This window comes from Dermacentor albipictus, unplaced genomic scaffold (genome assembly GCF_038994185.2).
Source record: "Dermacentor albipictus isolate Rhodes 1998 colony unplaced genomic scaffold, USDA_Dalb.pri_finalv2 scaffold_22, whole genome shotgun sequence".
Classification (NCBI taxonomy): Eukaryota; Metazoa; Arthropoda; class Arachnida; order Ixodida; family Ixodidae; genus Dermacentor; species Dermacentor albipictus.
Window position 1 is genome coordinate 3124241 of NW_027225576.1, and position 71357 is coordinate 3195597.

The 71357-nt window shown below is 49.4% G+C and overlaps 3 protein-coding genes across 7 annotated transcripts; 1 reads left to right on the top strand and 2 right to left on the bottom strand.

Moving 5' to 3' along the window:
- The first annotated feature begins 12193 nt into the window (after positions 1 to 12193).
- Positions 12194 to 14820, top strand: LOC135915735 (uncharacterized). Its single transcript, XM_065448857.1, has 3 exons — positions 12194 to 12376; positions 13897 to 14188; positions 14618 to 14820. Exons 1-3 carry the CDS (start codon positions 12194 to 12196, stop codon positions 14818 to 14820), a joined length of 678 nt encoding a protein of 225 aa, XP_065304929.1.
- A 10900-nt stretch (positions 14821 to 25720) lies between these two features.
- On the bottom strand, positions 25721 to 26283 carry LOC139052423 (putative nuclease HARBI1). The gene is made up of 2 exons (XM_070529517.1): positions 25855 to 26283; positions 25721 to 25762 (listed from the first exon to the last, which is right to left on the bottom strand). The coding sequence occupies exons 1-2, from the start codon at positions 26281 to 26283 to the stop codon at positions 25721 to 25723; spliced, it is 471 nt and encodes a 156-aa protein (XP_070385618.1).
- Positions 26284 to 38788: 12505 nt separating this feature from the next.
- Positions 38789 to 49753, bottom strand: LOC135915750 (uncharacterized). Of its 5 annotated transcripts, none has more exons than XM_070529467.1 (5): positions 49412 to 49753; positions 47237 to 47350; positions 46331 to 46410; positions 42944 to 43088; positions 38789 to 39117 (listed from the first exon to the last, which is right to left on the bottom strand). In XM_070529467.1, the coding sequence occupies exons 1-5, from the start codon at positions 49493 to 49495 to the stop codon at positions 39073 to 39075; spliced, it is 468 nt and encodes a 155-aa protein (XP_070385568.1). In that variant the 5' UTR covers positions 49496 to 49753; the 3' UTR covers positions 38789 to 39072. The 5 variants fall into 5 exon arrangements, with proteins under 5 accessions (XP_070385568.1, XP_070385572.1, XP_070385569.1 ...); XM_070529468.1 differs by lacking the exons at positions 38789 to 39117; positions 42944 to 43088 and adding exons at positions 43115 to 43455; positions 45129 to 45272; XM_070529471.1 differs by lacking the exon at positions 42944 to 43088 and having other exon boundaries at positions 49412 to 49752.
- Between the last annotated feature and the right edge of the window lie 21604 nt (positions 49754 to 71357).

Consider the following 71357-nt stretch of genomic DNA (forward strand, 5'->3'; position numbering starts at 1 on the left):
AGGGTAGTGATATTGAGGAAGTTAAAATGATGCAAAAAAGTTTTGCTTTAGCAATATGTCTAGTTGTTGTCCACTGTCCAAGTTGAGGTAGGTGCAAACCGAAGAGTGCACACGAAGTATAAATTGGAAGCGTTTAAAAGAATGGACATGACATCCAAAGGCTCATACTGGTGCCGCTCACATCGTGATAATCTGTTAAGTGCAAAAAATGAAGTCTTGTATAGTGTACATTGTGTAGCGTGGAACTGGTGTCTACAGAATCGCTTCAATATTATACACTGTTAATGGCAACAACGCAGACAGTCTAGGGAGGAGTAACTGTCGGAGTAACCTTTGCACAACCACCACTTAATGAAAGAACCTGTGTAGCAGTGCAGATGACACAATTTTCTGGATACGGAGCAATGTGCAGGAACTGCCGCTGTTGATTACATTTTCGCTTTCCGACCGCCTGGACAGGCTAGAAAGAAGTTCAGTTATTGTATACACTGTTGTGGTAGGGAACTACACTGGCTACATAAAGCAACGGACTACTGAGCCGAGGCACCAAATAATTCGCTGGTGTCGCGCTTGCAGTAGAAGTAATGCACATCGACAGTTGGAAGGATTATATGTCCTGTCACTGTGTGAGCCTCTGATGTGCCACGCATGCTCATTCTCCCTGTATTTGCAAGCATTCACCACATGTCTCACCATTTCTTTAAAGCAGCTGGTGCACGGAGCAGGCCACCGCGCTCCGAGAGCGAGCTGCTCGAGCAGGCAGTGCTGGGTGGTGAGCGGACTGTGCATGTTGCGCAGAGCCAAGCCACCATCCAGCGCGAATTGCTTGCAGAGTCGAGAAAGGTATGCACTTCTCATGAGTAATGGTTCATTCAGTATAGTCAGCCATCATAAGCAGTGCTTTCGTTGGGTGCCTGCCTTGGGCACAATTCTTTAAGGGAATGTGTGCTGGAAGGAGGATGGCAGTGTAGTGGTTGGTAATGAGCAGTAGTAGTGCCGTAAAGATTGGTAGGTGGTGCGACCAATAGGTTGTAGTGGCATTCGGCAAGTGAAAGGCCACAGGGATAGCAGTAACATGTGCTCTCATCGTGCAGTGTTTAGCGGATCTGTGAGGTTACTGAAATTACAGGCACCGAAGTATGTGCGTGGATGAGAGGCTGCATGGCGGGATGTGCTTCAGTGTGAGGACGACACTGTTATTTTGCTGCATGGAATGAATGCATAAGGCGGTAAGTTGCACTGCACGAGGAGCTTGTATTGCTGTTTTATCCATCCCACAAGCCGTACACTTGTAAGCACGTTATGTAGACTGCAGGATACATCTGAGGGCAGCGCCTGAATGAGTTTGTGTTGTTGTGGTAGAGTGGGGTTGGTATGTGCGATTCACATTTGGACGAACGCTGTTGTTGCAAACAAAACAATAACATGAAATATAATTCTGTACTAGCGCTCCTTTGATATGCAGGTCCCCCATATAACCGGAACTACTGGCCGAAGTGTGCCAGACATGTTGAGCAACTTACATTGGCAGGTGTGGTCCTAGACGCAACTAGCTCAGTGAAATATGGCGATGCGGGTCTGTAAATGTGGCACGAATAAATTTTGTATTACACCTGCTACCTTAACCTGCGTACCGGTTAGGAGAACGCACTGATATCCATACAGCAAAAACATGTCACTGAACGTTCACCCTGGCATTTCCAGAAGTACACCCACTACAACACGTGTAACATAACTGTGAGGCTGCAAGAGGGAACAGTGCAAGTTGGTTCTGTGCGAATGCAACAAATCAGACAAGGTTGACTTCAAAGTGCATGACGTAACATTACATAGGTTCTGCAAACCAAACGAACACAACAGTGAACCCGCGTGAGTATACACCGTATGTGAAGTGCCTTCTTTCCCCCTTCCTCTCACAGCAAACCGCCGCGATGGAGCGCATCGCAGAATCACTAGACCGACTGGGCAACATCCTGGGGCGGCAGGAAAGTAACCTGCAAGTGCTGCAGGAGCAGCTCGCCCCAGTGACCACGCTCGCTGAGGCACTGACGGTTTTCCTGCGGCAACAGAACCTGCCGCAGGGGAACCAGCCGCAGCAGCCCCAGTGATTTTTTTTCCCGTTGATTCCTCCTGCGTCAGCAAGACCTGACGCAGGAGGTCATTTATTTGTTATTTATTTGCTTTGTTTATTTATTTGCCATTTATGTGCCAATTCTTGTAACCAATGTATTGAAGCGCTTTGTTATGTATTTATTGATTGCTTATTTTTTGTATTCGTTCCGTGTTACTAGTTCCTTGTTCATTGCTTGCGTGTTCGTTCGTTCATGTACCACATCGAATAGGCCTGTACTGTTTCTATTGTTGGAAACAGACGTTAGTGTTGGTTCTTTACTATAAAGTGCTTGGATGAGTCTTTTCGCTGCACAACAGTGGTGTATGTACGCAGCAGTGCAACATATAAAACCGATGAGCCCTGCCCAAAGACAAATGCACTTGTCGAAATGTTGGCTTCCGCTTTCAACATATGTGTACTGGAAAAAATGGCTGTGGCTTAGCTAAGGTTAAGCCCAGGATGCGAAGCATACTAGCCTTTATTTTAACGCGACAGCGTTAAGGAGCTCGTGTCGCAGAAAAGCCGGTGTCGTCGGCTCAGGCGTGCATCGCTTCCTCAGGCTCACATTTCGTTGTCACGCCGAACGTGCGTTGCTCGACGCTCACCGCGTCCGATGCGGGGCGCGTAGTCGCTGCGCCGTAGCCCATTGTCTTACACCCCTTGGCGCATCGACGGGAACGCTGTCGCGTTCCACTCTCGAAGGCGAAGCTTAAGCGTCCGCTTTGCAGGTGTTATGAGGTCATATGGTAGCTACGCGGCCGTGCGCGGCGCAGCAAGGAAGAGCGTGGTTGTGCGGCTAGTATGCTTCGCATAAAAGACGTGGCCATTTGCCAAAATGTTGCCTCCTGTGCTCACCTTGTTCTCATTATGCTCATTGAAATGAATGTCCATGTCTCGCGCTCACCCTTTTTTTGTCATGTTAGTGTGACAGCATTACGAGATTTCCGTATAGAGGTATGCAGATTCGTAATGAATTGTAAATGCACAGATACAGGCCATATTCGCGGCAAAGAGGGTCTGCGATGTGTCATGCCATGTAACGCTTCATTTATTGCGTGTTCACATTTTTTGTGGCGGCACATTTTTTGTGGAGGCACAGCCGTGGAAAAGTTTCGTGCTGCAGGAACATGTCTTTCGTACCATGCGCAACGCTTGGTGTGTCAGTATTTTTTTGCAATGTACACACTGCTCAATGACATTGCATTACTGCACAACAAGAACTCGTTATTGCTCAGCCGTCGGCATGACTGTGCAATGTTTGTATCGCTGGTAGGCGTTGTTCTGCAGTGCGCTGCAGAAATGTAATTATTTCTTTGTGAATGGAATCAGCCTTCACCTTACATGCACGTGTGTGTGTAGCATCTGCACGGGACGCTTTGGAACACTTCGTTGCACGTTGTAATTATTTAGTGAAATGTCCATCCATTAGCGCCCACTATTACATACTGTGTCTACTGCTTTTAACCCTTGCATTTCTTATCGACACTATGCACCAATGCAAACCACGGTGCCTATACTTGTGCTGCAGTGAACATATATGCACACATATTCACATGTCGCAGGAGGGTAGCAATTTTGCTTCGGCAGCATTTTGAAGTGAGACGTTCGCTTACCACGTAAGTGCACAGATGCATGCAAGCAGTGGGGGTGGCAGGATAAAAGCAGCATAATGCCACCTTGATTGGCCCCACCTCCCCGTAAACAGCACAGCAATGTGGGAGCAGTCATACATCATCTCCTTTGTGCGTTTCGCATGACCGGTGGACGTTTCGGGTTGCATTATGGACGTGTTTCCGTCTTGTTTTGCGATGACCGATAAACATCAAAATTTCCTTCTCTGTCCTGCTTGGACAGCTGTATCCTGCTGCATGCACGTATGCAGGGAGCGCCATGTCCATATGTGTGTTTACATGAAGCTCCACCACCTCTTAACATGATGATTCGCTCTCCGTTAACAGACTAATGAGGTTTCATTGGCAATGTCATGCATCCTGACCATTGTTGTGTCCCGTTCGCATAACACATAACATCATGATACGCTAACCTTGTGTGATCCATATGCATCGACACTGTACGGTCTTGCAATGAACGGGTGGTGGTCTCCGTTGCCAAGCAACGGTAACTGCATATCAGATGAACTGATGCCGATAACTGTGTACATCTCTCTCAACTTCTTCAAGGCAGGTCTATTGTGGCTAAATGTGTAATGCCTATGTGAAATTGTGTTTTATTTTTGTGAAGCGTTTCCTTCACAGCCGAGTGTGTGAGTTAGTGTGAGTAGTGCAATCATTAACAGAGCGTTCCACATGTGCACAAATCCGTGTAACTTGTGCCATGCCATTGGCCAATACGAATTATTAGTCATGCAGACAATGCGACGCATGATTTGGGATTATTGTGGGTGCATTGCGAACGCAGCCTGTACGATGCAGTGTGCATACACATCGATGTGGTGAACTGTTTTGTTCGAAATGTGCCTTATTCCTCGATCATTTGAAGTAGTGCATATTGAGGTAGCGTGCTTACTGTGACAATGAGGTGAACGACAACTCATGACTCGATGTGTTTAAGCATTTGTACTCGAGTAAACACGTGTGTCCGAAGGAGGTGCTGCAAGCACAACAAAACTTACATCATTTGAACACTGCAGCACATGATAACGTGCGGGAGGCAAGGTTAATTTATTGTGGTCGTGTTGGTATCAGCAGAACGAGTAACAGTTCTACATATGCGCGCATGCACAGGCCATAATAAAGACGCAGTAACGTAACAGGCGCACCACAAAAAGACAACACTTGCCACATGTACGAGTCCAAGGGCACAACACACGGCACTCCAGCAAACAGCACAGAAAACAAAATCAGAAAAACACAATGTCTTGGCATTATCCTAAAATTGACACTGCTCAGCAGTGCATTGATCCTCAGCTTACCTGCGTGGCTTTACCACACGACAGATAGAATTGTGCGCCACTGTTGGAAGCGTACTAAATGAAATATATTGAATAGAAATGCTACAGTCCCAAGCAAAATATATGTGAACACAGAGAGGCACTCCACGTGTGATATTGAATTATATCAAGGTGAAAGTGACATTCTGCGAGACAGCAAGCAACATAGCCGGTACAAAATGCAATGTGGCCATTCGGAGTGTGCGAACCCCATTAATGACAAAGGTGTTACGAGAAATGCGGAATCTTGCACACTGGGAGGCGAAAATGCGAAGTGTGTTACGTTGCCGAACACTTGTAAACGGAAGGCATGTACCTGGGTCAATGTTTAACATTCCGCATCATTGCCACTTGAATGTACCGAATGATGTGAGACTGTTTACAGGCTGTGCTGTAACTGCACTGTGTAGCTGTGACATCAAAGGAATGCCTATCGGCTTTCCATGTGCCGGGTAAGCTAGGTATTTGAGAACACTTACACCTATTGCCGCAGACTGCTGCATGCTCATGAAAACTATGTATGCATGTGGCAATTCGTTGGTCAACCACCTATCAAGGAAAAGGCGGCCACGGCTCAAAAATGGAAGTGTACAGAGTTTGACGCAGAAAATGAAACGCCATGCAGACCTCCATACCGTGGCTGCATACCGCAGCAACTGGGAAATTGCTACCTTCCTGAATGGAGCGAAGTCTCGCTTGGAAGGTTTGGACAGAAGTGTGTGTGATTGCAATGGTGTGGCATTTGCGGCTAAAAGGAAAAGCACAGAGAGTGTTCAGACCCTGCTAGAACCCCGGATTCCCTCTGGGGGCTGCAAGTCATCGCGAGTGACCACCCAGGGAAAAGATGCAAGACACTGCAAAGGAACTCCAGGTGGCACAATCGACTGCCAGGCGCTCTGTGCACGACAGCATGCGGTACCATTTATATGTGATGATGAGGGGGCAACCTACGTCCATTAAGACTCGGGAGGGCCACCTACTCGGCTGTGTTCCTAGCGATTGCTGATCAAGCTGTAGAGGTCCGAGCAGCCGCAAATGCTGCGGTATTTATTTTCCGATGAAAAGAACTTTGAGCATGACCGAAAACTCTCCTGCCGTAATGGCAGGTCGCTTTGTGCAAGTTCCAATGAGTTAGCTGCAGTGTTCTACACGGAATTTCCATCATCAACAACAACGGTAACACCATGCCGGCACGCTGATTTGCAGAAGGTGTCCGCGTTAATGCTGCCGCGTACGCAGGGGTGCTCATCACTGCAACGCCCTGGACAGAGACTGTTTCTAGAGGAAAATGTTACGACAGTACTGCAACACCAAGCCCTCGCTCACACCGCCTGCATTATACAGTTGTGGTTTGCTGACAGCTTCCATGACCCTGTCATTCCCAACTGGAGACTTCGTACCTCTCCACATCTCTATCCACTCGACTAGCTCATCTGAGGCGGCATTCCGAGAGGTGCCAAGAAACAGCCAAATAATACGAAACGCTCGCTGAGGGCTGCCATAGCTGCGTGAATGCGAACATTTGTAATGGCCCCTTAACCCCCTCACGCTGCCACGTGCGCAGTTGAATGTGTCGTTGCTGAGGACGGTGAATCTATTGACCAATTGTGGGAATAAAGCATTACGGAAGTATTGCCCACAGTTTCGCAAAAAAAATCTGTGTTTTGCTATAGATGCTCTGCTGTGCGTGAAGGCAAAAGTGTGCTCTCAAATACCTCGCGAACCCGGTACATATACATGCTGTTGAAAACGTTGCATACTTGAAGACGTGCATGCGCGGAAGGGTGGGACAATTGGGGAAAATAGTATGTTTTCAGAGGATAACAATCACATATGTTTTCAGGTACTGCTTCTAAAATTAGCAAATTGTGAAGACTGCAATGTTGTGCATCAAGTGCATGCAGCAAATGTGAATGTGTAGAGCATGCAACACTACAACAGGGTGTTTGCACATTGCTTGTAATTGGTGTTGTCCGTACTGACAGACTGAAAATGAATAACAAAGTGCTATGGCCATTTCTTATGCACGTGCTCATTGTGTGTACCTCATTGTGGTCGCAACATGCTCTTAGGGTTGATTGTATGTTGAGACCCATCATGACTTTGCTTTGTGCCTGTACTGTGATTGCACCGCCACGTGTTCGGGGCGCATTTTAGGTTCCGTTAAGTGCTCCTCCACACGTGGTGTAGATGCTGGGTAGGAATGGAACCTGCCGAGAAGTGAAGAGACTGCAGCTGTGGCGGTGTGATGGCGCGCTCCAGTGCGCGTGAAGAGGGGTCGGCTGTGGGTTCGCTTTCAAAGGTGTCCGGCGCCATTCGCAGAAATTCGTGGTCGGCAAGGCGCTGGCACATGCATATAATATCAGCAATGCAGGTAGGATCCTTGGTGGCGAACACATTCAAGGCTGCAGTCACAATGCCTTTGAGTACAAGGCGTACTCTGTCGGTTTCCATCATCGAAGCGTTGACATGTCGGCGAAATGAGAGGACATCTTCTACATGCGAGGTGTGGGACTTGCCTAGTTGCTGCTTTCGAGTGCGCAACAAACTGCCGGAGGACGAAAACCTTCTTCAAAGAATTCCAGCCGGGGAAGTCGATCTTGTGGTTGAATGAAGAAGCCTTCGCTATGCCCTTGAGTTAGAAGTATGTGCGGCGTAGCCTAATCGCCTTGCCCCACCGGTTGCGTGAACTTACCCGGGTGCAGTTGTCAAGCCAATCCTGCACATCTTCACTGTGAAGGCCAGCGAGCAGATGGGGATCGTGCAAGGGCCCAGAGATGATCCAAGGAGAGCATGTGGCAGACGTAGCCGAGATTGTAGATGTTGGTGTGTGTGATGGAGCGTCTTGCAGCTTGAGGGCGATTAGCTGGCACAAACGGCTACCTGAGCGAAGCTCCAGGACGTAGAGCAGGCGAGAAGGCGTTCCGGACCATAGGAGCAATCTCCACCACGTGTGACGTAGCAGTTAACACGACCTTGAACACGGCCCGAACACGTTGCAGCACAATGAATGTATTGCCAAGTTTGCATTGCGAGGTTTTCAGATGCGATATGAACTGTGATCATGAGCTGCCATGTGTGCTCGGCCCCAACGTTACGTTGGACTCCTACTGTAAGGCATGCAATGTGCAGCTCGGTGTGGTGGCCACTTTGTGTGACTGCAACGCGCAGCTTCATGCATCTTCTTAAATTGCAAACGTGCAAGCTAACCACCATTGATCTGTTCACGTGACACATTCGTCTGAACCTTGGAGTGCCTATTGGAAAATTGTGATCGCAACCCAGGGCAGGTCCTGTCACGCATGCAAACTGAGGACTGTTCGATGCATGTTGACAAGGTGGCAGTGCTGCAGTGGGAAAGCTATTAAACATAATTTGTTACACATCAAAACACCGTGTGATCTACATGTGCGGCGTGTTTCACACAACATGTGTGTGATACATGGCGTGAAGTCATTTTTTGTATCACTGTACCCTTCAGTTTACTCGTTAGACAATTGGTGCACAAAGTGAACTTGATTGGGTCGTTTCGTGCCACATGCACGTGCATCACAACGTCGACTCAGAGTTGATAAGTTAGCTGCCAAGTGCGATTCAAAATGCGATGGTCCTCACGATGTCGCAATACATGTAGCATCAACGTTACACAAAACAGGAAGTTTTGGTCTATGCGAACTGCATTGCCTCACCATGCACATGGATGGTGAAGTAAATTGCATGTAAATTCCTTGCTGCGATCACATTTGCAGCTGTCCTTGTGCTTCATGCTCTTCATCTTCGTATCTTGCAATCGAGCCTGTTGCAACATTTCTCATGGAGGCGCAGACGGAGTTAAACATTTCTTTTCAAGCGTCCTTGCTCTGCATTGCACCACCTTCCCAAGTGAATCACTTCAGATGCCCACTGTATGATACGTGTAGCGAATTGTCTGCAGTATGAGTTGCGGTCCGCTTGTAATGCCACACGTGTTGCCCTATCGCACCTATGGCAAAATGGTTAGACCCCTGTTGCTTCACACAATTGTCCAACTTAACTGGCAAGGGTCATCCGCCACTGTATGACGGTGGCCATACGTACTTCGCGTGGGCAATGCGTACTTTGTCTGCACATCAATACCTCCCGATTATTTCGTAGAGCACTGCTTCGTGCCACATGGCACAGAATATGGCACGTAATCTGAAGCACAGTTCACTTTTGCGTTTGTGCCACAGACAAGAAAGCGCGCCTCAATGGGGCCTAGCCTATTTTCAGAAAGCCGAAAGGCCCCATTCTGAGAGTGCATCACTAAGCATTGGCCCCTTCACAGGGCAATGGCACTCACTCTTAAAGTGTGCCATACTCCTCTTCGTATTATGTGGTCAGAAATGCTGCGGCATCTCTTCACAAAAAAATTACCTCAATGGGCCGCAAGCACTTGTGCACCTTTCTTGCAGTCACGTTTCTGTACCCACAGCGTGGTGTAGGAGTTCATACAAGAATGTCACATAAAAGATATGTGCCAAAATGATCTTTAAATGAGCTTCCAGTCTCCTCCAATTAGCAAATGTACGAGGAGGTTCACACACGTTAGCCAGAAACTGTCTGCCTCACATCTTCTACGCACCTGCTGAATAGAACAATCGCTGTAAACGCATGCATTTGCACTGTTTGTTTGTCAAAATTTATTATGGAACAGGATATGAGCAAGCGTGTATTGTTTATGCGCTTTGCAAAAGATGCAAGTAACGCTGTTGGATGCTGTTGCATTCGCTCCCACCTCGGTTCTGTTTCCTCAGCTGCTACAAAACGTTGCATGCGTGCTGTGCCTTCATGATGCCAGACACATATCGTGTAGTGGCACATTTGTCCATGTAACGTCTGCAGAACCGCAATTGATTTGGGCTCTACCTTCCCGTGTCAGCACCTCAGCAAGGCAACGTACACGTTTAGTTACGTTTCCTTCACATTGCATTGTGTCGCACACACTCCTACACCACCCCAAACATAATGTGTCAAGGGAGACATCATGTCCACTACACTATCCCACTTGCATACGGTTGTGCAATGACAGCTGCTTGTATAGGTGGACAGTTCCATTCCTAACCGCCTTGGGGCCAAGGCTTGTCCTGCTTTTACTGAACGAGGTAAACGCACAGTCTCACGTTTCCATCAAGTGCAAAGCAGGTGTGCAGCACACACTGAGCAGATCTGTAGCGCCAACGACGTATGAAATTCTATTGCAAACAATGTATTTTAGCCTTCAAATCCTCACAAACGTAGAATGTGTGTCCCCACGCATTGTGCAAAATCTCTTTAGTGCTGCTGGGAAAAAGATCTCCCTTGCGTCACGTGCAACTTGCAATGCGCACTGGTGCACCTTCGCTGCTGCCAACGGTAACAGCTGTAGGGCAACGTAATGCATCATGTATGATGACAATGCTAGGTATGTAGTCTACATAGGCCCCTGGTAATCAGGCGGCGATGGTGAAAAGAAGTCATCTGACGCTATGTCATTCGCCAAACGAGCCACGTTGAGCTTGAACACCACTGCAAAAGCTGTACAACCCGATTGCATTCTTGTATCAACTGTGGGGCCACAGAAGACGCTCGACAACTGCTGCAACAGCCCATTGTAGGAAAAAGCAAACACGAGTCAATTTCTGCGTGTCATTGGCACCGCTCTGGGGGTGAAGTACTGAAATTGGGGTCATAAGCGTCTACCTTTCCAGAATCATTCCAGGGCATGGTGGCGCTGCAGACTATGCGGAAGTTCTGTCTTTGCGGCTAAGGCACTTCACCAGCATGGCGCTGGATGGCAGTAATGATTCTTCGATTGCTACGGTCGCTTCAAAAATATTTGTCACTACCTTGGTGCTAGGCAGCCATGTTTGCTTTCGCAGTCAGACCTTTACGACCAGTCACACTGTCGCAAACAGCTTCCACACGAGGAAAGGCTCAACAGCGATTGGCAAATGGAGACTGTGCCTTGTTTACAGTGCACGTGTTGTATGCTTGGCAATACATGTGATTCCACTTAGTTGAATTCCTTCATGTGCAGATGTCTCATACGGATGCACAGCTGCATTAATTTCGTACTCGTATTCCGCAGCATGAGGCTATAGCACTGACTATCCACATGTTGCGAGCAGTTTCAACAATGTTGCACAGCTGCAGCACCTAAAGCAATGTTACCATTGTCCTGTCTTCACGTAGGAGGACAATGCTTCTCGTCCCCTTAGGATCTGCTTGACTGTTCTTTCTTGGTGAAGACCACATCGGTCAATGACACACAGTATGCGTATGACTAAACAAGTCCCACAACAGCACATGCATCTGCAACACACAAGGATGAGAGAGCCGGTTTCATAGCATAGGAGCATCGGGAGGTAGAGTGCTGTGAAAGATATGATGCTTACGTGCTTAAAAAAGTACGCGTAATCACACTTTTAATGGCATTTCACGAGGAACACTATTGTCGCCCAGCAAGCAGTGGCAAGTGCACATGACATGTCCTAGTTGGGCTAATTTTCTCTAGCATACACTATCATCGGCGTTCAGTAGCTGGGCGCTGTGATGATAAGAGAAGCATGAAAGACATCACAACGACAGCAACACTATTAATGTCACCGAATGACACCAATGTAATGTTAATGGTGGAACGCTGCCACTGCCGTAACATCAGAAAGACTAAAGAACAACATTAACGCACATGCGACAGGCTTGCAGCCACGAATGCAAACGTGTCGAACCGCACCAATGCTGCACTTACAAGGGTATTGAAACGACATCACCATTAGGGCAACCAGAATGGTATGATCACAGTTGCATTATTGCAACAGGCACACTTGTGTGACGACACTGCAGTGTTCACAACTGCTGCAAAGTGAAAACGACAACGAAGACAGAGAAAACCGCGTTTGCCATGGCGCGAGACTGGTGCCATTGCATGTGCCGGAGCAGCTTGAGAACATCTGAACAAAGTGCTGTCACTGAATAAACGGGCGCAGTGTTCCCGTTCTTGTGTGGCCTTTATTGTGCTCCTGGCCGTCCGGCCGGATGCTGTTCTCGCCTGGTAGCAGTCATAACACTTGATTTATAACAGTGGCGACGAGCAACGAACCAGAACCCTGATGACGGCGAACACTCCTGCCATGGCGTACCAAGTTCCACATTTCGCCGACGCCAAGGACAAGTGGTCGTCGTACTACATCAGAGTCGAGTCGTACTTCAAGGGTAACGACATCGTCGACGACACTAAAAGAAGAGCGCTTCTCATCTCGGCACTGAGCTCGAAGCCTATCGACGTACTGAGTGGACGTTGTGCCCCACGAAAGGTGAGCGAGTTAACTAGGCGGAAGCGGTTACCATGCTCGAAGAATTTTACGCACCCCCGCCAAATGAGATAGCCGCAGGCTTCAAGTTCTTCACCCGCATTCAAAGGGAAGTGAAATCAGCTCAACAGGTTATCGTAGAGCTTTGGCGCCTGGCTGATAAACGTAAATTCGGGGCCATGTTGAACCGCCTGCTGCGAGACAGGATCGCGTGTGGAATTCGCAGCAGTGACGTGCAGAAAGCACTGCTTTCTCACCAGAAACTGACATAGCAGGAGGCACAAAACATTGTGCTTGCAGCAGAGGCTGCACGACTGGGTGTTCAGCTTATGAAGCAGACGGAACCGAAAGAAGAGCCCGAGCGTCACAGACTAGCGGGCGATCAACCGCAGCGACAGGCAGGAAAAACCTGTAGTCAGGCGAGTGGATCGTCTGAAAGTTGTCATCGGTGTTGAATCCGCTAGCACGGCGAGGCAACTTGTGCATTTAAACATGCCTAATGTTTCAACTGTAGGAAAAATGGGCACCTAGCTGCAGTGCGTCGATCTAAGGAAAAGCGACCGCACCAGAGCTTGGCGCTGAGCAGCGGCTCAATGGAAAATGCCGTAGCCGAGCTCTCCGCACAGTTGTATACACTAAAGCCACAACCAACCGCAGACAGCGGAATCGTCAGCCCGGTACGATGCAATTTTTGCTGGGGTGGAGCCGACATCATGACAGAAATTGACACCACCTCACTCGTGCACGTGGTGCCCTGGGACGTCTACTGCCAACATCACACAAGGTAGCCCCGCATTGAAAAATCCACCTTGAGGTAGTCATGCTACTTGGGTCCGTTGCCTATAGCCGGGAAGCTAACGCTCCCAGTTTCATTCTGCGGTACGACTGCCACGGCGTCACTGACCGTTGTTCGCGCCAACCGGCCCGAGCCTGTGTGGCCGTGATCTCATCCAGATGCTGAACAACGAAGGGGCCGCGGTTTTGAGCGTGTCCAGCATTAAAGAGCAAGGGCTAAACTTGCAAGCGATCCTGTGTGAGTGCGAGGACGCGATTACACCTGAACTGGGTCTGTTCAATGTTCCGCCCACTCATCTATACATACAGGAGGATGCAGTTCGAAAGTTCTTCAAAGCTAGGCCACTTCCATATGCATAGTGACAAAACGTTTCATACGAGCTGGACAGGCTCGATAAATTCTGAGTCCTGTTCCCGGTGGCTCACTTAGAGTGGGCGACGCCGATAGTTCCGGTAATGAGGACGGAACTGTTCGATTGTGTGTCGATTACAAGCTAACGGTAAATGCCAGCTGTGTGACGGAGCAGTACCCACTCCCAGTAATCAATGACCTTTTTGCTGTACTGCACGAGGGTGGCGTTTACAGCACATTGAACCTTCGAGACGGCTGCAACCACGTTCCCCTGGATGAGCAGTCAAAGGAGCTGACGGTCATCACCACACATCGGGGATTATTTTGCTTTAATCGCCTGCCATTTGGTGTTTCTTCTGCCCCAGCTATCTTTCAGCGAATAATGGACAGCGTCCTGAACGGTTTGCCGGGAGTCCAGGCGTACTTTGACGACGTTCTGGTGGCCGAGAAGGGGAACAACGGCAGAAAGAACCTCAAGGCAGTTCTCCAGCGCTTTCGAGAGTACGCAGTCAGGCTAAGGAAGGACAAGTGCACCTTCAGGATGCCTGAGGTTTCGTATCACGGCTGCAAGATCAGTACTGGAGGGCTGCAACCTCTGCAGAAGAACATGGATGCTGTCATAAGGGCGCCAACACCCAAGAACGTGATCGAGCTGCGTTCATACTTGGGTCTCCTCACGTATTTCAGCAAGTTCCTTCTGAATATGACCAGTCTGCTATCACCGCTCTACGATTTGCTAACCAAAGAACGTCGCTGGAATTGCCGCTTTCAACAACGGGAAGCGTTTCAGAAGTCAAAAAACGCTTTATGCAATGCCAAAATGCTCACTCACTTCGATCCTTCACTGCCGCTGCGCTTGGAGTGCGATGCATCACCCAACAGGATCGGAGCGGTACTGTCCCATCGCACTGGCAACGTTGACAAGCCTATAGGTTACTGTTCTCGAAGACTTTGCAAAGGGGAATGGAATTATTCCCAACAGGAGCGTGAAATGTTGGCCCTAGTGTTTGGGGTAGGATAGTTTCGGGACTACCGTCTGGGAAAAACATTCATCTTCATCACATCTCACAAGCCGCTGGTGGGTCTACTTTGCGAAGATCAACCCACGCCCACTATGGCTGCCGCAGGAATTCAGCATTGGTCCTTGCTGCTGGGTACATACCTGTACAAGATAGAGTACAAACCTGGCTCGGACAACCTGAACGCTGACGCACTCAGTCGGCCTCCTCTAGAAACCACTGACAACTGTGGGGGTTCCACTTTGCGTGCGGCTAGGGCTGAAGGCGAGCTCCGGATCTAGCCCCACGCAGTCGCTCCGTGGTACTCCCAACCCGTAGCGCGGGAATCGCGGCTACGCCGGGTTCGGACGAATAAGGCAAACAGCGGTGTCAACGGTAACAACGTTTATTGCTACTGGCAATAAAGAACACTGGCAGAGGGGTGTCCTCTCTGTAATAGTAATAAATAGGCTGGCCTCGTTGCCCGGGATAGTCAGGCAACGTGGTCACTCACGGGTTGCAGCAGGTACTCCAGTCCGGCAGGTTAGGGGTCCGGCCTCAGAGAGAGAGAGTCTCCCCCGGTCGCGCTGTTTTGTACCTTTTTACCTGGGCGAGGGGAATGTCCTCCTCGCCCGTAAGCTACCCGCCCGCGAGTGGGGGTGGAAGGGCGCGCGCGCGTCGCGAGAGCGATGGAGAATCGGGAGAGGGCACAGTGCGCCTCTCCCCGGTCTATGCCGGCGCTCGACGCGACGGCGCGGGGGAAGATGGGCGCGTGTGCTCCCCACATCCTCCTCCCCTTAAGAAGCCCCCCGTACGTTGATGCTGGCACCTAGGTACGCCCGAGGGGTTCGGGCGCCCGTTTGCTGGAGTTCCTGCCAAGGTTGGCGATCAAGGCAGCGTGGCACACGCCGGCTTTGAGCGTCGGGCTTGCGTTGCTGTAGGCCTCAGGTGGCAGATACTTGATGCCGACTCGAAGGTGTCCAGTCAGCGGCACTGCTCGGGCTTGCGAGGCGGATCGTAGTCGGGGCTCGAAGGCGGCTCTCCGTGCCGCGCCCCAGGTGTCGGCTGCACCAGCCGGGCGGTCGCTTGCTGGGCGCCAGGTAGTGGTTCGTGCGGCTGCAAGGCCAGCGTAGCGCTGCCGGTGCGTCAGTTGTACCCGCGAGTACTGCAGGCAGTTCGCACGGCCGTGTCTTGTTTCCTGCTTCAGAAAATTGGATTAGTCCCCTGCACAGTACGAAATTGTGATAAGCAGCATGATTGGCCGGATCCGGGAACACCGTCAACGCCCGTTACGAAGGGAATGGTCGTCCGCATCATCGACTCACAGCACACCGCACTGGCCCTCGCAAGTCTTTAGTCAATGCACACACCGCATGCAAACACGTTGAATCGTTCACGCCACATTCCCGTCGTAGTCTGCGTGGTTGCTTGAAGACTGGAACGACGGCTCGACGTCAATACTCTGCGCTCTGCTGTCGCTAGACGTTCGCTTCCCGGCAGGAACTAACAAGGTGCCAGCACGGCCCGGACTTACGAATGGTCCTCGCAGTCATCGGGCTACGCAAATATAGCCGCCGGATCACTTCCGCCTGCTACGCAAGTTGTAGCGCGGCTGCGGGCTCGCCGTTCGGTTCTGGCTGCTCTCACTCACCGACCGCGGTTGAGGGAGGGTCTGATCTTCATCCCACTGCTCATCACGCGGCACGTAGCGTTTCAGGTCGCATACGTGTACCGGCCCGCCGATCGGCTTCCCTTTCATGCTCTCGAGCCGATAAACAAGCGAGGAAACCTTCTCTCGTACTTGATACGGCCCGGTCCACTTCGGCGCCAGCGAGGCAGCGAACTGTTTGCTAGAATCGCTGAGAACGTGCTGGCGCCGAAGCACCAGATCGCCCACTTCGTAGCGGACGTTCCGATGCGAGCGGTCGTACTGCGCCTTCTGTTGCGCCCTAGCAGTGCGAAGATTACGGCGTGCTTTGCGTAAAGCCTCCGTCATCTTGTCACGTAGGTGCGTCGCGTATTCAGCTCGTGCTGCCGGCGCGACCGACATTCCGCTGCGATCCGCGAGAACTCTATCCATCGGATTCGGCAGCTCTCTCCCCAGGTTGAGAGAAGAAGGCGCATACCCAGTCGAGCGGTTCACTGTCGATCGCAATGCAAACCCGATCTCTGGAAGGTAGGTATCCCAGTCCTTATGTCTTTCAGAGAACGCGACAAGCATGTGCTTAATGTTGCGATTGACCCGTTCAGTGGGGTTCGACTGAGCATGATAAGTTGTCGTTTTCTTGTGCTTAATGCCAAGTGCAGCGCACGAGTCGACGAAAACCTTCGCAGTGAAGTAGGACGCATTGTCCGTTATCAACTGCTCCGGATAGCCAAATCTGGTGAAAACCTCGATCAACTTATCCATGATCACTCGTGCCGTCAGTTTTCGCAAGGGAAAAAGTTCGACCCATTTACTGAAGTGATCTGTGACTACAAGCAAGAATTTGTTCCTGCTCGGTGTGGTGGGATACGGTCCCATGACGTCACACGCCGCGATTTGCCAGGGAGTCTGGCTGTCGATAGGCTGCATGAGGCCGGGCGGTCGTCCACCTCTGGGCTTCACGCTTTGGCACACATGACATGAGCGGGCGTAGCGCATCACGTCCCGTTTCATGCCTGGCCAGGTAGCGAGGCGACACAACTTAATGTAAGTCTTGGGGCCGCTCGCGTGCCCAGCGATACACGAGTCGTGAAAGTAGCATAGCAGTGCTCCTCGCAACGCGCGCGGTATCACCACCTTAAACGCCTCACTTGTGTTGTCCTCGGTGGGAATATACCTCAGCAGGAGGCCGTCGGAATGCAGCAGATAAGAATCCAGCGCACTCACAGCATTACCAACTGATCCCGAGCGCTTAGCACCGACAGCAATACCAGCTGCCTCCATGTGTGCGGCGGCCGCGCCACCCTGCTCCCGGAGCTCGTCGAGCACTTTTCGACAAAACGGGTCCTTCTGCTGAGCCGCGAACAGCTGCTCTCTGCTGAAGACGACACCTGCGGAACCGACAACATCTACGTGGTTCACGCTCTCGCCCAGGATCGACGGTTGTTCCGCCTCCCTTACTTGGGCCTCTCCATCGCGTCGGACTGGCGCTCGCGAAAGTGCGTCAGCTGCGGCATTGCTTTTTCCTTTGCGGTAGCGCACGGTGAAGTCGTAACGCTGCAGCAGCAGTGCCCAACGCGCCAGGCGGCCACTCGGCTCGCTCAGGCGCCTCAACCAAGTGAGAGCCATGTGGTCAGTCTCAATCTTGAATGCCACTCCATCGACGTAATAGTCGAACTTTCGCAGAGCGAAAACTATCGCGAGGCACTCCTCTGTCACCGAGTAGTTCCTTTCGGCCGGCGTCAACGAACGACTCGCGAACACAACCGGTCGGAGAATGCCTCCGTGCTCCTGAAGCAAAATTGCCCCTAAGCCTAGGTCGCTTGCGTCTGTTTGAATCACAAACTCCCTATTCAAATCGGGCAGCTGCAATTCGGCCGTGTCAGCGAGCACCTTCGTGAGGCCCCGCAGTGCCGCCTCCTGCTCTTGTCCCCAAGTCCACCGTTCGTCTTTCCTCAAGAGCTTCGTCAAAGGCGCTTGCACTGCCGCGCAGTCTGGAATGAATTGGCGATAAAAGTTCACCAATCCCAGAAAGCGCCTTAGTTCGCCGATATCTTTCGGCGACGGGTACTTCAGTATAGCCTCGAGCTTATCCTTACTCGGCAGGATGCGGCCGTTGTCCAGCGTGAATCCCAACAGCGCTATTCTGCTCGCAGCTATCTGAGCTTTGTTCGGGTTCAGCGTGATACCCGCGGACCTCAGCTTGTCTAGGACGTCTCTCAAGTGGCGCAAGTGCTCCTCGAATGTTTTCGAATAAACCACTATGTCGTCCAGATATGCGAGGGCATGTTGCCACTTCGCGTCTCCTAGCACTCGGTCCATCAACCTTTGATAAGTAGCGGGAGCTCCGACCAAACCAAAAGACATTCTCTTAAATTGAAAGAGCCCCCGGTGACAAGTGAAAGCCGTTTTCTCTTTGTCACGCTCGTCCATTTCGACCTGAAAGTATCCACGACTAGCATCGAGCGTCGTAAAGTACTTCGCCCCGCCTAGGTTAGACACTAAAGAGGAAATGGAGGGTAGAGGGTACGCATCCTTCTTCGTAACCTCATTCAGCCTGCGGTAGTCTACACAAAGGCGATAGGTATCGTCTTTCTTCGGGACTAGAACTACCGGGAAGCCCCATGGGCTGTTCGACCTTTCCACCACGCCTGTGTCGATGAGTTCGTCTAAGGCGCTATCCAGTGCTTTCCGCTTAGTCAAGCTGATCGGCCGAGGATTACATTTCCATGGCGCAGCGTCACCCGTGTATATCCTGTGCCTGACTAGCGTAGTGCGGCCCGGACGGTCAGTGAAAATCGCGTCGTATTCGTACAACAGCGACGACAGTCGTGCCCGTTCTCTCTCCGGCATATTGACATCTGACAAAAGCGGGTGCGTTACTCCTCGCAGAACAGTGGCGCACTGTTGTGCCACCGTGTCTCTCTCCTCGCCTGCGCCGATTACGGTTCGCTCGCTTGGCTGTGGCCGGGTGTGGCCCACTCGCGCTGCGCCCGGAGACTGTCGTGTCTCCGCTGCCACGGGCGCTTTTGCGAAAAGCTTTAAAGCACCCGTTCCGTTCTCTCGGTAACCTCCGTTGCCGATGTCTATTACGATGCCCGACTTGACGAGAAAGTCTCGACCCAAAATAACAGGCACTGATAAACCCGGGAGGTGTACGAGGCGTTGTCGCCTGACGCGTTTCTCCCAACGGATCACTAACCTAGCTGCACCGCTGGATTGTGCTGTGCCGGAAGCAAGTCGGAAGGTGGTGCCATTATCTCTCAAGCGGATGTTGTTCTCGCGGAGATGATGCAACACCTCGTCACCAAATAACGAAGCGCTTGCTCCGGTATCCAGTAATGCAGCGAATTTCTTTCGGGCTATCGTTAGCTCGATGAACGGCGCCTGCGAGCCCGCAACACCTCCTACGCGACAAGCCGAAGGCGCAAGTAATTCGATACTGCCGGCTATGTTTGACATTGCCGCACGGGACCCAAGGTGGATCACCGGCGGCCTCGCCCGTTTCCCGAGCCGCGCGCTCGGCCTCGGCCCGGCGTGCGGCCGCAGTCTCGGGCGATGTGCCCTGGTCGGCCGCATTGGTAGCAGCGGCCGCTGAAGCCTCGGTGGCCTGGGCGGCCGTCGCTCCACTCCGGCCCGCCGTAGCCTCCTTGAACTGCGGTCGGCGTGTGCCGCTCCTCCAGTCTCGCATCGGCCTCTCGTTCCTGTCGCGGCGCGCTGAGTGCGGCATTAGTCGGTGCCGTTCTCAGCGCGTAGGCGTACGGGTCCAAAGCGCGGTCCGATAACTCCCAACTACGCTGGACCTGCTGCTCCGCGAACGATGCCGACGCGTCGACTCTAGACGAGTGGCAAGTGATCGCGCCGCCGTTCCACGCGCAGCGAGGCTCGAGTGACAGCGCCGCGGGTGGAGGCGGGCGGTATGCTCGCGCCGCGAGGATGTCCCCCTGGATGCGCTTCGCCTCGGCGGCGAGTTCGTCTAGGTCTGTAAACCTACATCCTCTGAAGTAGGCCGCGAAAGTGGGGTGTGCCTGCCGTGTGACACGCTCAACTTTCTCTGCATCGGTGGCGTGAGGGTTCGCGAGACGATAAAGTTCGTCCATCGCTCGAACATATTCCAGCAGGGACTCGTCCGGATGCTGAGTACGAAGCTCCAGCTCTCTCCTCAAACGCCACTCGTAATTGGCCGGAAGAAATTCTTCGCGGAAGTTCGCGCGGAACTCTTCTACTGTGCGGCATCGGTGTCCGGTCAGTCGGAACCATCGAGCCGCCTGGTCGGTCAGTGAAACCGGGATCACGCGCGCGAAAAGTTCGGCGTCTGAAAGCCCGGTTGCCTGCTGGTAATACAGTAGACGGTCGAGGTACTCACTCGCACTCGTGCGATCGTGGTACCCACTGTAGGTAGGCATGTCTACGTTAATCAGTGGTCGCTCGCTCTGCGACGAGGCCTGCATTGTGCCTTGCAGGGCGCCGGCTAAGCTCTGCATGATTTGCAACGCATTTTGCAGCATTGCCTCGCTAGACGGCAAACTCTCGCCCAAAGGGCCGGATGCCTCCGCCGTCGGGGTTGAGTTATCTAGTGGCACGTGTGCCTCTGTGTTCGCGTCGCGATGCGGCGAGGGGCCCGACGGGGTACGCCTCGTATTGGGATTACCCTCTGCCCACGTGGCATTCGCGCTAGCCTGAGTGTTCCGCGTGAAACACTCAAAACCAAAGCTGCTGGTATGTTCAGCAGCTGCCGCCCCGTTAGCAATAGGCTGCTGACTTTGCGTCGCTACATTCGACAACATGAACAAATCTGAGAGGTCAGACAAGCCAGCCGCCATTGTTCGCTGAAACGTGGGTAGTCCTAGCGCGAACACACACCAGAAGAATGTTGCCGAATTCGATCCACGTTGGTAGCGCCAAATGTGGGGGTTCCACTTTGCGTGCGGCTAGGGCTGAAGGCGAGCTCCGGATCTAGCCCCACGCAGTCGCTCCGTGGTACTCCCAACCCGTAGCGCGGGAATCGCGGCTACGCCGGGTTCGGACGAATAAGGCAAACAGCGGTGTCAACGGTAACAACGTTTATTGCTACTGGCAATAAAGAACACTGGCAGAGGGGTGTCCTCTCTGTAATAGTAATAAATAGGCTGGCCTCGTTGCCCGGGATAGTCAGGCAACGTGGTCACTCACGGGTTGCAGCAGGTACTCCAGTCCGGCAGGTTAGGGGTCCGGCCTCAGAGAGAGAGAGTCTCCCCCGGTCGCGCTGTTTTGTACCTTTTTACCTGGGCGAGGGGAATGTCCTCCTCGCCCGTAAGCTACCCGCCCGCGAGTGGGGGTGGAAGGGCGCGCGCGCGTCGCGAGAGCGATGGAGAATCGGGAGAGGGCACAGTGCGCCTCTCCCCGGTCTATGCCGGCGCTCGACGCGACGGCGCGGGGGAAGATGGGCGCGTGTGCTCCCCACACAACACATCAGAGGAGCTACACGAGTTCGTGCACTCGCTGCAGCAACTGGATGACGTGCCCCTTTCGTCGCAAGCATTGAGACAGTTGACCGAGAAAGGTGAAGTACTTGGAAATGTCAATTCCTACATACTTCATGGTTGGCCAAAGAAGTATGTAGCACCCAATCCGTAGTTGGACCCATAATTCGCACGAAAAAGTGAGCTAACCGTTTCCAAAGGTCTCATTTACTGGGGTCACAGAGTCGTGATTCCCGAGGCTGCTCGTGGTGACATGCTGCAATTCCTGCACGAGACGCACCAGGGAATGTCAGCAATGAAGTCGTTGGCCCGTACTTTCGTGTGGTGGCCCGCCATCGACGGAGCTATCCAACAAATCAGTAGGAAATGTACTACATGCATACAAGCAAACGCAATGCCACCGGCAAAAATACTAGTAAACTGGCCACTAACGCATGAGAATTGGTCACGTGTCCATTTGGGTTATACTGGACCAGCGAACAACAACATGATCCTAGTGGCCATAGATTCACATTCAAAATGGGTCGAAGCAATTCCAATGCGTCATGCCACAGCACAATCGACAGTTACATCCTTGCGTGAAATGTACAGCAGGCTGGCCATACCAAGAATCATTGTGGCAGACAACGGAACTCAGTTCATGCCAGAGACAATCACGAAGTTTGTGACAGGAAATAACATAAAGCACTTTCGTACGCCACCATATCACCCTCAATCGAACGGGCTTGCTGAACGCGCGGTGCGGACGCTGAAAGATGGCCTCAAGAAGGTTGGGTCAGGTGACTTGTCTTAGCGATTGGCTAAACTGCTCTTTAGCTACCTTAGAACGCCCCTTGATGATGGACGATCACCGTCTGAACAACTTTTGGGATACCAGATCCGTTCTCGGTTGGGCGCATGCCTTCCACCACCTGTAGCCTTCCTTATCAGTCCACAGGCAGATCAAGAAAACAAGCTGATCCCGGGCACTCCTGTTCTAACTCAAGTGTTATGATTGCACACCCGCTATCGAATCGCAGTGTCAGTAAAGCATCATGGAAGTGACAGCAGCGAATGTATACTGCCAACTCAAGAGAAGAAGCAGAGACGTGACAACAATGCCGTGCTGGCATTGAAAAGATGCCAATGGTAACATAATGCTGCCATTACAATGGCAGTGCGAGCAAGAGTGCGCTGGAGTGGAAATTCTGACAACAGAAACGTGATGCTGAAGTTATTGCAATGTTACAAGTGGATGATAGCAGTGGTGTTACGAAGGTGGAATAACTGCTACGATACGGTAACGATGGCATGACATCTAAAGATGTGGTATTGCAGTAGTGCACTATCATGAATTGACAGCATCGAGAAAACATCGTTTTGTTTTCAGATGTGGTGCACGCCTCGCTGCACCATGTCATCACATCCTGCCACCTTCCACGGTACATGTAGTGTTTACACTACATATGATGCACACGAATCTTGCACTTTTCTTTTCCTGACCCTGCACACAAGGGTGTGGCGTTAGTGGTGCGATGGCACATCATCATCCATGACAGGAAGGCTGCAATGCTGTGAGAATGGCTAAATTGCATGATGCAAACGGATTCACACGAACGATGGCGTGCTGGTTGTGGAGATGACTTGTAATCACATTCACATCACCTGCCTCACTGATCTGCTCCTATTCCCACTGAATCCAGCGTTTCCTGGCCCTGCGCCTGGTGCTGCCACAACGATGCAGCCAGGAAGTAGCGGGGATACCAGTGGCACGACAGCCAGAACACATTATTGTAGCTTCGACCCTTGCATTCCACAAGACCTGTTGAACAAGGCAGCAGCTAGCATAAGGCACGGCTGAGCAGCGCAAGCCGTTGCCTAGACACTGCACAAGAAGCTCCCCCTTAAAAGAAACCCGAGAAACATCACCACAAACACAAACACCTCTATCACAATAAGGAATGTTGGCACGTGTAGGTCAGGTGGGGCAACCAACTGCCACAAAACCACACACACTTCTAATGCCCCAGCAGATGGTGGCAGGTGTCGGCACACTGGAGCAGCAAGGAGGCACGACTTGACGTAAAACCATACACACTACGAGCTCACAAACACGCGTGTCAGCATAAGGGGGCAGGAAAGGGGCGGCGACAGGTGCCTGCACATGGGAGCGGCAAGGGAAGGCAGCATCGAAACCACAAGCACAGCCAGCACAGGAGGCGCAAGTGTCAGCACGTGAGAACATCTGGCACAAAGCGACGAACACTGCTCGGGCAGAAGGGGGCGGTGAAGGGGCGGTGACAGGTGAAGGGGAAGCAGCAACAAAACCACAAGCACAGCCAGCACAGGAGGAGCAAGTGTCAGCACGTGAGACCGTCTGGCACAAAGGGACGCACACTGCTCGGGCAGAAGGGGGCGTCGACAGGTGCCTGCACATGGGAGCGGCAAGGGGAGGCAGCATCGAAACCACAAGCACAGCCAGCACAGGAGGCGCAAGTCTCAGCACGTGAGAACATCTGGCACAAAGGGACGCACACTGCTCGGGCAGAAGGGGGCGTCGACAGGTGCCCGCACATGGGAGCGGCAAGGGGAGGCAGCAACAAAACCACAAGCACAGCCAGCACAGGAGGAGCAAGTGTCAGCACGTGAGAGCGTCTGGCACAAAGGGACGCACACTGCTCGGGCAGAAGGGGGCGTCGACAAGTGCCTGCACATGGGAGCGGCAAGGGGAGGCAGCATCGAAACCACAAGCACAGCCAGCACAGGAGGAGCAAGTGTCAGCACGTGAGAGCGTCTGGCACAAAGCGACGCACACTGCTCGGGCAGAAGGGGGCGGTGAAGGGGCGGTGACAGGTGAAGGGGAAGCAGCAACAAAACCACAAGCACAGCCAGCATAGGAGGAGCAAGTGTCAGCACGTGAGACCGTCTGGCACAAAGGGACGCACACTGCTCGGGCAGAAGGGGGCGTCGACAGGTGCCTGCACATGGGAGCGGCAAGGGGAGGCAGCATCGAAACCACAAGCGCAGCCAGCACAGGAGGCGCAAGTCTCAGCACGTGAGAACATCTGGCACAAAGGGACGCACACTGCTCGGGCAGAAGGGGGCGTCGACAGGTGCCTGCACATGGGAGCGGCAAGGGGAGGCAGCAACAAAACCACAAGCACAGCCAGCACAGGAGGAGCAAGTGTCAGCACATGAGAGCGTCTGGCACAAAGCGACGCACACTGCTCGGGCAGAAGGGGGCGTCGACAGGTGCCCGCACATGGGAGCAGCAAGGGGAGGCAGCAACAAAACCACAAGCACAGCCAGCACAGGAGGAGCAAGTGTCAGCACGTGAGAGCGTCTGGCACAAAGCGACGCACACTGGTCGGGCAGAAGGGGGCGTCGACAGGTGCCTGCACATGGGAGCGGCAACGGGTAAACTGCTCCGGCCTAGCGTTGCAGGCGACGTGCGTGGCAAACTGCTCACTGTACATGCTGCAAGTGGCGATTACGAGCAATCGAGAGTATTGCAATCTGCCTTGCACGTGCCGCGCTCCCGCGCAAATAGAGTGCCCGCCTGGCCCGAGGTGGTTGACCCTGTCCTGCGCTGCTTGAGCCATGCGGACGGTCGCCGTCGTCTCCAGAGTACACGCGGCCCGTATGCGGCACATCTTCGTCAATGCACAGATTGTGCAGTGCCGCACACGCTGCCACAATCGTAGCTGCCTTTTTGGGGCCGTAATGCAAGGTGCGGTGCCGTTGCAGACATCGGAATCGGCTCTTCATGAAGCCGATGTAGCTCTCCACAGCTTACCTTGCGGAAGTGTGGGCGGCGTTGTAGCGCCCTTCCGGTGTGTGCGGGGCAGGGTGGCCGGGCGCAGGTGTCAGGAGCCACGGCTCCAGGGGGTACGCACTGTCGCCTGCACATAGAAAGATAGCAGTCACTATTTCCGGCATCTTACGCTACATAGGACATCACACACACGCATCGAGTACAGTTTTCTTTTGAGAGCAACTTCGTCACTACTCACCAAGAAGGTACTCTCCGTCTTGGACGGCAATGCGGCCGCTGACAATGCGCCAGCGAAGCGACGCGTACCGCCACACGTGCGCGTCGTGGCACGACCCGGCGAATCACGGGTCAACGTGCAGGACCCTCAAGTCCGAGTCACACACCTGAAACACATTGCAGACAATTGTGTGACGGTGATGCCAATGGCTGTCCATTAATTGTTGTTCCATTACATGCAATTTCGTTTACAACTTACCACCATTGCATTCAGGGCGTAATAGCCCTTCCGGCACCAATACGTTGCCTTCTGCGCAGGAGGCAGGTTCGGGGCAACGATGGCGATGAACGTGCCATCCACGCACCCAATCACGCCGCCGAGCCTGCCGCGCTGCAAGAACCCTTGCTTAATTGCAGCTCGCTCGCTGGCGGTGCGTGGGAAGGCCACCCATCCTTGCTCCTTCCCAACCTGAACAATGGCCCGTGCGACTTTTGCAATGCAGCGGCTTACAGACGGCTGGGACATGTCGATGGTCGCCTCACTGCCGACTGACGACTGGAAGCTGCCAGTTGCAAAGAACCTGAGGGTACAGAGGACTTCGTCCTCAAGGCTCAGGCCCCCCGCGGTCGGCGGCTCCAGCAAGTGGGCAAGCTCGCTGCAAAGCAGCCGGACGGCACTCTTCGTCATCCGGAAATGGCGCCGAAACGCTTCTCCCCTCATGGCGAAGGCGTCACGGCTGGAGCGGATATGTTGTTCCCGCCGTCGCGCGAGGAACCACGCGAGCAGTGCGTTGTTCATGGCGCTGCTCAAAAACACTGCCACCCACACGTGTCACTAGCACAAGGGAACACAGCCTGGAAAAAACAAACAACAATCGCCTGGAAACAACATGTGCACCACGCCATCAAAAACTCTGCTATAAGCTACCACCTAACTACCCTGCTAGACTCCACCAGCAACCGAACGCCAAAAGACGTGTTCGCTTATTCAACAAATGTCCGGAGCACCCATTGACACCGTGACGTTAAAATGACGTAGACAGGAACTACCAGGTGGCGCAAGTGAATTTCCGGCTTTGTCAAATCAGCCATTCAGCGCGCGCCGCTACGGCGGAGTCGTGGCCAGTGCGAAAAGTTCGCCGCGGCGAACGTTTCAGAATACGTCCCAAGTTCTTGCTGCGTGCTGCCACGTTCACCCTATGTATGGTTGCTGCTTTATAGCTGAAAATTACGATGCAAGTTGCACAGCACCTCACAAATTATTGGAAGTTAGTTTTCCTCATGTGGGGCATTTTGCTCAGAATTGAATCCAAAGTGAAAACGCTCATTTACTTCATTCTTAACAAGACGAATAAAAAAACTTTCGCCGGTAGAAAAAAACTAGCTCTAAAAAACTGATGCCTAGTATTCGCAACCAGCTATTGCGAAACCAGCAATGCCTAACATGTTGCGTTAATATATAGCAACCCTAAAACCCGGAACTTTGCTTATAAAATTTTGGAGGCATATTTCTAGTTGAAATCCCGCGACTAAATGTAATCAGAGCGGACCTGCATCGGTTAAAATTACTATTTTACTTCTGAGATTGATTCAAGCAACTGTGCATTACGTAAACTTAAATGTTACTTATTTCTTGCGTATTTATCAGAAAGCAGCCTTAGCGCAGCAACCTCAGTCTCCCCTGCATCGCTGTCTCTTTTTTGTCTCGGCGGTTGTTATCAGAGTTTGAAATATAGCATACCACGCAAGTTATTACTAATTTGAATGTAAACGACCAGCATTGCTTTCTTTTTGCTACTCCGAGGCCTTCAGTACACATACATGGAGTGCAGTTTTTTATGTGGGTGTAGCGGAATCAGCTAAAACAAAAACACTTGTAAGACTTCAGTTACTCATTGATCAACGACGAAAAAGTAGCGAATATAGGGGTTCAGTGCAGAAGAAAGCTGCAACCCGCAGTGGTTGCTCAGTGGCTATGGTGTTGGGCTGCTGAGCACGAGGTCGCGGGATCGAATCCCGGCCACGGCGGCCGCATTTCGATGAGGGCGAAATGCGAAAACTCCCGTGTACTTAGATTTAGGTGCACGTTAAAGATCCCCAGGTGGTTTAAATTTCCGGAGTCCTCCACTACGGCGTGCCTCATAATCAGAAAGTGGTTTTGGCACGTTAAACCCCATAATTCACTGAGAAAGCTGCAACCAGCCTTTGTTTCATGAACACAGAAACATTGTTAATACTTTATCAACAGTCCACATAAGAGCTGGGTCTGCATTCACTTAACGTAATCTGCACGCTTAATGCAACAAAGGTTTTTGCCGGTTGTTTGTGTGTACGTTGCTACTGTTGCCCCGAACTACTGCATGTCATGTGAGCAAATATGAAAACCTGGCGCTCTATAGTCTGTCTGTTTATCGACCCAACTAAAGGCTAGTTCACCGTGCTTCCCCCTTAGCTTGACCATCTGGCCTTGCTGCAGACGGCACTGTGGGGGTGCGCTTCGCGTTTCCGGAAGCGTTCGGCCAGGAAAGACCACCTAACTCACTAGTTTTTCTGACGGCTTTTCATGGATCTGTTAATCTTGTTAGGTATTTTCGCTTGTAGCATAAGATAGAGGTTCCTCACTCCTTTTTTATAAGGAATATTGGGTTATTATTTCCACGACAACGTCGTCCAGCGACATCACATCTCCTTTGGAATACCTTGCATATATGTGGTGGTAAAGAATGAGTGAAACTATTACATATACCAGCACTGGACAAATCATTTTGCTTTTGATAAAAGGGGCCATAGCATGAAATTCTGTGTATAGCAACGCTGGCTTTAGTGATGAGCACAGTTACCTGCATATAACTAATCCTAAAGTTTTAAGAGGTAACTGATATACAGCATATTGAGAGCGTTTTTTGTCACGTGCACTAGAAATTTGATAATGAGGAGGCTTTTCATGTCGTGTTTCCATATAGGTGAATCGATGTCATACATCGTTTTATCGGCCGTATTATTACAATATTATCGGGAGATACTCAAGAGACGAGCCGCCGCGAGAACGACGATGAAGTTGGTCTGTGCCTTGGCGCGAGCGAGTGTCGGCCTGGCTGTCTGGCTCCAGTGTAAATAGCCTGTAAATAGCCGATTTCGTATGTGTCTTACAACACGTAACATTCTGGTGGAGGTTAGCGATCCCCGTCCTCACCACGGAACTCTAAATTGGTCGGTACATCGAGCTTGTCACCATGCCTCCCGGTGACGAGCCCGCCTCTGCAACGGCTTCGGCTTGTCCAACTGCTCCAATTGTCACGGTTGCCGAACATCGCGATCCTGGTGTGTTCTCTGGCCTGGAGGGACAGCACGTTGACGACTGGATGAAGCTCTATGAACACGCCAGTGCTTAAAACAGGTGGGACCCAACGATTATGCTCGCCAATGTCATCTTTTATCTCGGTGACACCCCACGCGTGTGGCACCAAACGCATGACGACGAGATAACCAGTTGGGACAGTTTCAAAGAAAAGCTACAGGAACTGCTCGGCGACCCCATTGGACGCAAGGCTGTCGCGAAAAAGGCACTTCCGTCTCGTGTTCAGACATCTACAGAGCCGTACGTTTCATATATCCTCGACGTCTTAGCTCTGTGCCACAAAGATGACGATGCTATGTCTGAATCAGATATAGTGGCGCATGTGCTAAAAGGCATCGCCGACGACGCTTTAAATTTACTTGTTTTCGGCAACGTTTCGACTATCGACGCCATCATCAAAGGCTGTCGTCGCCTTGAACAAGCGAAGAGCCGCCGTATCTCGCACCACATCACGCGGCTACCGAACACTACTGCTACGTCGACATGTGAGGCTCGACCTGTGACGACGTAACCCGTATTGTTCGCCGCGAACTCGAGGCCGCTTGTTCGCGAGCTTCCTTAGCGACGCCTCCCGATCCCCCAGCAACCACGATTGCGCTGATTCAGGCCGTTGTCAGACAGGAATTTGCGAACATGGGTCTGAACTCTGTGTGTTCAACTTCTCAAACCAGTGTTCCCCAGTTCCTTAGCGGCCCTCTTCGTCTCCGGCAGTTTTTTTCTGCCGCATCTCGCCGCAACCCGTCCGAATGGCGTACCCCTCATGACAGGCCGATCTGCTTCCACCGCTGTCGCATCGGCCACGTCGCTCGTCACTGCCGCAACCGATGGCCACCACCTCCTCGGACATACGCCGGCGCTTATACCTGCACCTTCAGACCTGTTCCCTATACTGCCCGCCATGAACCCACTGCGGCTGATGCTCCTGCTCCGAACCTTCGCTACAGCCGTTCGCCCTCACCTCGACGCCATCAGTCTCGTTCGCCCCAACCCCGCCGCTTCTCTTCGCCGCCTATCGCCACCCGGGCCCAGCCGGAAAACTAGGCACTGCAGCTTCTGGGGGTGAAGCTGCGTTGTCGACCCTGCACTCAAATCCTCTGCTCACGTTACCTACGAACCAAAACCTTCTTGACGTTCACGTTGACGGCTATCCTGTCACGGCACTCATCGATACAGCAGCACATCTTTCGATTATGAGTGCTGCCTTCCGACGACGACTGAACAAGCTCCTCACCCCAGCGTCGGCACGCGTCGTCCGCGTTGCGGATGGCGGTAACTGTGCCTATCATCGGAATGTGTGCGGCACGTGTCAGCATCGCCGGCCGCCACACTCCTGTGCACTTCACCGTGATTGCTTATTGCCCCCACGACCTGATTCTCGGCCTCGATTTTCTCTTGGCGTATTCTGCTCTTATTGACTGCTCTGCCAGTACCCTTCGCCTTGAGTTACCGATTCTCGCCGAACCTTCTGAGGCACCCCAGTGCCGCTTATGCCCCACCGGCTCTGTTCGCCTGCGGCCAAAGTCATCAGCCTATATTGAACTGTTTTCTTCCCCACGAGTTCCTCATGGCGAGTACCTCGTCACTCCTCTGCCCAACATTTCACTACAGTTTGACGTTACCGTGCCTCATAGTATACTTACTCTTACTGCGAACCGCACTCGCATGCCTCTCTTTAACTTTGGATTGGCAAAGCAAATTCTACCGCAAGGTATTTGCCTTGCCAACGTTGATTGTCTCGGCGACCATCACGTGGCAGCGTTATCGACCGATGGTTCTTGCGAGCTCAGCAGGCCCCCCGCGCCAGCCTCGGGCGCCGATCCCAACATAAAGAAAATGGTTGCGACGGACATGTCCTCTGCGCAGACTAAAGACCTTTGCCAAGTATTATCGTCCTACCCAGATATTTTCGACTTCCAGATGGCCCTTTAGACCAGACGGTCACGGTCAAGCATCGGATTCTTACTGACGATGCTACACCTATTTACCGACGACCGTATCGAGTTTCTGCGTCGGAACGCCGAGTAATTCAAAGTGAAGTGAACAAAATGCTAGATAAAAGCATAATTGAGCCTTCGAGCCCCTGGGCGTCACCTGTGGTGTTGGTTAAGAAGGACGGCACGTGACGCTTCTGTGTCGACTACCGTCGTCTGAACAACATTACTAAGAAAGACGTCTACCCGCTCCCACGTATAGACGACGCCTTGACTGCCTGCACGGTTCCAGCTATTTGTCATCTATTGATCTTCGCACTGGATACTGGCAGACTGCTGTTGACGATATGGACAGAGGAAAAACCGCGTTCATCACACTTGATGGCCTATACCAATTTAAAGTAATGCCGTTCGCATTATGCAACGCCCCTGCCACCTTCGAGCGTATGATGGACTCCTTGCTCCAAGGTTTCAAGTGTCCACGTGCCTCTGCTACCTCGACGACGTCATCGTCTTCTCGCCAGCGTTCGACGCTCGCCTTGAGCGTCTAACAGCTATACTTGATGTATCGCGAAAGGCGTAGCTGCAATGTAACTCGTCCTAATGTCGTTTTGACCACCGCCAAATTACTCTTCTGGGCCATGTCGTTGATACTTCCGCGGTACAGCCTGATCCCGACAAAACTCGCGCTGTCCGAGACTTTCCGGTTCCGAAGACAGCCGCAGACGTTCGAAGCTTTGTCGGGCTATGCTCGTACTTTCGTCGTTTTGTTCAAGATTTTGCGGCAGTTGCTAGACCCCCTCACTAATCTTTTGAAGGAAGGCGTCAAATTCTCGTAGGGTACTCAGGAAGCCGCTACCTTCTCTCGTCTCTCTTCTAACTTCACCACCTATTCTCGCCCACTTCGACCTAATGCCCCTACAGAATTGCGTACAGATGCCAGCGGTCATGGGGTAGGTGCCGTCTTAGCTCAGCGTCAGCGGTGCCAAGATCGCGTTATTGCTTATGCGAGCCGCCTCCTAGCACCTTCGGAGCGCAACTATTTCATTACTGAACGAGAATGCCTTGCTGTTGTATGGGCGGTTGCGATGTTCCGTCCTTACCTTTACGGCCGCCCTTTTCCGTAGTCACTGACCATCATGCTCTCTGCTGGCTCTCATCGCTAAAGGATCCTACAGGCCGGCTTGGTCGATGGGCTTTGAGGCTACAAGAATTTTCATATTCCATGGTGTACAAGTCTGGTCGCCTGCACCAAGACGCTGAGAGCTCGTCCCGTTACCCTGTTGACGACTCTTGACTCCTCCAATATAACCAGTGCTGCTTGCGTATTCTCTGTATCAGAACTGCTTCATTTCGCCGACGAGGAACATCGTGACGCCTACATCAGAGCACTCATTGACCGTTTTGAACACTCTCCAGCCGTTGCTACTCTACGCCTCTTCGTCCTCCGCGATGGTACTCTGTACCGTCATAACCTTCATCTGGACGGCTCTGAGTTCCTACTTGTAATACCTAAACAGCTTCGCTCCACCGTTCCAGACGAGCTTCACGACGCACCAACGGCAGGCCACCTCGGCATATCTCGAACCTATGACCGTGTACGTCTCCGTTTTTTCTGGCCGGGCCTTGCCCATTGCGTAAGACGTTACGTCGCCGCTTGTGAACTTTGCCAACGACGCAAGAAGCCTTCGCAGCTCCCCGCTGGTTACCTGCAGCCGCTCGACATCCCTGCCGAGCCCTTCCATCGTGTCGGCTTGGACCTTCTCGGCCCATTTCCGGAATCTACATCAGGAAACAAGTGAGTTCCAGTCGCGGCGGACTACGCGACTCGCTCCGCCACAACCCGCGCTCTTCCGACCAGTTGCGCAACTGATGTTGCGGACTTCCTCCTACATGATATCATTTTGATGCATGGTGCTTCGCGTCAATTGCTAACAGACCGTGGCCGTACGTTTTTGGCCAAAGTCATTGATGACATCATGCGTCCCTGCCCAATAGAGCATAATTTTACGACCTCCTACCACCCTCAAACGAACGGCCTCACTGAGCGTTTGAACCGCACCCTTGCAGACATGCTATTCAAATACATTTCAGACAACCACCGTGACTGGGACCTGGCCCTACCGTACATTACTTTTGCGTACAACTCTTCCCGTCTGGAAACTGCTGGCTTTTCACCATTTTACCTCTTGTATGGCCGTGAACCGACGCTACTACTGAACACTGTGCTTCCGTCCACCACAGCTTCAACTAGCACGTATGCCCGTGATGCTATCGCCAATGCTGACCATGCTCGCCAACTTGCGCGCGCTCGTCTACAAGTCTCAAGGCAAACAAAAGCAACGCTACGACCTCCGTCACCGTGAGGTCTATTTTGCGCTCGGCACCCTTGTGTTGCTTTGGTCACCATCGCGTAAAGTTGGCCTTTGTGAAAAACTGCTTTGGTGTTACACAGGCCCGTATCGCCTGCTCCGCCAAGTCACCGATGTCACCTATGAAATGGTTCTAGCCACGCCCACAACGTTCTGCGCTGTGACAACTATTGACATTGTCCACGTCGCCCGACTCAAACCCTACACCTCTCCACGCACCTTTGATATTTAACAGCACCGTGACGGTGCTTTTGCCGCCGGGGGGAGGGGGGGGGGTGAAGGGGTAGTGTTACGATAGTATCCGCGAGATACCGAAGAGACGAGCCGCCGCGAGAACGACGAAGTGGGTCTGTGCCCTTGGCGCGAGCCAGTGTCGGCCTGGCTGTCTGGCTCCGCTGTAAATAGTCTGTAAATAACTTCTTTCGTCTGTGTCTTTCCACACGTAACAATATTTATCGGCAAGTTATCACAACGAGAGCTATGCAGAAAAGTTACTAGGTTTAGCAAGCTGTGGTATAATGTTCGTAAACAAGGATAAGGTGCCTCAGAAAGGCTGGCCAACGTTTAGATAGGAGGACCTATCTTCGTCAAAGGCGAAGATAGTTGAGAATGCGTCCATCTGTCAGCCCCTTTCTTGATTTTAGGTTTAGGAAGGGTTTTGGACTAGCAAGTATACCCATTGTTGTAATAAAAAAAAGGAAGTTATATTTACTGGTATGCGAAAGATGTTGCTCTTGATAATCTTTTTAATATTCACAAATAACTGTTGCCAAAAAAATTGATTTGGTAGAGTTTTTTTGCACAGCAGACAAACATGATCTCTGTTGCCATTTTCTAGTTTTGAGATATTGGAAGAAGCTGTCATATGTATGCGTGTTCGTAGTTGAGAATGCGTCCATTTGTAGTGAATAATAAAATACTCTGCTCTACACTACTGTGTCGTGTATTGAATGCTTTGCTGTGCGGTAGGTTGCTGATAAAAGCAGACTGGTGTAGGTCCACACTCATCCGGTGTCATGCCGACTCAGTGGTACTTGGTTTCTTTGAATATTTGAAGAATTCTAGCGTGAACTTATCCCGTCAGACCAAGTACAAGAAAGAGCAATGTCTCCACGAAATGCGAGTTGTCCTCTTGTGGACAGCACCTTTTCCAGACTCAAGTGAATGATGCATTTTCTCGTGTTTTCCAAATTGAGGGAAAAATTATGCAGATTCCGCAGTACAGAGTAGACGGTATACGAAGGTTAATTAATAACTGTGCAGACGCTATATATAAACATTTCCAAGTGCTTTCAGCAGTGTTTATAGTAGGGGAGTGCGAATATTTGAGGTTTCGAATGCAAATCTAGTATAACACACTAAGTGTTCGTGTTCGGGAATTAACTATTCTCTATTTTTGAACATTGAAGCTTGCCAAATATTCCCAACAAACATCTGTGCGGTTACTGTTCTCCATCTGGTAAATAAAATATCGCAAGCTATGAGAAGTAAAACGAGGAGAAACTTTTTCAAAGCAATGCAGAAACAAAATGGGGCATGCAAGTTTTTTTTTCTTGGTTTCGCGGCGAAAGCCTATATGAAAGCCTAATTTTCACTTGTGTTTAAATAGGTGCGTTAGGCATTCTATTCATATAGCAGTTTGATCTTTTGTGCTACAACAACAAAAGTTTTACTTCAAACGGGCCGTTTCTCATGTGTCTAGGCACACGAGTCCTTAAGCGCGCGAGCATGCGAAGCAACTTTATTAGGGATGCCTGCAGAGAAATTAGCCTTCCCTTGCAAGGGACGCATCACCGTGACGCGGCCATGACGTCTTCCCGGCGTGTAGTGCCTTTACTCCGGCCGTGGCCGCACTACTCCCTTTGGTCGACCATGCTTGTCCTTCTTTTGGGGTGGCAGCCTCCCTCCGGTTTCGTTCAGTGGTTGCCTTTCGAGGGCCGCCGAGATCTGCTGGACGGCCTGGGCTTGGACCTCTTGATCGTGGCACCTCGTTGCAGCCTAGAGCCGCGGCGGGATCGTTGTTATAGCTGCAGCTTCGTAAGGATTCTTAGCACAGTCCCAAAGGATGTGAGCTGCAGTGGCTCTTTCCTTTCGGCACACACAACACAGGTCACTTACATAAACACTTGGACACACGTGCCTCATCGGCACCGGTGTGAATAACGATCCCGTTTGAAGTTGTCAATATAAAACCCCTTCCTTAAGGGCCAAGCCCGGATGAGCTGGCGGCATAGTTCTTCGCTCTAGTCTGTGCCACTTCACCATTTCGTTGTAGGAAGTCATCTTGTCCTTGGTTTCCCACCACCACGACGGGTCGAAGATAGTAGCAGCGGCACGGTTGGTTAGTCCTCGCGCCGTCGCGTTCGCCGTCTCGTTGTGGTTAGCGTTGCCGCGATCCGACACGTCACTGCCCATGTGGGCTGGAAACCACTTTATCACGACACACCGATGTTCACTCGCGAGATCGACCGCACGCAACACACGCGCGGCTTCACCACGCACCCTTGCTCTGGCGTAATTTCTCACTGCCGTCCTAGAATCACAGAGCACAGTCGTGCACTCAGGGTCGGCGATGGCCAGGATAATGGCCATCAAAACGTTTCTGGCCTTGGGAGTGCATAACACCCTGGAAGAAATCGCCGAGGCGCAGAGGACCGCCCAGCTCGCGCGGCTATCGGAAACAAGAACGGGCAGCAAGTGCTGCGTGACCTAGGCCTAGGGCAAAGGAAAGAGGACCCGAAAATACAGAGATGCCTGTACCGGACGCAATTAGTAGGCTGTTACGGGTATGTCCGGTGCCAAGAAAATGAACCCTGAGTTCCACAAAGAGTGGCGGGCGGCGAAGGCCAAGTCGCTCATCGATATCCATGCCAAAGACAGGGGTGCCGTGTTTGTGGACGTGGCAGAGTATCCAGATGACAGAAAGACATTCGCCGCAGCAGTCGTCGGGGCATCGACCGGTTCAACAAGAACGGTGGCGACTGTGCGGACTCGAGGGGCCCATCGAGCCGAGGAGGTCCTTAAGCATCTTTTTTTGCTTGTTTTCTCTACAACTTGTCATCTTTTTTTACCAGCCATTCATTTAGCGTTCTTGAAAAGCTAGTCATACAGCACACATTGAATACTTGTTTGAACCCATTGCTAAAGATGGCGAGAGGCTATTCCTGCAGTTCTTTTATTAGAATTTGGTCACCTTTTGTTTAAAGCTGATCCGTATTTTCCGTGATAGTAGCCTCTCTTTTTTCACCAGTCAGTAGAAGCGCTGTACCTAAATTTATCGAAATATATATTCCTGCTACAAACATACACGTGTACGTCTGACTGTCCGATACTTACTATACTTACTTATACGATACTTAGTCCATACAACTGATATTTGAATGAAATATTTAATTACGGGGTTTTACGTGCCAGAGCCGCAATGTGATTATGAGGCAAGCCGTATAGTGGGGAACTCCGGAGATCTGGACCACGGAGTAAGACATTTAGGAGGTGAAACTCCCGTCAGCGCGAGCGAGCGCGGGCGACTAGATAAAGTCACAATTGTATGCGCCGATGGGGCCGTATACAGTGGCGGCGCCATGCGGCGCGTCGTAGAAGCCGCAGGGAAAAAAATGCAGCGCCCGGGCACGCGGCTCCGGCGCACTCTCAACGGCGGTAATTTCTTTCCAGGCCGCCAGGCGCTGCCAGCACGATAACGGCTCTGCGGGCTTGTGACCTTCTCTGGTCGCCGCGAACAGCGGAGTTTCCACTCTTAAATGTTTCTTGCTCCGTGATCTGGACCAACTGGGGTTCTTTAACGCGCACCTAAACCTAAGCACACGGGCGTTTTCGCATTTCGCCTCCATGGAAATGCGGCAGGCGTGGCCAGGATTCGATCGCGCGACCTCGTGCTTAGCAGCCCAACGCCATTTAGCAAGCACGGTTGGTGCGACTGGTATTCAATACGTATTCGGAAATCTGTTATTGGCCCACCTCTAGTTTACAGTTATCACTTAGCGCGAATGACTTGTATGTTTACGTTTCTGCCATGATCATCGTCATCATCATCATCAGCCTATTCATGTCCACTGCAGGACGAAGGCCTCTCCCTGCGATCTCCAATTACCCCTGTCTTGCGCTAACCGACTCCAAATAGCACCAGCAAATTTCCTAATTTCCTCACTCCATCTACACCCTTAGTCAAGTCGTGCATAAAACACAGCTTATATACCGGAACTCGGGATCAATATATTGCCGCTTGTACCCGGCCCTTTTAACCGGCCGTTTTAACCAGCCCACTGAGCAAACGTCAGATAGTTTACATGGTACAAAAATATACCGGAAATCGAGTTCAAAATTTAGCCGCTTATAAACACGCAGATTAGGCGGCTCACGAAGTCGGCGGCCCGCCATGCATGCGAAGGGCCAAATATACCGATCACGCTATACGTGACTGAAATAAGCAGCCCACCCTGCAAGTGGCTCACAATGCAATTGGTCTATGACGTAAGCGGCCACCTGTTCGTGAGGTTCACAAAACAAGCGGCTCATTCTTGTGCGTCTCGAAGCATCGCTCGCCTGTCGTCTAATCGGCTCACAACAGGCATGGTTCGCTATTATGTGGCCGTAAATTTAGTAGCCTATACTGTAGCTAAAAAAAAAAGCCCTTACAGTTATCTGTGCGCCTCTTCCTAAACAGTAAATGTATATTGATATACACCTACAAGCACATATCAATTTAGAAAGAGAACAGACCACATACTCACCAGTCAGGAATCGAACCCGGGTACACTGCGTGTCAAACAGACGTCTATACCACTACACTATATGCCACCCTAGCGATTGGCACTGAGTAAAAGGGTCCTAAAATATTTTGTGGGTTACGTTGCAATAGTGTACTACAGGTTCGGTAAGTGCTCTCAATATGCCAGTGCACAGTATTTTACAACCTATAAAATGAGCATGTTTTATTTCAGTGCACTTTTTGAACAAAGCGTACACTGAACCCGCCATGGCAGTTCAGTAATTATAATGCTCAACTGGTAATCTCGAAGACGCGCGTTCGCTCCCGGCTGCGGCGACATTTCAATAGAAGCAAAATGCCAGAGGCCCGTGTATTGTATGATGTCATTGCACGTTCAAAAAACCTCAATTCTATGAAATTTATCCGGAGCCCTCGGTTATGGCGTTCCTCATATTCGGACCAAACACGGGGCGTTAAAAACCAAAAACCTCTCGCTGTTTAAGAAGAAACATTTTGCAACGCTTTCTTGCATTCACAAGCAATACTTATTAAGGGGAACACTTATTTCAGTCGAAACAATTTTCGGCTTTTTAGACCAATTCAGACATCAGAATGTACTGCCTAATTCTTTGCCTGGTTTCTACCAGCTTACATCTCAAGCGGTGTGCTGCGCGTAAAGCTTGAGCAAACAGGTGGAGCAGTCAGGCCTCCGAAGTTCAGCAACATCTGCGAATAAAGCACTCAAGAACATGCGCCAATGCGCTTCTAGATTTCTGAAGAGACGCATGATTCTTTATTCAGTGTCGAAGTGTACAAACTTCGCGCGTCATTTTTGTCAGCAGGTGTAATGTAACTTCATCTTTGTTACAATGTTTATAAGCTTGCTGCTCATCCAGCACCACGGGAACACTTCAACATTGCTCAGCGCACTTTGCACGAGGCCTAAAGTTTGGGCGAAAGCGCTTGGATATGTGAGGTCCTTATTATAATATACAGCGAGGCAGAGCGTCAGTGCTTCTTCAAGCTTGCTTGCTTTGCGCAAGATGACAACTTCGCCCTCTGTACAACAGATGCTCTTTGAAGACTCAGTCTACAGAATCCTTGGTCCGGGCCCGTTCTCGTCTGGAATGCGACCCTAAAATTACGAAAAAATTTTCAAAAGGTGAAATTTTATCTTTGTTCTATGAGTAATAATAGAGACAATTGTACGTTATAAGAGTAATGCACGTTAAAGTTCTGACAACTTCTAGAGTCCATGTGGAAAGACCTTTCGTATACTTTCTAAGTGGCTTGCATCACGAGAGGAGTGTCACACAAATACATGATTTTGCATCACCAAAATATAGCATTTCAGCGTGCAGCCACCAACTGCACGAGAGATCGAAAATAAACTAATGGAACAAAATGTAACTAGAGTTTAGAACATCAGCGTACTTACTGAAGCAATCAGTGAGTGTTTCGCGTGTCTCCCTCTCAGCTCCTCATCAATGCTGGCGAAGTCCATATCACGACTGTAGAGTTTTGTAACGAGCTCTTTAACTTTGTTCAGTTGGTTCACGATTTCGACTATCTTCTGGTTAAACCTTATCTCTGCTTCGATGCCAAACAGAAAAGAGGAAGCGGTATTTCTGTTCATCATTACATGCCTAATTTCGTCATGAAAGGTGCAATACTAACAATTTCTTCGTTAAAAAAAAAAGCTTGGCAGCCGAGCGGGTGGGTTGGCCTTGCGCATCTTGATAGTGCTGTGCAACAGCACCACCATTCTTTGTTAAAAGGTCCTGTTGGACCTGAAGCCTTCCCAACTGCCTAGAATAAAAAATAACTGGTAACCGACTCTTCTATTTCGAACGGCACGGCTATTTCAGAATTCTCAACCGAAATCCAGGTCCAGATTTAAATTCGTATTATTGGTTTCTGTCCTTAGTTCGCTATTCGCAAAGAGCCCTTACAGTATTCATTAAGCATTACAACAAACCATCCGTTTCAATGATTAAGTCTTGCGCTCTTATTGGGTTGGAAATGCTATCTGTCTACGGCGTTTACTCACAATCTGTATTACACTCATCAAAATAGCGATTACTTTTCTTTGGTTAAGATTTAGAAGAACTTGCATTTAAAGCGTCTCTCCCACACGAATTTAGAATAGCCTGTTGAGTATACATACTTCCCGTTCTATCGACGCAGATTCGAAGTCGATTAACTGGGGCTCTAAGGACAGAGCTGCGGCCTGGAGTGGAGCCTTCTTGGTAGCTTTACTTGTTTCTCGTCGTTGTGCCCTGTGTCGTCTTGCCTCCGCAAGCCGCGACAGAAATACAGCCTAGGATTTGAATAGTTTCGCATTGATAAGTGCATTACAGCAGGCACGTACCCAGGGGGGGGGCCCGGGGGGGCCCGGGCCCCCCCCGAAATCAAGTGGCATACCCCCCCCCCCCCCCCCTCCCCACCCACGCCACCACTCCTCACACATTCCTAAAGCGCCACCAGATCAATCTTGAGACTTGACAGCTGTTCATTGGTCAGCATTATGCTGCCTTTTTCACTCCTTTTAGACGGCGGTAGTTATCGGCACCTCTTGTAATGTGAAGGACAGGTTTCTCATAGATTCCGCACCCGTGCGATTAATTCGAGATGCGTGCAGTTGTCACCATCTATTCAACCATCACGCGCATAGCTGTTGCTTTTGTTAGTTCAACCTTCTTTGTCTAGGCTGATCCTGGGACCAGGAGAGGAATGCGGCTGTTACTCAGCTGGTCTGTACTCTCATGGAACGAGTTGCGGCCGGAGAAAACGCCAATTGCGTTTAACTTTTCCCTTTGCTTCATTATTTCCTTGAGTTTCGGCTCGCCGCGACGCTGGCAGATGCCCGGAACCATATACACGTGATATGGGTTAGATAAGGTGGGAAATAAAATAATGTGAAAGAGCGTTCATCATGAAACCCTGCAATAACCCTTAAATTCATAAGCAAGATGACTGTCGCCCGTTACCTCGTCTGTTTTTCACTAACTGTATATCACTTTTCGTGCAAAGTTGGCAGCTGGAAACAAAAATCGCAAGGAGTTGAGAAATTAGGCGATCTACTAAGGGAGAGAGCCAAGGCAACAACCAAACTGCAAGCAAAAGCGAATAAAAAGAAAAGGTAACCGTTGTTTATGAGAATATTTATGGATCAACATCTTTTTGTTTAAAAAGGAAGTAGAGAAAACGCCGCGCCGGAAGTGGAGAATAATTATTTGTTTTGAATGACGCTTCTACAGTTATCGGTCGTACCGCCTCACGTAGCCACTTCTCTGCTGTGCTTATGTGGGTGTTTTTCTAACCTTTCGCGGTGAGCGCAGTACGTCTAGAATCGCAGAGTCCTGCGCTCTACGCGATTGTATGGGACTGGCGGCCACACAGCGTTACGCAATTCGCGGAACTGTCAAAACTGATCAACAAGGCGAAAATAACTGATATTCGAAACTATAACATGAGAAACACTGAAGAAGCCGTAAAAAAAGAACGCAGCCCGAAATCAGTAAAAAGGAAACCTGGAATAGGACAAACCATGATGTATGCACTAAAAGATAAAAAGGGCAATATCATCAGCAATCTCGAAGCTATAGTAAAAGTAGCGGAAAAATTCTAAGCTGACCTGTATACAGTACCAAGAAAAGTCATGATACCTCACTTAGAAACAGTAATGAACAGGATACAGAAACTCCTATTTGACAGAAACCACATTTGAAACCCACAGAAACCCAGAAACCCACATTTGACAGCTTCTCCAGAGTATAAACACCTGGCATTTCCCTGGCATAGCGAATCTTGTTACACAAAGATGCTTGAGGTCTGCCTCACCAAATTACGCTGCCGCATTCCCTCCATAAATTTCTATTTACACAGGTCGGGTTTGGTTCCCTCTCCCCTCTGTTCTTTTTTTGAGGAGGAGGAGACGATACAGCACTTTCTTCTATCTTGCCGCCGCTTTGCTGCGTAAAGAAAAAGATTGTTGGAGATGCCTTTTCGAAGAATTGGCCTGGACTTGACAGAACCTGCAGTTCTTTCGTTCGGGGCGTCCACTTAGGGATTCAGCCACAGGAATGCATGATTCGCTGTCCAAACATTCCTTACAGAATCTAAACGAATGCTCTGCTAAATTCTATTTTTTTATTACTTTTAAATTATATTATTCCTCATTCAACAGCACCTTCCTGATTTTATTTTAGCCGGTAATTCAACCCTATTCAATGCTATTCGCATATATATTAGGAAATTTGTGCTCTATATTATTTTGGAATAATGCACCCATTTCTTGGCCGATCCCCCATCGTGGGTAGGAGCCACACGTGCCCCAGGCTACAACAACAACAACAACAAAGGAACAAGAGATCAGGATCGCCAGTCGGCCACTAGAAACTGTGAAAGAGCACGTTTACCTAGGTCATTAATCACAGGCAACCCTGATCATGAGAAGGAAATTCACATAAGAATAAAAATAAGTTGGATCGTATACGGCAGACATTGCCAGCTCCTGACTGGAAGCTTACCATTATTATTGAAAAGTAACGTGTGCAATCAGTGCATTTTGCCAGTGCTGACATATGGGGAAGAGACTTGAGAGCAAGCCGTTGGAACATTAGGATTACAGAATGGTTACCAAGAGAAGGAAAAGGCAATCGAGGACGACAAAAGGCTAGACGGAGCGATGAAATTAGGAAATTCGCGGGTGGAAGTTGGAATCGGTTGGCGCAGGACAGGAGTAATTGGAGATCGCATTGCAGGGAGAGGCCTTCATCCTGCAGTGGACATAAAACTTGATGATGATGATGATGATGATGATGATGGATGTGGTGGGCCCCCCCCGAAAAGAAATCCTGGGTACGTGCCTGCATTACAGTAAACATATTGTTCGCCAAGATTTACATTTGGGCAATGCTCAGATAAATCTTTTCCAGCTGCAGCAATGTTAAACGCACCTTTGGTCCTTTTGTACGTCCTCTTACGTCCTTCCGCGATTTTTCCCAAAGCATGTTGGGATACATATTTGTGAGTGTCTCTCCTAACGCAAAGTACTTCCATCGACGTAGGGCAGTATTTTTGTCCTGAATTGCATTGTTTTCACTGAAACAAAGTGAGAAGGTAATACTTTATGCTTTATTAATTCCGTGGTAGAATTTTGCCAAGCTCGAAACAGGTTACATGTAACTGTTTTAACCATAAAAGCATAGATAATACCATTACATATAGAAACGCAAGCCACTACTTGCCGCTTTCATAGACTTCCTTTTCATGTAATACTTAAGAAACAAACAGCCATGCCTTAGTGTATTAGTTACTCGAGAAAATGAATCAGCTCATGGCGAAGTTGTTTCGACTGTTTGCGGTGTTGTTCTTCCGTAATTTCCATTCCGTTGAGCAGTGGCTGAACGAAAGCAGAAAACTCGGGCAGCTTGTTGTCTACTGACCAGTGAAGGCTTGCCAGAGTTTTCTGCAAGGAATCAGAATCACAGTCTGTTTCACTTGGTTGAAAAAAAAAAAACTTTTATTTGACAGCATGTCTCATCTTCATTAGGAACAATTTTCTTTGCACAAGAAATATGGCACCGCTGCGACTCAAGGCGTAAAGCGACATATGTTTAAGCCTCGGAAGTCCAACTACACATATCGCAGTTTCTTGAGCATGCAAAAACAACAAATCGAAACATTATTTTATTGCTTTAAACACTGGCAAAAATGCTACGTTGGGTAGAAGCAGATGAAATCTTACACTCAATGTGTTCCTCTCTCCAAGCTTCTGCCTGTGTAGAACATCGTATAACCGCACATGGACATCATGCAATAACCACACAAAATATCATGTGGCCCAATAAAATAACAAATAGCGTACGACACTCGACATACCAAAGTTGACAGCAAAACATCAATTTTTATGCATGGTTGTATTGTTTTGCATAGCGGTAATTCTTTTACAGTGACTGGAGATATTTATACACACTGTGCGTGGCGAACTTCTGTTATTGTAGTGAATCTATGTGGGAAGCAGTGCAGATACATTGAGAAATGAAATAATATCCATTATCCCTTTCGTACACGAACACAGGCCACGGAAGCACCAAGCTCGCAGGAGTAGAGACAGTTTCGTGACAAGTCTCCTTCCCCAAAAATGCGTTAACTTCTTTCACATACGCTATGTTGCTCTGTACCTTGCACAATAAAAATATATGAGCTTCGAAGGAAACTATGTCGGATATTCTACAAAAGCAATGGTTCCGATGGGGTGTACCGCTGAGAACTACGTCATTCACTCTGAGCGTCACGTTCGGGGCGCTCACAGACCCAACAGAGAGGGCAACCTTGCCGAGATCAGAATGAGGCAGTCCAGCTTCACAAAGTTTCTCATCGAGGACATAGGGAGCACTACAGACTAAGCTTAATTTATTAGCAGCATTCCCTGTCCTTGGAGTACCATCGTCATTCCAAAGAGCATGTGATGTATTTGTCTGAAGGGAGTCGCTGACAGATAACGGCAAGTTCTTGAAATTAAAAAAAATTTTTTGACTTAGGGAGAGCATTCTTGGCTTCGAATCGCATAGTCCAGTGATGGCGGGCCGGGCCGTGGGTTTTAATTTGTTCGACAATGTGCAGAAGCATGTGTAGTTTGGGGAACATTGCTTCTTCTCCATAGCATTTTAAGAATATTTCCTGGTGGTCAGCAATCAGTTCCTCTAAGTCGCCAACAGCCTCTGCTGTCAAAACTGGAGACAGTATTATTTGAGTAATCTGAGCTAACCGGAGAAGGCTGCACGTGCATTGAATTTTTGGGCAAAAAAGATGCCAGAATCAAGGGAAGGTGCAGGATTAGCACCAGTGATGCACTCGCAGAAGTAACAACAGTTAGATCCCGCTCAAACTTCCTCGGCCGGTCACTGCTGCTTACCGCTCGATGAAAACTGAACGTGCTTAGGGCATCATTGAATTCTTTGCGTGAAAACCAGGCTTTCTCTTTCACTGCAGTTTTAAAAAAAAGTGCTATTTCTTTCGGTACAATTCCCTCTAGTAAAACATGCATTGGATCATACAAAATGTCTTTTGTCAAAAGAAAAAAAGGAATGGAGGTCAACATGGACTCTCCATTTATTCCAAACTCCTTGGACAGCTTACTTCGAGCTGCAGCGCATGTACTTTCTTTTAGCTGCTCCATCTGTGCAATTGTCTCGCGTTCGGTCCAGAGAATGCATTCTCCATGTCGACTCGGCCGTGCATAGTCGGCCGCTTGCACCAGACATGTGCGGCAGGAACGAAACACTGCATGGCCAAACGATTCTTTAAAACCAGCTAATGAATGGACAGCCAGAGCGTCGCCTGTCAAGGTCACGAGAGCACCAAAAAATTTTTCTGTGCCCCGGTTTGTGCGAAAGTTCATCCCTTCAGTGCTTAAAGCCTTTAGCACTGTTGTGAAATTCTGAAAGAATTCCAGACGTGCTGTGTGTTGTTTCAAATGGGAAGTGTAACCAACTCCTAGCAAAAATATGTTGCTCAGCTTGGAGCGTTCATGAGGTGGGAGATTTAGAAGCGATACGTAGAACATACTAAGTTTTCCTCGCCTTCCTCTCTTCATACCAATAGGATTCGCTAATTCAATGTCGTCGTAGTTGAGGCTAAGCAGGATAATATTTTGCTTCTGAAAAATTGGGTGAGAACGAAATTTACTACCATCACACAAGTCTTGGAGTAAAGAATTATGCTTGCTTTGACGAAGGTTTCTCACGTGGGTGACAATCTCAGGGTGCTTCAATAGATTGGCTAGGAGATCACGTTTTACAATGTGTGCTTTTTTTGTTCCTTCGAGCTGCACTTCAGTTGGAGGCACGTATATGCCAGCGTTCTCGTAGCAACGCTTCCGAAGCCTGTCTGCTTTAATATTAGCTGTGTCTATGGCAAATTCAGCTACGGCAAACATATTGCTTACTTCTTGAACGACGTCGTCAATGCATGTTTTCGGACACTTATGTCGACCTTCTAGTCGCCGGCACAGGCCAAACATCATACTGGATACGATGCCATAGTTGTTCGGCTGCTGCTCTAGTGACATAGGGACGACATCACGATCAATTATTTCACCATATGAATGAACTGCTTTCCGTGGCTTATTACTTTCCGAATGTTCAATCTTACATCTTCTGTGGTGCTCCTGATAATGTTTCAGAAAGAAATAATTACTTCCACACATGCAGCACACAAATGAAGTCACAGTGCCATTATGTACAGTTCTCGTATGTTGTGCAAACAAACAACGTGGTACAAAAAAATCCACACTTCGAGCAGACATGCTGCCCTACTAAACCAGCTGAAATATTTCTCACTCTATCTGCGCCGACGTCCGAAGTTTCAGCTTGGCCGACAACTTGCTCGCTGGCAGAAGGCGTGTTACTCGGCTGTGGATCTGCGTTGTTGAAAAAACAAACAGATCTTTAGGAGCTGAGGTCTGGCCAAATCGGTATCGTCACTGCTAGGTACTGTACTACCTTTGGCACTATTTCCGTTCTGAACATAAATAAACATGCTTTTTAGATAGAGTATCATGTTTAGATAAAACATGATATTGAGGATGTTTTAGATGAAGTATATTTGCTGCGCCGTTTGAAGCCATTTCTTTCATTTAAGATACGTCTGAATACATGTAGTGAGATCGATTCAGTCTGCCAGAGCACCTGTATCGAGAGAACATCTTGATGGGCTAGTAGGTAGCTGTTCAATGTACGTATTGAAAGGTACCATAAAAATAGACACAACATGAGAAAAGACAAACGGACAGGGCATCATATTATCAAGGAGGTATGCCCAAGGTGCCTTAAGGCTTCATTGTACTTCTGCCAATACGCCTAGATCTGTACAGAAAATTTTGTGCTGTTCTTGCTGATGGCAATGTGGGCAAAAAAAAACTTTGAAAAAGGAAGTCAATTAATCGACTGTAATTTGATACAATTTTCATGGGTAATTGAGCGTCTGTGATAAAATGAGCTAGCATTTGTGTACCGAATTAGTCCATCGATGTAGCTATACAAATTTCAAGTAAAACGCACCAAATGTTACGCTTATAAAATGAATTGAGCTCCAATCTGCCGTTTGGCAGTGTCTACAAACAATTATCAGCACAAAATGGTTGGTGCAACGGATAATTACGTAAGTATGACTGGCTTGCGTAGCTTGAGTTCAAGGGGCGGCTAACTCTAGAAATCTTAAGAAGCTGCTAGATTTGCGAAACCTACCTTTAGATCGGCGAGCTGCTTCAAGCGCATCCGTGAGACGGGCTGCATCACTTGCGGTTGGAGACGACGTCCGCACGTTTGAAATATCGCATACCGGATGATCCTCCTCCCCATCTGCAGAGCAAGAAGAAATCAGACTGATTTATTACTTTCTGATATGTTAAGCTCCGTGAAGTACCGTAGCATGTAAAAGTAATTCTAATGCCTTTTGATTTGAATGCGGCATTGAAAGCAGTTTTACTATGGCCACGTGTCGTAACTTTCTCTGGGCTAAGACTAACTTCACGGGAAATATATGGGCAGAGGTGTCGCATTTACTCAATTGCAACAAGCTTTTTTTTTGTTCTTGAAAATTTTTGTTGCTTGAAGCCATCCCCTGCGTTAAATACGAATAACAGAAAAATTCAGATTTCGCGGGACCACAAGAATTCTCCGAATTATGGTGGTGGGAACAGGGTTCGCTCTCCAATAGTTATGATTATACTGTGCGGGAAACTGTGGGGCGGCATACGCTAAAACTGCGCGTGAATGTCGATCTCAAGAACAGCGCGACACACCCAATGGCGGCCCGTGATGTACTACAATCACCTGCGTCCAAAGCGAGCGTTTAACAGCATAGCGCGGGCTTCCGATTATCTTACAGCCTGAAAAAGCTGTTTGCCGACGGCACCAACGAGATTCCGTTGAAGTAGAAATTGCACGTTGTTACTTGCTGTTGCTCCCGTTTTCTGCAGGGCGTACTGTCGTCGCGGAAGCAAAAGAAACAATAAAAGCGGCCGAAAGCTCTTGTCATACTTTGGCAGGATGTGCGCCGCTTTTTACTCACATATTCGCCACTATCGTGTCCATATTCGCGGTGCACCACGGTTGAGTGCCGCGCAATTGTTGTCACGCTAAATTCGAGTAAATATGTGCAACTACATCAAATGATTACCAATATTTGCGGCCCGGAACTCTTGCAACGATTCTTCTGTTTGCGTGCTGCATGTTGGCACGGGCTGCTGGCTTGGGATTGCATAAGAATACGTTGCAATAGGCGCATCAACACATAAGTTATCCAGAAGTGGGAAAACCAGAGAACGAAATAGGACAGAATAGGAGGTATGAATAAGTCTAAGAAAAGGTTTTTTCTTGTGCGAAGGCATCAAATGTCCCAATGAGCGAAAACACCTAGATTCTGTAGCAGCAAAACCGCGCGCAAATTCCAATTGACAGCGATGCTACGTGACGAGCGCACCTCGGTGGAGAAAGTGGGCGAAACATCCTTGGTGGCCCACGCCTCTTCATCGGTCACTCGTCGTCGCAGGTCGTTGGTGGCATGCGGCGTTGGCACCGTAAGCTGCTGCTGCTTGCTGGGTCCTGCAGCACACACCGCTATGGTATGTGCTGCCTGCACGTACCCACAAAAATAACCTACTCGAATTTAATCGCAAAAGTCCCTAAAATACCCCGCAGCAAAACTCGAAAACACTACTCGCAGCGCGAAACCCGAAGGATGACTCAGCGGCGTTCAATTGAACATTATTGCTTTCGCATTCACAACTCATAAGAAGTGCTTAGTTGTCCTCGGATTTATTTTGCGTTCCCACTCTCACATGGCGCGATTTTAGCAGTGCGACGCACTAAAGCCCAGAAAGAAAAGGTAGCAGCGTTCGTGTTTGTCCTTTTGTTGAACCTTGATACTTTTTGCACTTTCGTACGTCGCCCTGCTAAAACCCCGCCATGACCGTATACCTACTCGCCTACATCGCTATTCTTATCCAGTCTTCCATGTAACCGACATGCAAGTCACCTCATTTGGGTCTGCTTCGTACCAACCACATATTCAATGTTGTCATTGGCCTCAGTCGCTAGCTATGGACTGCGTCGTTAAAGCTAACGGCCCTCGTCATGTGACAGCAGTGGCATACCATGGGCTTTGAAATACGTTAGGGCGGTTACGCGTTAGCGACTAAATGAACGGCTTTTTTTCTTTTCAGAATTCGTAGCCTCTCTGACAGAGCAGAAAACTAACGTTATAACGCTTACGAACACATTTAGAGTATGCATATCTATTATTCGAAACCACACGTTCCGCTATTTTGTTTTTAACTCAAAGCGCCTGCCTAGATTGAGTCACATAAGCCTAGAAGCCGTATATAACAAAAGGCAGACAAATTCGATAAAGGCACTTACCCATAAGAGCATGGTGAACCAGGCTATGCCCGCAGTATGCACACCAGAATGCTTGGTACGGCGCTGCCGGCTGGTGAGAACCATCAGTAGACTGGAAATAACCGTCGCACTTACAGCTGTCTTCGAAGTTGCAGCGTCCCCGCAAGACGCCTTTTACGTCGCAAGACGAAAACATATTCCTCTAGAAAAGCGGGGCCCCCCTTTAACAGAAGAGGCACCTACAGTACGTTGAATGTGAGACCGAAACATTAGCAACAGCGTTGCAGCCAGTTCGAGCCGCGTGCACGCAGTCGCGTTCGATGGTTTGCCCTTCAACTTGTGGCACGTCAAACTAAACGCTATCGCTTTTTGAGCTGCAGGCACACCCTTTCACTTCGGATCTATGGTGGCAGCCACCGGCAACGTTGCACTGACACAGCAATTGGAGACGCGTGAAAACGCTCGGTCACCATCCCTAATATGGCTGACGAAGGCGCATTATCGGCGCCTATGTACTAAGAACGCGACGAGAAGTGTACGTAATTTTCTTCAGTCCTGGCTAACCGCCCAGCAGCAGTCAAGATTTTCCAAGTCGGTCATATACAACATCCTTCCCTCAAGCAAAGACAGACAGACAAGAAACTTTAATTGGTCCTAAGGGACTACGTTGTCGTAGTCGCGGGCCGCACCTGCGCCGGGGGCGGAAGACCGTGATCTTCAGCCCTGTCGCAGGCCCTTTGGACAGCCCGAAGCTGGACTTGAAGGTCGTTGCTCTTCACGGCTTCATCCCAGTCTTCTAGCCGTTTTAAAGGCGAGTGGCGCAACGCAGAACATTGCCACAGCATGTGGTTCAAGGGCGACCAATCCTCGCCGGAGTCTGGGCAGCGGGGATCCACACCTGGAGTGTAGTGGCTCAGCCTCGAGGGAGACGGAAAGGAGGCCGTCTGCAGCATTCTCAGCACCGACGACAAGGAATAAGTTTAAGTACCCCATTCCAAGTAAGAGCAGCCAAAATATCTTCCAATGATATATTTTAGTATCCTACTTTTTTAAGGGCAACTAATACTGTTAACGATTGTTACCTTCTGCCATAATTGAACCGTAATATAACAAAAGCTGTAGATAATACATTCTTATTCTTGTAAGATGTAGCTGCTGTTAATCACGGCTTCTGGTGCAAAGTACTGAAATGTTCGCTCCAATCCAGTGGAGCCGCGCCAAGAAATGCACCGCATGGTCCTCGGCCGTCTATATTTGGGACAGGATCTACTCGCCGCATAATAACGTGCCGCATTCTTATCACCTTTCATATGCGGATCTTCACTGCTCTTTGTGCCGTATATGACTTTTTCACGCATAACCCTTCTTGCGAGGCCGCATATATGCCTTTAAACATGCGGCACGCCAATGAATACCACTTATATCCGGGAGGTTAACCAGGACATGACTAAGAGTGTAGCCTTCTGCCATCCTCTACTGCGTTTCCCTTCTCTTGGTACCCATTCTGTTACTCTAATGGTCCAACGGTTATCTAAACTGCGCATTACATGACCTACCCAGCGCCATTTTTTTCTCCCAATGCCTATTATATTATCGTGTATGCCCGTCTGCTCTCTGATCCAAACTGCTCTCTTTCTGTCTATGTGATGTGATATGTGATTAGGTCTATGTGATGACCTAGGTAAACGTACTCCTCCGCAGACTCTAGAGGCTGACCTGCGATCTTGAAATCTTGTTCCCTTGCCAGCTTATTTGTCATTATTTTTGTCTTCTGCATATGAACATTCAGTCCCATTCCGACACTTTCCCTGTTAAGGTACTCAATCATTTCTTGCAACTTGTCTGCATTGTTGCTGAATAGAACGATGTCATCGGCAAACCGAAGGTAGTTGAGGTATTCGCCGTCGATCGTTACTCCTAAACGTTCCCAGTTTAATAGCTTGAATACTTCTTCCACGCACGCAGCCAATAGCATTGGAGAGATTGTGTCTCTTTGTCTGACCCTTTTCTTTATAGGTAGCTTCCTACATTTCCTGTGTAGAATTAAGGTGGCTGTGGAATCTTTGTAGATATTTTCCAGGGTATTTGCGTAAGCGGTCTGTACACCTTGACTACGCAATGCCTCTATGACTTTTGCTATCTCTACTGAATCAAATGCTTTTTCGTAATCTATGAAAGCCATATAGAAAGGCTTATTGTACTCTGCGGATTTCTCGATAACCTGGTTAATGGTGATTCATTGTAGAGTATCCTTTCCTGAAGCCAGCCCGTTCCCTTGGTTGACTAAAGTCCAGTGCTGCCCTTAATCTATTGGAGATTATTTTGGTAAATATTTTATATAAAACTGGGAGTAAGCTAATGGGCCTATTATTTTTCAGTTTTTCAGTTTTCAATTTTTCAACGTCTCGCTTTTTGTATAGTACGGACGCGCAGAATAGGAGTACGATTTGTAGACATCACGAAGGGCACCACACTTGGGTGCACGTGCGCAAACGTGCTTGTGCTTCGTAGGTGTCATAGTAGGTGGGTTTCATCTCGTTATGGTGTCCCCGCAGGGGGTCTGCGGAAGCAGGCGTTTGGTGTGTTGCGACACCACGTACCCGAGCAAACGAGGGTTGGACCCTCCCGCGTTTAACCGTGCGTGGCTTAGCCGTGTCCGGGGAAAAGGGGATCCTGGAGGTTGAGCCGATGCCGGGTGTACGGACCTTTAAGGCCCCCCGGCGGAGGCAACACGCCTCTTTGGCCTCTGCTTCACGTAGACGGCACCCCCGGACTGACCAACCCGGGGGAAATCGGTGGTTGCCTTTTCCTGTCTCTCTCTCCCTACTACCTTCGTCTTTCCCTTACTTTCGACCTTTCCTGTCTCCTTCTCATTTCTTTACTTCCGAGCTTCCTGGCAGCAAGGTTTAACCTTGTGTGAGTAGCCAACCTTGGTTATATCATATTTGGTTATAGTGGCGACGTACAGCTGGCGTTTGCAGGCCGCTTTTCAGGCCCTGCAGAGTCCCCTTGTTGGACTCCGTGGTGGGTGGCTAGCGTTGCTGCCGAAAACTACACGTCTACACATGGCTACTTCCTTCCCTCCACTACCTGATCGCCCTCAGAAAAGAGGGCGCACCGAAGATGTTTTCCAATTTTTCGGATGCCAAGTCCACAAATTCCCCCGTTTTCACGTTGTACACTCTGAAAACCCAGGCAAACTAGTTCGAACTGTCTCACCATTTCTTGTTTCGCAGACGTTAACTGAAATTTTTGGTCCAGGGTATAAAGCGTCGAAGATGGCAAGCGGAGATCTCCTCTTGGAGCTCCGCGATCAGAAGCAGTATGATAAACTGCCAAAACTAGTGTCATTTGGGGAAACCCAAGTAATCGCAACCCCCCGTCGTACTATGAATACCACCCGTGGCGTAGTCTCATATGATGATCTTTTGGAGTTAACTGAAGTGGAACTTTTGGAGGGCTTCAGCGAACAGAATGTGATCAATGTTAAAAGAATTAAGATGAGGCGAGATGGCAAAGAAATCCAAACGAAGCACTTGATAATTACTTTCGGTTCAAGTATCCTGCCCGAGTCAATCGAGGCAGGGTATATTAAGCTCCGCGTTAGGCCATATGTGCCTAACCCCCTAAGGTGTTTCAAATGCCAACGTTTCGGCCACAGCTCGCAGAGCTGCCGAGGCCGCCAAACCTGTGCGAAATGCAGTGCCCACGAACACACCTCTGAAGCTTGTGAGAACACTCTCCACTGCGTGAACTGTGATGGGGAACACGCCGCGTACTCGCGGTCCTGTCCATCATGGAAAAAAGAAATAGTCACAATCGAAGTTAAGGAAAACATATCGTTTAAAGAGGCACGCAGGCGGGTAGCATACCTGCCAAAGAAAAGCTTTGCCGAAGTGGCGCGTCAGGGGGCAGCGTCACAACGGCCTCCGAGGGCTGTCCGACACACAAGCAGTGAGTCGGCAGTCACGCCATCTGCCCCCGCGGCGGTTGCAGCTAGCGCTGCTCCGTCAACCGAGGAGAAGGGACCATCGACCCGAAGGTGGGCGCAGCCGAGGCTGCGCCAACCTCCCCGGCCCCTTCCAGTGCTGGCAACAGCCGGCGCAGCCAAATCCCGCAGGGTGCCCCATCGACCTCCGGGCTGGTGGGCGCAGGGCTCTTGCCCTCCAAGGCAGGACCCTCTCTTGTAACCTCTCACTCGCAAGAGCACGTGTCCGGCGCCTCACAAGAGGCAATGGACACTACACCTGCCCCCAAGGCGCACCAACCGCCTAAGGAGCGGCGAGGCTCCCTCGAACGCTCCAGAAAGGGCAGAACCCCCGTTACAGGGCCTCGAAAGGGCTCTGTAATGTACTCTCAGTAATTTCCATAATCACTACTTCTGTTTCTGTACACACAGCACCTATTACCTTCCAATATGGATACACAAATAATTCAATGGAACGTCAGAGGTCTTCTCAGAAACCTTGATGATGTGCAAGAACTCATCCACAAACACAATCCAAAAGTGCTGTCTTTACAGGAAACACACTTACAATCTATACACACAAACTTTCTCCGAAAGTATGTTACGTTTCGCAAAGACCGCGAGGATGCTGTCGCATCATCTGGCGGTGTAGCCTTTATTGCTGACAGAAGTATAGCGTGTCAGCATTTAAAGCTCCAAACGGCCCTTGAGGCAGTGGCCGTTCGAGCCGTATTTTCAAATAAACTCGTAACCATCTGCTCCTTGTATATACCACCACATTATCACTTCACAGACGAGACATAGAATCATTAATAGATGAGCTTCCGGAGCCCTATTTGATTCTTGGTGATTTTAATGCACACAGTAGTTTGTGGGGCGATTCACGCTGTGATGCGCGAGGTCGCGTCATTGAACAGCTGCCTTTTTCTTCTGGAGCATGTCTCTTGAATACAAAGGAGCCTACGTATTTTAACCTGGCTAAAAAGTCATATTCTGCCATAGATCTTAGCATTTTATCGCCGACACTTTTACCTTATTTTAAATGGAGTGTGCTTAATAACCCGTATGCCAGTGACCACTTTCCAATAATCTTAAGTACGACCGAACAAGATCAACTTCCCCCGCAGGTCCCTCGGTGGAAGATTGACTCAGCCGATTGGGAACGGTACCGAGCTCTTACTCATATGACGTGGACTGAGATGTCCGGTATAACCATAGATGATGCTGTCACATATTTTACAGCTTTTATACTAGAGGCCGCCTCTAAGTGTATTACCTTAGCGAGCGGCACTGGTTCTAAGCGGCGTGCTCCCTGGTGGAACGATGCATGTAGGCAAGCGCGGAGGAACCAGAACAAAGCATGGGCGCTGCTTCGCGATTCGCCAACAGCAGAAAACCTGGAAAACTTTAAGCATGTCAAATCACAGGCGAGGAGAACGCGCCGACAAGCAAGACGAGAGAGTTGGGCGAAGTTTATGTCAAGCATTAACTCTTACACAGATGAGAGAAAAGTCTGGAATAGAGTGAAGGAAGTTAACGGGCAACAAACGTATTCCTTACCTTTAGTAAACAGCTACGGAGAAAGCCTGGAAGATCAAGCCAGCTCTCTTGGTGCACATTGTGAATACATATCGAGCTCCTCGCACTACTCCGAAGCCTTCCTAAAGCACAAAATGCGAATAGAACAGCAAAAGTTACAAAGAAAATGTGCCAAAAGTGTGGCGTACAACGAACCATTCTCCATATCAGAACTGCAGGCAGCACCGAACTGTTGTAATACATCCGCCCCAGGTTCTGACCGCATAATATATGAGATGTTGAAACAACTACCCTCCGAAACACAAAAAACCCTCCTTTACCTTTACAACATTATATGGTTTTCCGGCGAGATCCCTTTGTTTGGAAGGAGGCTATTGTAATTCCAATTCTAAAGCACGGAAATGATCCTTCCTCTGTATCAAGCTACAGACCCATAGCATTAACAAGTTGCCTCTGCAAAGTTATCGAAAAAATAACTGTCGCCTACTACACTTCCTCGAATCAAACAATTTGCTCGACTCATACCAGTGCGGGTTTCGGGAGGGTCGATCTACCAGTGACCATCTTATACGCATCGAGGCACGTATCCGTGAAGCTTTTGTCCATAAGCAGTTTTTCTTGTCTGTATTCCTTGATATGGAGAAAGCTTATGATACTACGTGGAGGTTCGGGATATTGAGAGACCTCTCACAGTTAGGTATACACGGTAATATGTTCAATGTTATCGAAAGTTATCTGGCTGATCGCACATTCCGTGTTCGAGTGGGCAATGTTTTGTCACGGAAATTTGTACAGGAGACTCGAGTGCCGCAGGGCGGGGTGCTCAGCTGCACGTTCTTTATAGTAAAAATGAATTCTCTTCGTCTACACATACCACGTAACATCTTTTATTCAACATATGTTGACGATGTGCAGATAGGATTTCAATCAAGTTCTCTCGCAATTCGTGAGCGACAGGTCCAGCTTGGTCTTAGCAAGGTCTCCAAATGGGCTGATGAGAACGGGTTCAGACTGAACCCACAAAAAAGCACCTGTGTCGTTTTCTCTAGAAAAAGAGGCCTGCATCCTGATCCTGAAATTTTGTTGCATGATGAGCGTCTACCTGTAAACAGTGAACATAAATTTTGGGGCATAATTTTAGACGCGAAATTAACCTTTATACCGCACATAAAGTATCTTAAAAACAAATGCATGAAAACAATGAATATTTTAAAGGTTCTCTCACGCACAACCTCGGGAAGTGATAGAAAATGTCTCATGAACTTGTACAAAAGCCTCATACGCACACGACTAGATTATGGAGCCATAGTATACCAGTCGGCTACTCCAACTGCTCTAAAGATGCTAGACCCTGTCCACCACTTAGGAATTCGCCTGTCCACAGGCGCCTTTAGAACAAGCCCAGTGAAAAGCCTGTACGTTGAATCGGATGAGTGGTCGCTTCATCTGCAGAAAACATTTTCGTCTTTCATGTATTTTCCTAGAGTGAACGGAAACAGTCAGCATCCCGCGTATTACACCATAAACGATTTGTCCAGTTGTCAACTTTTCCGCAACCGGCCCACAGTGGCACAGCCTTTCTCCATGCGTGTTAGAGACATGGCTGAAGAAACAAGGGTTCCACTGCTTAAATACCACCTTATGTCCCCTGCTATACGGCCCCCGCCGTGGCAGTGGCAACCAATAGACTGTGATACATCTTTCGTAGCTGTTACAAAGCACGCGCCTGTCGCGCATGTACGAATGTACTTCCTCGAGTTACAGCACAGATACTCCTCTCCTGAATTCTTTACAGACGCATCGAAGTGTAATTCTGGCGTATCTTACTCAGCGGTCGGTCCGTCATTTTCGGATTCCGCTGTTCTGCGCCCTAACACAAGTATTTTCCCAGCAGAGGCCTACGCGATATTAGCTTCCGTTAAACACATTAATGAATTTAACATCCCAAAGGCAGTTATATACACAGACTCTTTGAGTGTCGTAAATACTTTGAAAACTGTCAGGAAATATCAAAACCCTGTAATTCTATCTCTTTACTCAGCTATATGCACAACCTATGAGTCCAAGCAGCATATCGTCGTATGCTTGGTGCCGGGGCACCGAGAGATAGAGGGAAACGTGTTGGCTGACCAGCTAGCCACATCCGTCCACGCGAACGCTTCCAACACTTGCACGACTGTCCCTGTAATGAACCTCAAGCCCTCAATAAGAAAAAAGCTAAGGGCTTTCTGGCAGCGCTTGTGGGATAAAGAGACAGAAAATAAAGTACATGTCAAGCCGTATCTTGGCAACTGGCCGCCGGTATCAAAGAATCGCCACACAGAAGTAACACTCTGCAGACTCAGGATAGGACACACATACAGCACACACGCAACCTCTTGTCCGGTGGCGATCCACCCACGTGTGATAAATGTGGTGAGCCACTTACCGTGCTTCACATCCTGCTGCAATGCACTTAATTAGACGCAAATAGGGAAAAGCATTTTGCATTACCACATCGGCAGCTAATTCCACTCCATCCTCAAATGATTATAGGTATAGAACCTCTGTTTAAACATGAATCCCTGTTTCGATTTCTAAAAGATGTACATAGTTTTCATATTATAGCCCCAGGAAATCCGTAGCACAGCCTCTAACAGAGGTTTATGCTGCGGTAGGTGCAATAAAAGAAAGCACCTGCCTCCCAGCCTCTGGGCTCAAAGGCCCCCCGGAGGCATAGTGCTATTTACATATTGTAACGAACAGTTACAACAGCCGTTTCTGCGAAAAGCTGATTTATGCTGGGCGAACCTGTGCCCGTCAACAAAAACCGACTGAGCACTCAACAACAACAAAAACATCCCTCGAGCTTCGCTTCTTCGAACGTCGTCCTCCTCTTTGTCGCCTGCTGTCGCCTGCCAATCGTCCGATTCTCGCGCACGAGCCGGCGGCCTGTCAGCACCGGCCGAGCGTTGCCTTGCGGTGCTTTCCTTGACGCTCGCGGTGTGGCGGCGACACAGTTGGGATATGTCGGTCGTCTTTGTCTTCTCGCAATGCTGGCGGCAATATCCTTGCATTTTAGCTCCATGATAACTTATCACGCGTACTATATCCACAGACCACTACATGTATCACTATCATAATTTTATGCAATATACTATTTTACGCTTCCATGACACTGATTGCTTTTAGGCCACTTTACAGCCATGTTACATCCCACCATCGCCACTCACGAATCAGCGCTTAACACAACATTATCAGTCATGGCGCTCTTTGGGCATACCTGGCCCTTCCGCCACTAACAACACACATCCATCCATCCATCGTTATGGTGTCGTTATATTTTCTTTCTTTCTTTTGTGCGTGCGGTGGACGCTAGGAGGCGTGTCTAGAGTAAACCGCGGCTGAAACGGCGAGACAGCGGACGGACTTTTCCGGTCATTGATTGATTCATTCGTGGAGTTCATCTCAAAACAACATTGAGGCTGTGACAGACGCCTTCTTAGAGAACTTCGAGTTAAATTTTACACCGGGAGGCTCTTTATTGTTCACATAATGTCACAGACAAAACTACAAGAGACTTCGGTCGAGGCTATAGATCTCTTTATATGTCGCTGTCCTGGCACCTTCGTCGTTATCCTATTCTTCTGGGCACCGAATCGCACCGAGTGGCTGTCAGCTGTGTCTAGGCCGTGGCAATATATACAAATACACGAGCGCTCTTGCATTTCACTGCAGAGAAATGCGGACACCGCGGCCGCGAATCCGACTCGCGACCGCGTGCACCCCGTACAAAAATCACTGTTGATTTACCATTGATACCTTCTTGGGTAATTGTTGAATCAACTGATTTCAACAAATTTTCAAAAGCTATTGAGATTGGTCAACAGTTGCATAACAACATTACCATTGAGAATGTCCAATAAATAATTCATTGAGTAATTTGTGTTATTTTTGTCATTGATTTTTTGTTGTGTAGCAGTTGACTTCAGTACATAATAATTTGGCCTAACATATGAAGGTGACAGTCAAAATGTTTAATACAAAGCATTCTTTGCGTACAGAAAGCAAAAACAAAATTACGGTAACAGAGTGCAGCTAAAAAGAAACAAAATATACAAGAAATGGGGTGATAGACAAAACAGGATATTATCCTCAAAGAAGTACGCTGACATAGTCAATATTCTATACTACATTACCTTAAATATTTATAAGCAACTGAGAAGAAACAACAATAATAAACACAGCTGAGTTATGTAGATTCAAGCACTAGGTTTTCATGTAACGAGCACAGAAAGATTGAACCCTTATCCATCAAGCAAATGCACTTTTTCAAGCAGTTAGAATTTACAACACATATGTCACTGGTAGGTTGAACCTCTGCAAGCTGCAAATACTGATCATAGGGGAGGCCAGCGAACATTTTCCTTTTAACATGCAAGATTTGAACATGAACTTCGATAGTGCTGTTACCAATACGTGTGCATGAATTGCCCGTCAAACAAACAATTCGCACAATGCGCCCAAAGAGGCCGTTTCGAAGCACATAGGAATCTTTCCTTCGGTACTTGTCAAGCCGAGAAGTACAAAGTGTGAGCGCCCCAATAATAATTTTCTGGTACTCTGTTCCATGTTCTTTCACCACTCCTTTTCCAATCAGCAACACAGAACTCTCCAGTGAAACATTCTTCCTCAGTTTATAACCTCTGACGAGAGACTTAAAAGCATTGTTTACACTGGAGTGTGCATTGTGCAGAGAATTTTCTGGGCACAACTTTGAAAGAGACTGTAGTATACAAAACTTTTGCACAATTTGGATGTTCGCATAACGTGTTCCTTGAACAAACTTTCCTAGAGTTCCGTTCATTCCTTCGAAAGGGAACAGAGAGAATTCCCACACTGGGCCCCAGTGTTCAGCAGTGTCCACAAGATGCAGGAGAAGGTGCGAATTGTAGGTGATATATTCAATTCCGTAGAGTTCTGCATGCTCTAAAAGGAATTACAACATGTATTCTTGAATGGTAACCAAACTGTTCCATGGAAACCGAAGGTCCAAGAAGGTAATGCACAATGCAGAGAAATCTCATCCAGTGACAGTACTCTTTTCCTAGAATGTAGTATTTTAGTATAACAGGCGAATAGTAAAATAGCCAATTCCTCCAGTCAGAAGCTTTCCATTCCTTTATTTCTTTCAAGGTTCTAGGAAGCCTTGAAAGTTCCCACGTGGGAGTGAGAGAAAGCAGGCAGCTGTCTGCATCTTGAAGTTTTTGGCGAAGCTTGAAATAGCGACAATGGTGGGAATTCAGCCGCATGAATGTAGTTGCCCGTACAAAACCGAAGCAGACCGAGTGCATGTAGTCCACCACAAAGTTTGTCTCAAGGGAGAAAAAAGCTAATAAAGTCAGAACACTGGGTCCCTTTATTCCACAGCTGGGACTTTGTTGGTGTTTTGATTTCTGGGCATGATGTTCAAAAGACTCTGGTGTTCTTAGCTTCACTGCAGTCTTATGTGGTGAATATACACGAACATACCCATTTCCCTTTTCTACTACTTCACCAGGGTCTTCACATCATGCACACCCATACATGCCGTTGAATTGGGTCATGTTCATTATACTGCACCTAGCCACGCTATCTACGGCACAAGGACCTAGAAACACTTTCGTCGTGTACTCATGGCTGTCTTTGTCACACCATGTTATACCATCGCATGAAAGCTCATTCATTGTCTTTACAAATGGTAACATGAAGCAATTCATGTCGGGCTTTTTTTTTTATCAACCCAAAGACCTGCAAGAAGCAAGTTACGAACGCGCTTCTTATATGGAAGTTCATTCACCATGACAAGCAAGGGTCACATACTGGTGTTAGATCTCTCATACAATGGCACTCCATCTGTGTTGAACGTCAGTGTGATGTCCCCGGGTGAAGAGGCAGTTTATGGTATTGCATGCTTTGAGTTATGTCCGCTACGTCATGGCTCAAAGTAGACGTACCTCCTTGGAGAGCTCCTGATTCTAGGAACTCACGGGGCCAGCATCAGAAAATAAGACGATGACTTTGTAAGCTGCTCAGCGGTTTTGTTGGTCTCACACTTTGAACAAAACGCCTCTGTTGTCACCGTGAGCGATCCTAAATACCCCATGCATGTTCTGCAGTAGAAATGTCGGGCATATAGCTCCTCAGCTCCACAGAAGTGTCGGAAGAATGAATATTTCGAAGCAGGGTACGAGGTTCCTTCAGGCAAGTGAGCAGCAATGAGATGCAGCAGGCTTTCTGTGGCTTCTTTTGTACAACCATGCCGCAGGCTGTGGACCATAATCAGCAGAAAGCTTTCGGCCCGGGTAAGTTTCGCGCAAGGAAACAGAGGTTCATCCTAAAAAGAAAAAAAATATGAAACTGAGTCATATTTTTAAGAAGTGACTTTGTAACATCAGGGGAAGGTGTACGTTTATTTTAAATCAAAGGTAGCACGTTCGACCGAAAGGCGAAGCCTCGCTTGCGATAGCAAATTAGTAGAAGGACGGATAGCAGTTTTGCTGGCCGTATGAACTTGTCAACATTCACTTACTAACTCACTTAACAAGCATGCATGCACGTGCACACAGGCAAACATGAACCCATTTCACTCGATGACCGCGGAAACTCGCCGTCAAAACGTTGGAGTTCGGATGCGCGGCAGCACTAGCGAGCCAACTGACATTCGCGCTGCCTCTGGCTTCGACGCGGACTATATATAAACCGCCAGAACAAAGCGCCCACGGGGATCTGCAATGAGCACAGCCTAGGTGCGCCGCAGGCGTACCTAGGCTGTACTCCTCGCAGATCGCTTTCAAGATGAGGCCCGCGCGGCCTAGATAGCCTGCAGAGCTTGTAGTAGGCTCCCTAGCGCGGCCGCGCGCGCCACGTCTTGCGCTGTAGACGCTGAAGTAGAATCTCTCCTCCCTTCCACCCCCCCCCCCCCCTTAGCCTCGCGCGCGCGAGATTGGGCAGGCATCGTCAGCTCCCCTCACACGTATTCCTCCATGCTTGCAAGCTTTCACTCGCACACACAGCATACCGCGCGCAGTGACAATGTTATCGCCCTTGGAATCGATCTGGAAGATCAAGCCGACGCCGACGTGGTTGATGACGACATATATGCGCCTGGAGTTCCATACATTTGTTATGGCAATAAAAAGAAGTAGACAATTAAGTGAATAATTAAAACCGCTTACCAGCTCGCTGTTACAGTCGGACGCATCCCCCTGATGGCCCGGCGAGTCAGAATCCAACTCTGATTCCGATTCATGTATTTCATCAGATGACGTTACGCTGCCAGGAATGCGCTCCAAAGGTTCGACAGTCCCTTGCTGATTTTAAACAGCATCAATGACGGACAACGGCGCTGCGCCTCGTCGATGGCCCTCACTGCTACTGTCAGAGCAGTTGTCATCGCCGGAGTCAACAGCGGACACAGACGCGGATGGTCCAGCAGTGGATTCGGATGCATGTGGTCCAGCGCGATGGTCTCGACGTTTAAATCGGTATTTCGAACGCAGAGGAATATGTGTAGAAGAGTCCCAAAGGCACTTGCTGTAATGCCTCTTCGGAGGCATCACGAATGGCGAGACCACTGACCGGTCTCGTGTTGACGAACGTATACCGTTCAACGATCCAAAATGCGCACGTTTTGGGAACCAGAAGAATGCGAAATCCACTGGCAAACACCGTCGCCACGCGCGCGCGGCGTTCCTCAAAAGTAGAGACGCCGACAGCGCGGCTGGTGGCGATAAGGCAAGCGCCGCCACGTGACGATGCTACCCCCTGTGGGAACCGTAGGATGCAAGCGCGCCTGGAGCACCTGGTGCCATGTAATCAGATGGATCGCGTTTGTAGTTTACTTTCCTTCTTAAACCGCATGTGCATTGTTTTCACTGTGTCGTGAAGAACAAAATTCAGAGCTTATATTGCGAGGAAATGAGGGTCATGTATGAATGGGATGACGTACAGGAATAAATGAACTAGGTGTTCAATAAAAACGGGCAGACCTTTGTTTTTAATGCTAACAAAATTTCCCCGATGCCTTAATAACGACAGCAATTTGACATTTAGGGAGAATGTAGGCCACATTATTCGCTACGTGCCCACATTTTTTTTCTTTGTAGGTAAAACGAGTTTTTTGAAAATATTTACGGAATAACTGCTCGGTTCCCTATTTTTATGCGTCAAACGCCTGAGACGTAATCGGTATTCCAGGTCCCCTGGGCGAATAAAGCAAAACACATTCTTTATATTTGCTTGAACTAGGAAGCATGTTACAGGTTATCTATGTCTTCGAGCTCACGCAGGTTTCCGTTGTCGCATGCATGCAATATCAATGACAGTTCAACTGGTAGTGGGGGCGTTCTCTTTGATGACCGGCCTTCATATGTTGCTTGTGAGGCCGTTCTCTTTCGTGCGAGCTGCTCGCATGTGGGCTGCTCGTAGAGATATTCCGGAAGATACGGCAATATTGTGCGTACCGCATCAAACCGAAGCGAAGTCTTTCCACGCTGTGTAGATTCTCCCTGGCCTTCAATAATATGTAAGTAATACCGCAGTATGTACTTTGCTTTAAAGTGCAGGTCATGAATGGAGTCGGTGGCTTCCAAAGGGCCGATCGTTCTCAACGATCTCTTCGGTCTCTACGATTTCGTCACAGCTAGCGGTGAAGATCGCCCACCCGACGCCTTCATTATCATTAGGGACTGCGAGGAGCGATAGCTTGACGGGACCTTTCAATCTACTGTATACAATTTTACAGCCCACTACACAACATTAGTTCCTTTACCGAGGTGTACTAGGTGCTCTAATCTTGCGTGCTTCGAACAAGCTGCCAAGTAGGCGACAAACTATAGACATAAGCGCAGGCCATCTGCGCGCGTATACATCGTGCAGACGGCATCGTTTGATGAAAACAACACACCTCCACTCATGGCAAAGCAGTAATTATATTGCATTCTTTTTTCGTTTTCTTGCATACTAGGTGCGAGAAATCAATTAGAGAGAAATTCACGAAAAACGAAACGCAAGCGCCACAGTGGGTCGAGCAGACCACACTGCGTTGAGCAGACGACAGCTCAGCGCCGCCGTAACCGCCAAGCTACATGATTCAATTTAGCCGGGCCGCTGAGGCATCGGATTGGCCGGAACTTCAGGAGAAGGTGATGGCAGCGCTGCCGCAAATTTCAGCGCTTGTTGCTTCACTCTCTCCATTTGCCGAAGTCTCCATCGGACCCACTCCGCCATACCGTTGCGCGGTAGTTCGCGACTCGTGCTCTTTGCTGGAACTGATTGCCGAACTTTGTTGGAAGTATTATTGCTTTGTTTTTTGACGTCATGACGAACGTTTTGGAACAGACTTGGGACAACTCAGCCATGGCAGTGCATATGTTAGCGCCTTTATGGGGTTGTACAAAACCACAAGCCTTTCACTGGAACTATTTATTGCACCAAAAGACTGCGTCCTACACGGACGAGTGGTGTCCCTGGGACACCACTATCCACTTGAATTAAGCGGTACAATAAATCTAGTGTCTTCTGGCCTTTTTTTATGAACACAATAATAAAAGCCCAGTACAGAGCCAGCAGCGTGGCTACTGCAGCCAGCAAATGATCTTGCTTCCAACAGATCACCTTCATATGTAACAGTGGGCACATAGTGCACCACTGTGGGGTGCACTATGTGCCTATAAGGGTTTCTCTGAAAGGAAGTCTCAGAGCTGAAGAAGATTTCGTACTTTGGCTTCGGTCGCGGCTACCCGAGACTCTAGGTTGGTGGTTCTGGTTTCCAGAGCGTCTAGACGCGCGCTTATTTGTTGCAAGTGGGCACCATTCTTCTGATGTTGCTGAAGCATCTGGTTGGCAAGTTCAGTAATCATATCTTCTAGTTTCTCGAATCTTGGTGATATTTCTGAAGAGTTGTCTGTATGATCTTCTGCCTTACGTTTATGTGGTTGTGCTGTGGTGTTGAGTGAGGGATTAGATGGTGGGGTTGAGCGCGGCGTGTGACTGCGCTCTTGTTGTCTTTTTTGTAGTAGGGTGATTTCTGCGCGCTGCTTAGTGATTTCGGTTCTCTGTTGTTCTATTAACTGCCTCATTTGTTGGAGTTCTGCCTCGATAGCCTGCATCTTAGGATATTGAGCATTGGGAGAAGAGACCGTGTTAGCCCAGCTTACCTGTGGACCGCTGTTAGTCGGGGTCGTTCGTCTCCCGGAACTCGACCGATTCCGCGACGTCCCGTCGGAGTCGGTGGCACTCGGAGTTGAGCTTAGTCTCGGGTAAGATCGAGATCGGCTCCTACTGCTCGATCCTCCGGGAAAGAAGCTTGCACTGGTTTCTTGGCTGTTCTGCGTCGATCGGCGTTCTCGCGATCTACTTTGCCTGCGCTCGTTAGGGTGGTTCTGTTCTTCCACCGAGAGTTTCTGCCACTGTCGTTGTCGGATTATGTAGGGGATTTGGAAACGTTTCCTGCATTGCTTTGAGCCGGAGAGATGGTTGCCGTTGCACATAGCGCATACTAGTGCGCAGTCATGGTCTGTTGGCGGGTTTTGCTTGCCGCACCGGATACAACATTTTTCGTTCGGGGTGGGGCACACATCGTCCCGGTGGCCGACTTTGCGGCAGATTCCGCACACTTCGATCTTCTTCTTGTACAGAAGGCATCGGTACGTAGTATTTCGGTAGTTGACGTAGTGTGGTACTTCTTCACCTTGAAAAACGATGATAACTGAGGACGTCTTGCCCATGCGCCTGGCGTGCAGGACCCGGCGGGTATTACACGCCAAACTTCTAATAATGTCTTCTTGTGTGTCGTAGTCCGGAATCCCATGGATGATTCCTTTGGCCGAGTTTTCGGGCGCCGTAATGTAGGTAGTCATGCTGAATCTCCTCTCTTGTAATTTGAGCTCCTTGATTTGGCTGGTGTTGATTCGGATCGTGTCTTCTAGTTGCGTTGCCGCTTCCAGAGCGGCCGTTCTCATGATGTTGTCGGTGATAAGCGCGGAGCTCCAGCCGGCTGTATTGAATCCGTCACGCGGTCGGAGAACCACTTTGAAGTCGTCTTCCGGCAGCGGTGGGGGCTTCGGCACTTGCCGACGCGGACGGGACGACGGCGTCTGCGCTACCGAATCAGTTCTTGTACGCGGTATGGCTTTGGATTCGTTAAGGCTTGGTTTCCTTCGCTGTAGGGTCTTATGGGCGGCGAGCCATCCTGCCTCGTTTAGTTCTTCCGGGGCGATTTCAGTCCCCTCCACTTCTATTTCCATAGTTGCCTGATGAGTTGGTAGAGATGCCGGGCTGCCGAACCGGCGTTAGGGTTAACGCGGCGGCCGGCGAACCGGGCACGAAATGTGGCGTTTTATGGATGGATATGGAAGCACTTGCCGAGATGTTGATCTCTTCGTCGTCCGGATGACTTCCCGCAGTAGTGGCGATGGTTACTTCCAGGAAATCTATAGGCTGACGGTCGCTGTGAGTGGAAAAAGCCGGAGCTCCATGTACACGGACGAGTGGTGTCGCTGGGACACCACTATCCACTTGAATTAAGCGGCACAATAAATCTAGTGTCTTCTGGGCTTTTTTTATGAACACAATATTAAGAGCCCAGTACAGAGCCAGCAGCGTGGCTACTGCAGCCAGCAAACTTCCTTCTTCAATTTTCAGCCCTTCAAAGGCACACAGCAAATGATTTTGCTTCCAAGAGATCACCTTCATATGTAACAGTGGGCACATAGTGCACCACTGTTGGGTCCTGCAAGAAATTAAATGCAAATTATAATTTACAGAAAGGACATTACGGTATGGTTTTAAAGAGACCTACATTGTTTTCAAACAGTATTCTATTGCTAATACTTTGCAGCATACTCTATAAGGAAATATACCTGAAACATAGAATAAGCCCATACCTACTGGTTCCAAGAGCACATAACCATGGGAACGACGCACATTTTTAATATCCTCAATTGCCTAGGGCAGAGGGTGTCCAATGTGCATCTTTATAGCATTCTGGAAGCAACCCAAACACAGTGGAACTGCGCTCGAGGGAGCCCTCACACTATCACTAGGTTGGCAGTTTTTCTTACGTAAATCATTTATGACCTATATATAAATGAACCTATTTAATGCAAATAATACAAGTAATTTTCATGTACCTATTCCTTATTTAAATATTCTTCAGTACTTAAATATCAGTACGTAGTTTTGCTAGAGCATCGCCACTTCCATCTGGGTGCTTCACGAAAATGCGCATACACATGGAAAGAAAACTGGTATGACAATACCAAGAATGCTACCTGCAATAAAAGAATATTTGCATTGACAATGCAAGAACCCAGGAAGCAAATATGTAAGGATTCTATCTACAATTTCATATTACCAAGCTACACCATCATCAGCCAATCTTAAGTCTACAGCAGGGTGCCACAAAGCGACACACTAGCACAAACATTTTTGTTGTGACGGTGACTGCAGTGTTTCCAAAATGATGAGCCATGAATATATAAAACTAGCCCAAAGGGATGAGAACAGAGACAAAAATGGAAATAGGACAAATGCTGGACTTTCATTTTTCGGTTTATTCAAAAGGTACCACAAGCTAACATTTTATACATGCACCAGACCAGTGCAACTATATGAGCCCTTATGCTGAAGCTTTCTATTAGCATTCAGGCCTGCTCCTGATAACTTCAATTTCCTATGGATCCCGGCACACACTAGATTGAGCACCCCCAGCGAAGCGACTCACCGCGTTGTTCGAGGCCTCACTCACCGAGCATCATCGGAGGAACAGCCCCCGCGGGATACTACAAACGTCTGGGCGTGGGAGGATCGTATGACCAGGTTCCACGACATCACGAAGCACTACCAGATACAAAGACAAAGATACAAAGTTAGCATTGGTTATTCCTTGCCGGCAATTGGCAGTGACGATTGTGAACAACCGACGTCCCTTACAAGAGGCGGCATCCACAAAGCTGACTTGTCGCTGATCACTGTGTATTTGCCTATAGAGGTTGGCCACCCTTGCCCTCTTTCTGCCGAGGTTATGATCGGGGTGCATGTTCCTACGTATGGCGTGACCGTGATGTTCTCATGAATCGTATTTATATGCTCATTCTATAATGACAGGCATTACACAAGTGAGCCGCAAGAGTTTTGCATGAATTCATAGGAGTACGTTCACCCAGATTTTGAACAAAGTACCACATGTATGTGGCCTGAGAACCAACACACACTTGTCATTTCGGTATGAAGATAAAATCAACACTTGATTTAAATAATTCACGAAAGCTATCCTTTAATCTTAATGATGATGATGATTTATTGGCATTCCCTTCGAAACGGGGCGGTGACAAATATTCAACCAGACTGCTTGAGTTAATAACAAATTACGGGGTTTTACATGTCAAAACCACGGTCTGATTATGAGGCCCGCTATAGTGGAGTACTCCGGAAAATTGGACCACCAGGGGCTCTTTAACGTGCCCTTAAATCTAAGTATTTGGGTGTTTTCGCATTTCGCCCCCATTTTTTCATTATATTCTTTATCATTTTTATTCAAATTATTTTGAGAAGGTCAGCACCGCAGCACAAGACTACGTAACTTCGGTTTGCCCAGTAATTGTGCTCCCCCCCCCCCCCCTTCTTTCAGACATTCCAGACCGCATATTGCGTCGATTCTTCTAAAGCAGTGCATACACCGCCGCGACCACCTGATTTCCTGGGTGTTGCTTGAAACACCTTTCGTGACATGCTTAACGCGCTGGGCAGCAACAAAATTGAAATATATGTGGCCAACGGTGACCGAACAGGCAGCATGCGTCGACTGAGAAACCCAGTATTGCAGCGCTGACACAGCAACCGAAGCCCAAATGCTGCATTTCATCCTCAAAAAAGGGCCGACACATCACAATGAGTGCCCCACGACAACGGAACCACAATGATGAGAAAGCAGTGCGCTACTCGCATACGTAGACACTGCAGACTGGCAGACGACGCTAGGAGCTCTTCGCACTGAGTGCGTTTACGACGGTGACTGCGCTCTATATTTCGCAGGAAATAGTGTCCTGGAACATTCGGTATATATACTGCTCTACATACCTGCAGCCTGGTGTGTGGGTGCCATGCTCCTTGGATGGTGCTGGTCAGTTGCGTTTTATTGCGCCAGGCGCATCGCGCCGTCGACGTGATGTTCCGTATAAAGTCCAAGGGCGACAACACCGTCGCCGAGCGCCGTATGCTGCATGTGTGAGTGAAAGCGTGCGAGGATGAGCCGATAATCGCGGCTCAATCTAGCGAGCTTTACGGAGGAAAGGGGGAGGAAGCGCACAGTCTTTTGTCATGTGCACGGAACGCAGAGGAGGGGAAGCAGCGCGAGGGTGATGCTGCACTTCGACAGCAACGCGTGGTCTCGCGTTCCTTATAGTGAACGCGATCTGCTTTGGGGACAGAGTGTAGGTGGGCCGGACGCTTGTAGCTTTGCGTGTGCTGTGTTCTTGCGGCTCAGTTTGCGTTGAAGCTATGGAGGGTACGAAGGTCACTTCGCACGCTGCTGCTGCCGCGTTTCCTTACGCCAGCGTTTTGACGATGTGTGCCCGCGGTCATCGACGGTGATGTGGGCATGTTCGCCTGTGTGCGCTGACACCATGATTTTTAATTTTGTTAGTGAGCGAGTGTTTGTAAGTTTATACAGTCGATAAAGGTACTATCTTTCTTTCTTATGACAATCTACTAATTTGCAAATGAAATCGATGCTTCGCCTTTTGGGCGAAACTGCGACTTTTTCTTTCTTTTTGTCGTGGCGGTAACATAGGAAATCGTGTGATAGTCGCGAGGGGGTCATTTAACCAGTGAGATTGACGATTAATCGGATAACTTCATCGCGGTGTCTAAAAGTACGTCAAACCGACTATCTCGCGCCTGAGGCGCTCGTGCTGAGTCAGTCAGGCCAAATTGTGCATTTCAAGTGCATTACGGCGCTCTACTTTCAAAATAACATCACTGATTTTCCCGTGTAGCAATAGGGGCCGTAGTAGAGACCGGACCTTCTCTCCTGGAGCAGTATCTTCGCTCGTGCCAGGCTTTTCGTTTGGTGCTACCTAGCGATTTTGGGCATGTTTTTACATATACCGACGTACCTTTAGACTAAGCGTTAAAGTTATTCGATTCGTCGGCAACCTCATAGGTTCACTGATGTCCTAGCAACGTTCACACGATTTACTATGATACCATTGGTTTAAAAAATATGCAGCAAACTCACCAGCAACATCCGAGGAGCACAAGAAAACGTTGTGAACTACGCACGGTCGGTAGTAGAACGCACGGGTAAGGCGGAGGAGGAGGAAATAACTTTATTGGGTCCTGAGGAACCCCTCCCCACCCATTCTTGGTTTAGTGGTCGGCAGGGGTCGCGGGCCGCACCCACGTTGGGACGGGAAGCCCGTGAGCCTCCGCCCTTTCGTGAGCCCTCTGGACGGCCCGGAGCTGGGTCTGGTGGTCGTCGCTTCGCAGGGCGTCCACCCAGTCTTCTTCTTTAGTGAACACGGTGCCGCTTAACGCGGAGCATTGCCAGAGCATATGCGCTAGCGAGCAGTACGATGCGCCAGAATCCGGACATTGCGGCTCTACTTCTGGTGAATAACGGCTCAGTCTGCCTCTCGAGGGGAACGACCCTGTCTGAAGAATTCTGAATATTGATGACTGTGGTCTAGTGAGTTTAGCGTGGGAGAGCGGGAAGGTTCTCCTCGACAGCTGATAGTGCGTTGTTATTTCGTTGAAGGTGAGCAGCGGGTCTCGGTGCTCCCCTCCCTCCCCGCCACTTCGCTCGCCACGATCGCCGCGGTGCGTGAGTCCTCGCGCGCGTCCGTGCGCCAGCTCGTTGGCGTTGGGAGATTCGGGGTGCACGTCGGCCCCCATGTGGGCTGGAAACCATTTGACGAGGTGCTGACCCGCGGCTCCCTCGCTGCCGAGGGCGGCCGCCGCTTCCCGCGATATCGAGCCCGAGGCGAATGCTCTGGCCGCCGATCGCGAATCAGTGTAGACGTAAGGACGTTCGGGGTCCTTCATTGCTATGGCTATTGCCACCTGTTCGGCCACTTCGGACGTTACCCCCTTGACCGATGCTGCGTTAATTATCGTGCCATCCCAGCGTATCGAGACGGCTGCGTACCGGTCGCTGCGCCCGTACTGGGCCGCGTCTACAAATGCCGCCAGTCCCGGGCAGTTGGCGGTCGATTTCAGCAGTGCTCGGGCCCTCGCCTTTCGGCGCCCCTCGTTGAATTGCGGGTGGACGTTTCTCGGAAGCGGCTCTACCTTGAAAGTGCCCCTGACCGCCGCACTGAGCGCGACGCTGCGTGCGTTGCACTCTGCCTCTGCATTTATCCCTGCTTCTTCTAGGATGCGTCTGCCGGCCCTGCATGGTGGTCGACAGCCGCACGACCTGTGCCTTGGTCTGCGCTGCGG

Bases quoted from the DNA above. Each gene is read 5' to 3' on its own strand.
- LOC135915735 (XM_065448857.1), top strand. From the start codon at position 12,194: ATGGCGTACCAAGTTCCACATTTCGCCGACGCCAAGGACAAGTGGTCG. The intron at 12,377-13,896 runs GTGAGCGAGTTA...GCTATCTTTCAG, and splicing joins GACGTTGTGCCCCACGAAAG to CGAATAATGGACAGCGTCCT. The intron at 14,189-14,617 runs GTCTCCTCACGT...TACTTTGCGAAG, and splicing joins CGAGCTGCGTTCATACTTGG to ATCAACCCACGCCCACTATG.
- LOC139052423 (XM_070529517.1), bottom strand. From the start codon at position 26,283: ATGACGAAGAGTGCCGTCCGGCTGCTTTGCAGCGAGCTTGCCCACTTG. The intron at 25,763-25,854 runs GTAAGTTGTAAA...AATGTGTTTCAG, and splicing joins ACGCCCTGAATGCAATGGTG to GTGTGTGACTCGGACTTGAG.
- LOC135915750 (XM_070529467.1), bottom strand. From the start codon at position 49,495: ATGGTTCTCACCAGCCGGCAGCGCCGTACCAAGCATTCTGGTGTGCAT. The intron at 43,089-46,330 runs GTGAGAAATATT...ACTTTGTTTCAG, and splicing joins CGGACGTCGGCGCAGATAGA to TGAAAACAATGCAATTCAGG. The intron at 39,118-42,943 runs GTGCGTTTAACA...TCGTAATTTTAG, and splicing joins GACGTACAAAAGGACCAAAG to GGTCGCATTCCAGACGAGAA.